At 42.2% G+C, this 72,089-nt stretch overlaps 1 protein-coding gene and 1 long non-coding RNA gene across 3 annotated transcripts; both read left to right on the top strand.

Annotated features, from left to right (window-relative positions):
- The first annotated feature begins 22,365 nt into the window (after positions 1-22,365).
- LOC115139742 (formin-binding protein 1-like) lies at positions 22,366-48,182 on the top strand. 2 transcript variants are annotated; one of them, XM_029677470.2, is made up of 18 exons: positions 22,366-22,666; positions 23,905-24,020; positions 25,941-25,997; positions 26,493-26,640; positions 27,885-27,947; positions 28,045-28,149; positions 31,498-31,512; positions 35,266-35,394; positions 37,484-37,630; positions 40,020-40,205; positions 40,727-40,909; positions 41,324-41,338; positions 41,624-41,733; positions 41,878-42,010; positions 42,261-42,388; positions 42,750-42,886; positions 44,795-44,953; positions 46,235-48,182. In XM_029677470.2, the coding sequence occupies exons 1-18, from the start codon at positions 22,592-22,594 to the stop codon at positions 46,240-46,242; spliced, it is 1,914 nt and encodes a 637-aa protein (XP_029533330.1). In that variant the 5' UTR covers positions 22,366-22,591; the 3' UTR covers positions 46,243-48,182. The 2 variants fall into 2 exon arrangements, with proteins under 2 accessions (XP_029533330.1, XP_029533329.1); XM_029677469.2 differs by having other exon boundaries at positions 44,795-48,182.
- A 5,907-nt stretch (positions 48,183-54,089) lies between these two features.
- Positions 54,090-56,113, top strand: LOC115140539 (uncharacterized). Its single transcript, XR_003865255.2, has 2 exons — positions 54,090-54,251; positions 54,921-56,113. It is a non-coding gene; the product is annotated as an uncharacterized LOC115140539 (long non-coding RNA).
- The last annotated feature ends 15,976 nt before the right edge of the window (positions 56,114-72,089 follow it).

Below are 72,089 nucleotides of genomic sequence, written 5' to 3'. Positions count from 1 at the left end.
ATTGAAGTGGATTTAACAAGCGACATCAATAAGGGATCATAGCTTTCACCCGGATTTACCTGGTCAGTCTGTCATGGAAAGATGTTTGGAATGTTTTGTACACTCTGTGTATAATTCATTTAAAGGTCCAAAATTGGATGTAGCAAGTGCAGATTTCTCGATTGATCGAATGACTGACTGTGGATTCGCTACTGATAGGTTTATTTGAAGACAAGGTCACTGAGGATTCCACCTCTGATCACATTCAAGGCTTGTGGTGAAGTATGCCTTCCTTGCTTTGGCCAGTCTTATCAAAAGCTCAGGTGAGTCGACATAAACATTGAGACTTTGTATATCAGAATATGAGAACAGCATGTTTTAAACAAGGAAATGTCTGAGATATGAGTGAAAGCCACTCATGCATTGTTTAAAGCCCTGTTTCAACATTTCTTTTAGATTTGGCCGCTTTCAAGCTTCTCCTCACCCCCAATGGATGAAGTGGATTCGTTATTTTCAAGGAAGCAAAACTTCAACACCATGACAACTTAGAGACCGTAGTGAACTTTTAGTAGCCTCCTTGGTGGAATGGCCCATCATAGTTAGTGTGCACCAGGGTTCTCCAACCCTGTTCTTGGAGAATTACCCTCCTGTAGGTTTTCGCTCCAACCGCCGTTGTAACTCACCTGATGCAGCTGATCAACTAGCTAATTATTAGAATCAGGTGCACTAGATTGGGGTTGGAGTGAAAACCTACAGGACCGTAGCTCTCCAGGAACAGGATAGGAGAGCCCTAGTGTACACCCTATGGAGTGAATTTCAGTGCCAACAAAATTTGAATTTCATCATTTGTATAAGAATAATGCATTTAAGTGTAATATTTTTGCATTTGTAATGCACAAATTGAATCATTTAATTAATCAATTAATCTTGTATTTCCTGGTTTGAAACTGAATTGAATTGAATTTTTATTTAAATGTATTAGCATATTCAAATTCAATATTGTATAGCTGTTGTGTGCAAAGATAATGACCTTAAGATTGTCCTCCCACCATTCCTGGTACCCATCAAGTCCCGTTGGTCCGTTCATCCAAACCTGGAGTCAACATACATCTACACATTCACATTATATATATCTCACTGTACTATCAGTGTCCATTCGGCGAAAATATTACTGGAGGCCTATGCAAAACAATGCTACAACCATTACATTGACTAAAATCAACTAGCCTAGAGCTAACTAGCGCTTTTTTAAAATTTATTTTTTATTTCACCTTTATTTAACCAGGTAGGCAAGTTGAGAACAAGTTCTCATTTACAATTTCGACCTGGCCAAGATAAAGCAAAGCAGTTTGACACATACAACGACACAGAGTTACACATGGAGTAAAACAAACATACAGTCAATAATACAGTATAAACAAGTCTATATACGATGTGAGCAAATGAGGTGAGATAAGGGAGGTAAAGGCAAAAAAGGCCATGGTGGCAAAGTAAATACAATATAGCAAGTAAAACACTGGAATGGTAGATTTGCAGTGGAAGAATGTGCAAAGTAGAAATAAAAATAATGGGGTGCAAAGGAGCAAAATAAATAAATAAATTAAATACAGTTGGGAAAGAGGTAGTTGTTTGGGCTAAATTATAGGTGGGCTATGTACAGGTGCAGTAATCTGTGAGCTGCTCTGACAGTTGGTGCTTAAAGCTAGTGAGGGAGATAAGTGTTTCCAGTTTCAGAGAATTTTGTAGTCCGTTCCAGTCATTGGCAGCAGAGAATTGGAAGGAGAGGCGGCCAAAGAAATCATTTGTTTTTGGGGGTGACCAGAGAGATATACCTGCTGGAGCGCGTGCTACAGGTGGGTGATGCTATGGTGACCAGCGAGCTGAGATAAGGGGGGACTTTACCTGGCAGGGTCTTGTAGATGACATGGAGCCAGTGGGTTTGGCGACGAGTATGAAGCGAGGGCCAGCCAACGAGAGCGTACAGGTCGCAATGGTGGGTAGTATATGGGGCTTTGGTGACAAAACGGATTGCACTGTGATAGACTGCATCCAATTTGTTGAGTAGGGTATTGGAGGCTATTTTGTAAATGACATCGCCAAAGTCGAGGATTGGTAGGATGGTCAGTTTTACAAGGGTATGTTTGGCAGCATGAGTGAAGGATGCTTTGTTGCGAAATAGGAAGCCAATTCTAGATTTAACTTTGGATTGGAGATGTTTGATATGGGTCTGGAAGGAGAGTTTACAGTCTAACCAGACACCTAGGTATTTGTAGTTGTCCACATATTCTAAGTCAGAGCCGTCCAGAGTAGTGATGTTGGACAGGCGGGCAGGTGCAAGCAGTGATCGGTTGGAGAGCATGCATTTAGTTTTACTTGTATTTAAGAGCAATTGGAGGCCACGTAAGGAGAGTTGTATGGCATTGAAGCTTGCCTGGAGGGTTGTTAACACAGTGTCCAAAGAAGGGCCAGAAGTATACAGAATGGTGTCGTCTGCGTAGAGGTGGATCAGAGACTCACCAGCAGCAAGAGCGACATCATTGATGTGTACAGAGAAGAGAGTCGGTCCAAGAATTGAACCTTGAAAGCTTAGCCAAGCTAAATTTGGTTAGCATCAAGCTAGAAAACTATTAAACACTATTAAACACTATTTTCGTACAAATATTAACACTAACACATTTTGTTGTGATAGCACAGATGTACATTACCTAAAGTAAACTGAGCCTTTGTTCTTAGAAAATAAAACAAATTGGATCTAGAACATTGTTGAAAAAAAGTACAGAAAGTTCGGACACCATCTTAATCTCTTCTCTTAATTACATAAATTAAACATGTTACCTCAATATTTTGAGTCATATGGCACTTTTGCACTTTACATACCTGAATTAATAGGGTAAAATGATGAGACGGAGAAACGTTCGTTTTCAGAAGTGGTCATTCTCCAATACAGAAGAAATCTCCAAGCTCCCAATTGACGTCACAGCTCCCATTAGAGGCGGTAATCATATACTGTACATACATTAGTTAAATGTAAATACCTGGGAGGCCTAGAAAATGGCTCCATAAAATAATAAACAAAATAAAACATAAAAATATGACCATACATATGGCATATGCTTGGGTACCACCTTGACATCTCTGATCTGCTTGCCTCAATAAATAAATGCTAGAACATTGGTAGCCAGGATTAGCTATTTGTATCTAGTCTCCTAATAATTGCATAATGGTGCAGGATAGACACATGTTATCATTTGTTTGCATGTTAGCATGTCTTTTTTTGTTGGTCCTGTCAATGTTGAGTGATCACACATACCTCAGCACACATAGAAGGTTACTTTGCCTGCTTGCAAATGTGTGCTAAAAGTGGGGATGTTTCATAGTATTTCTGATTATAATAATTCCCCACCACCACTGCAATATAGTCCTACTCTAAGATAAAAAGGTGCTATCTACAAACGAAAAGGATTCTTCCGCTGTCCCCATAGGAGAACCCTTTTTGGTTCCAGGTAGAACCCCATCTCTGTCTAGGTAGAACTCTTTTGGGCTCCATTCCACAGAGGGTTCTACATGGAACCAAAAAAGGGTTCTCCTTTGGTGACAGCCAACGAACCATGTTGGAACCCCTATCTTAAAAAATTTACTCAACCGTTTAGCTTGTTACGTTTACACCAATTCATTCTGTACCCAAACATCTGCCTGGTATTCAAGAAAACACGCAACATAGCACAACCACCTTAGAAGGTTTTCGTCAACATCTGAAGGTTTTCGTCAACATAGCAGTGTTCCAAGAACCTCCACCAGGGGTGACTGTAGTATCCCCCCCCCTCTCTCCAGTGCTTTCACTCACCTCCAGCACACATGCACACACACACACACACACACACACACACACACACACACTACAGACTTTGGACAGATCTGAATGTTTTGTAGGCTAATTAACTTTTACATTCATTCTGTGAGCTTTACTCAGAATTAACTAGCATAGGCCTACCATTTATTTATTTTTAGACTTTTATAGACTACTGGACTTTTATAGCCTACTAGAGAGCTACTGTTTCAAGTCATTTTGTTGTGTTGAATGTTTTCTTGTGCTTTATATGCTATTTGCTCCATGACTCCTGCGTGCTTTGTTGACTATGAACTTGCTTGTTTACCCGACCATGGGACAGGTTTGTTCCCACACTCTAGATTCTGACTCTGTTGCTTACACAGAATCTTGGCTCCCGTCCTATTATAATCTAACCACCTCTCGCCATCTTTTGTATTCATGTTACTTGATGAAATTTCTGTACAATATGATCTTGTTGACTGATGCACATTCAAATGTAATAAAATATCAACACTGCAGAGCTCTCCCTGTCCTCTGATTGTATTACTACTGATGATATCTGGAAATGTGCATGTACACCCTGGCCCATCTACTGTCGCTAACCCCAATTCTAACTTGTGCTCTGATTTCTGCTTCACAGATTTCTGGTCTTGTAAAAGCCAGGTTTTTCTGAACGTTAACACTGGAAGCTTATTACCTAAAATGTATAAATTGAAAAAGTGGGATCTCAGCTTCAATCCAGATGTGTTGGTCATTACTGAGACGTGGTTAAGAACGTGTTCTGAGTACTGATGTTATCCTTTCTGATCTTCCAAAGGTGATGGAGTGGAAATCTTTATCAAGGAACACATTCAGTGCTAATTTGTCTCTACCAAGTCTTTCCCCAAACAATTTGATTTGCTGGTTTTAAGCATTCTGCTTTCAGATAGCTCTTTGTTTACTGTTGCTGGGTGTTATCATCCTCCATCAGCACCAGCCTGTACCCTACTTGCCCTAAACTCTCTCCTGGCCCCTTAGACTAAGTCTGAATGTGTCCTACTAAGTGACCTAAACTGGGACATGTTTAAACCACCTGACCAAGTCTTAAAACAATGGGACTCCTTCAATTTCTCTTAGATTATTAACAATCCCACAAGGTATGACTCCAAACACACAGAAAAGGCTACTCTCCTTGATGTTATCCTCACAAACAATCCTGTTAGGTGTCAGTCTGGGGTTTTCTGTAATTACCTTAATTATCACTGTTTTATAGCCTGTGTTTGTAATGGTTGCTCAGTTAATTGACCTGTAAGCCTTCCTTCATGACCTGGCCTCTTTAAATTGGTATAGAGTCAGCTTGATCCCCTCTTTCGAAGATGCTTGGACCTAAACAAGCACACTGTTACGATGAGTGAAAGGGGGCGGGGGGGGGAGAGAACCCAAGAGCGGACTCAGAAGAGGAAGCCGGGATGAATGCACAAAAAGGTTTATTGATCACAGAGAAATGGGGAGTGCAGAACCGGGGTAGCTCAGATGAGTTGCAAAAACCAGAAGTGTAGACTGAGGTTGGAGTTGGCTGAGTAGAGCAGAGGATCAGGTCCTGAGGGGAATCCAAGGTAAAGGTGGTGAGTGATATCCAGAGCAAGGTGGTTGGTGGTGAGATGTGGAACAGGAGAGAGGAGCCAGAGACAGAGCGGTACTGAGCAGAGATTACAATCTGAACAACTTGTCAATAATCAAATGACTGGCTTTCTTGATGTCTATAGTGTTATCTATGGTATGCAATCTGGTTTCTGCTCAGGTTATGTATGTGTCACTGCAACCTTAAAGGTCCTAAATAATGTCACCAATGCCCTTGATTCTAAGCAATGTTGTTCGCTATTTCTATTGACTTGGCCAAAGCTTTTGATAGGGTAGACCATTCCATTCTAAGGAGTATGTGTGTCTCTATGGGGGTCTTTGGCCTGGTTTGCTAACTACCTCTCTCAAAGAGTGCAGTGTATAAAGTCAGAACATCTGCTGTCTCAGCCACTGCCTGTCACCAAGGGAGTACGCCAAAGCTCGGTCCTAGACCTCAAGCTCTTCTCAATTTACCTTAACAACATAGCTCAGGCAGATGGAAGCTCTCATCCATTTATATGCATATGATAGTCTTATACTCAGCTGGCCTCTCCCCAGATGTTGTGTTAAACACTCTACAACAAAGCTTTCTTAGTGTCCAACAATCTTTCTCTGTCCTTAACCTAGTTCTGAACACCTCCAAAACAAAGGTAATGTGGTTCAGTAAGAACAATGCCCCTCTCCCAACCGGTGTGATTACTAGCGCTGAGGGTTTAGAGCTTGAGGTAGTCACCTCATACAAGGGAGTATGGCTGGATGGTACACTGTCCTTCTCTCAGCATATATCCAAGCTGCAGGCTAAGGTTACATCTAGAATTGGTTTATTCTATCCTAATTGCTCCTGTTTCACATCAGCTGCCAAACTAACTCTGATTCAGATGACCATCCTACCCATGCTAGATTATGGAGATGTAATTTATAGATTGGATGGTAACGGTGCTCTCGAGCGGCAAGATGTCCTTTACAATTCGGCCATTAGATTGTCCACCAATGCTCCTTATAGGACACATCACTGCACTCTATACTCCTCTGTAAATTGGCCATGTCTGAATACCTGACGAAAGACCTACTGTTTGATGCTTATTTATAAAAACCCTCTTAGACCTCACTCCCCACTATCTGAGCTACCTACTGCAACCCTCATTCTCCACATACAGTACCTGTTCTGCCAGTCACATTCGGTTAAAGGTCCCAAAAGCACACACATCCCTGGGTCGCTCCTCTTTTCAGTTTGCTGCAGCTAGCAAATGGAATGAGCTGCAAAAAACACAAACTGGGCAGTTTAATCTCCATCTCAACATTCCAAGACTCAATCATGGACACTTCAAATAAAATCAAATCAAATTGATTTATATAGCCCTTCGTACATCAGCTGATATCTCAAAGTGCTGTAGAGAAATCCAGCCTAAAACCCCAAACAGCAAGCAATGCAGGTGTAGAAGCACGGTGGCTAGGAAAAACTCCCTAGAAAGGCCAAAACCTAGGAAGAAACCTAGAGAGGAACCAGGCTATGTGGGGTGGCCAGTCCTCTTCTGGCTGTGCCGGGTGGAGATTATAACAGAACATGGCCAAGATGTTCAAATGTTCATAAATGACCAGCATGGTCGAATAATAATAAGGCAGAACAGTTGAAACTGGAGCAGCAGCACAGTCAGGTGGAAGTTGAAACTGCAACAGCAGCATGGCCAGGTGGACTGGGGACAGCAAGGAGTCATCATGTCAGGTAGTCCTGGGGCATGGTCCTAGGGCTCAGGTCAGTTGAAACTGGAACAGCAGCATGGCCAGGTGGACTGGGGACAGCAAGGAGTCATCATGTCAGGTGGTCCTGGGGCATGGTCCTAGGGCTCAGGTCCTCCGAGAGAGAAAGAAAGAGAGAAGGAGAGAATTAGAGAACGCACACTTAGATTCACACAGGACACCGAATAGGACAGGAGAAGTACTCCAGATATAACAAACTGACCCCAGCCCCCCGACACATAAACTACTGCAGCATAAATACTGGAGGCTGAGACAGGAGGGGTCAGGAGACACTGTGGCCCCATCCGAGGACACCCCCGGACAGGGCCAAACAGGAAGGATATAACCCGACCCACTTTGCCAAAGCACAGCCCCCACACCACTAGAGGGATATCTTCAACCACCAACTTACCATCCTGAGACAAGGCTGAGTATAGCCCACAAAGATCTCCGCCACGGCACAACCCAAGGGGGGGGGCAACCCAGACAGGATGGCCACAACAGTGAATCAACCCACTCGGGTGATGCACCCCCTCCAGGGACGTCATGGGAGAGCCCCAGTAAGCCAGTGAATCAGCCCCTGTAATAGGGTTAGAGGCAGAGAATCCCAGTGGAAAGAGGGGAACCGGCCAGGCAGAGACAGCAAGGGCGGTTCGTTGCTCCAGAGCCTTTCCGTTCACCTTCCCACTCCTGGGCCAGACTACACTCAATCATATGACCCACTGAAGAGATGAGTCTTCAGTAAAGACTTAAAGGTTGAGACCGAGTTTGCGTCTCTGACATGGGTAGGCAGACCGTTCCATAAAAATGGAGCTCTATAGGAGAAAGCCCTGCCTCCAGCTGTTTGCTTAGAAATTCTAGGGACAATTAGGAGGCCTGCGTCTTGTGACCGTAGCGTACGTGTAGGTATGTACGACAGGACCAAATCAGAGAGATAGGTAGCAGCAAGCCCATGTAATGCTTTGTAGGTTAGCAGTAAAACCTTGAAATCAGCCCTTGCTTTGAAAGGAAGCCAGTGTAGAGAGGCTAGCACTGGAGTAATATGATCAAATTTTTTGGTTCTAGTCAGGATTCTAGCAGCCGTATTTAGCACTAACTGAAGTTTATTTAGTGCTTTATCCGGGTAGCCGGAAAATAGAGCATTGCAGTAGTCTAACCTAGAAGTGACAAAAGCATGGATTAATTTTTCTGCATCATTTTTGGACAGAAAGTTTCTGATTTTTGCAATGTTACGTAGATGGAAAAAAAGCTGTCCTCGAAATGGTCTTGATATGTTCTTCAAAAGAGAGATCAGGGTCCAGAGTAACGCCGAGGTCCTTCACAGTTTTATTTGAGACGACTGTACAACCATTAAGATTAATTGTCAGATTCAACAGAAGATCTCTTTGTTTCTTGGGACCTAGAACAAGCATCTCTGTTTTGTCCGAGTTTAATAGTAGAAAGTTTGCAGCCATCCACTTCCTTATGTCTGAAACACATGCTTCTAGCGAGGGCAATTTTGGGGCTTCACCATGTTTCATTGAAATGTACAGCTGTGTGTCATCCGCATAGCAGTGAAAAGTTTACATTATGTTTTCGAATAACATCCCCAAGAGGTAAAATATATAGTGAAAACAATAGTGGTCCTAAAACGGAACCTTGAGGAACACCGAAATGTACAGTTGATTTGTCAGAGGACAAACCATTCACAGAGACAAACTGATATCTTTCCGACAGATAAGATCTAAACCAGGCCAGAACATGTCCGTGTAGACCAATTTGGGTTTCCAATCTCTCCAAAAGAATGTGGTGATCGATGGTATCAAAAGCAGCACTAAGGTCTAGGAGCACGAGGACAGATGCAGAGCCTCGGTCCGATGCCATTAAAATGTCATTTACCACCTTCACAAGTGCCGTCTCAGTGCTATGATGGGGTCTAAAACCAGACTGAAGCATTTCGTATACATTGTTTGTCTTCAGGAAGGCAGTGAGTTGCTGCGCAACAGCCTTCTCTAAAATTTTTGAGAGGAATGGAAGATTCGATATAGGCCGATAGTTTTTATATTTTCTGGGTCAAGGTTTGTCTTTTTCAAGAGAGGCTTTATTACTGCCACTTTTAGTGAGTTTGGTACACATCCAGTGGATAGAGAGCCGTTTATTATGTTCAACATAGGAGGGCCAAGCACAGGAAGCAGCTCTTTCAGTAGTTTAGTTGGAATAGGGTCCAGTATGCAGCTTGAAGGTTTAGAGGCCATGATTATTTTCATCATTGTGTCAAGAGATATAGTACTAAAAGACTTGAGCGTCTCTCTTGATCCTAGGTCCTGGCAGAGTTGTGCAGACTCAGGACAACTGAGGTTTGGAGGAATACGCAGGTTTAAAGAGGAGTCCGTAATTTGCTTTCTAATAATCATAATCTTTTCCTCAAAGAAGTTCATGAATTTATCACTGCTAAAGTGAAAGTCATCCTCTCTTGGGGAATGCTGCTTTTTAGTTAGCTTTGCGACAGTATCAAAAAGGAATTTCGGATTGTTCTTATTTTCCTCAATTAAGTTAGAAAAATAGGATGATCGAGCAGCAGTAAGGGCTCTTCGGTACTGCACGGTACCGTCCTTCCAAGCTAGTCGGAAGACTTCCAGTTTGGTGTGGCGCCATTTCCGTTCCAATTTTCTGGAAGCTTGCTTCAGAGCTCGGGTATTTTCTGTGTACCAGGGAGCTAGTTTCTTATGAGATTTTTTTTTAGTTTTTAGGGGTGCAACTGCATCCAAGGTTAAATTGAGATCCTCAGTTAGGTGGTTAACTGATTTTTGTCCTCTGGCGTCCTTGGGTAGGCAGAGGGAGTCTGGAAGGGCATCAAGGAATCTTTGTGTTGTCTGTGAATTTATAGCACGACTTTTGATTTTCCTTGGTTGGGGTCTGAGCAGATTATTTGTTGCAATTGCAAACGTAATAAAATGGTGGTCCGATAGTCCAGGATTATGAGGAAAAACATTAAGATCCACAACATTTATTCCATGGGACAAAACTAGGTCCAGCGTATGACTGTGACAGTGAGTGGGTCCAGAGACATGTTGGACAAAACCCACTGAGTCGATGATGGCTCCGAAAGCCTTTTGGAGTGGGTCTGTGGACTTTTCCATGTGAATATTAAAGTCACCAAAGATTAGAATATTATCTGCTATGACTACAAGGTCCGATAGGAATTCAGGGAACTCAGTGAGAAACGCTGTATATGGCCCAGGAGGCCTGTAAACAGTAGCTATAAAAAGTGATTGAGTAGGCTGCATAGATTTCATGACTAGAAGCTCAAAAGACGAAAACGTCATTTTTTTTTTTGTAAATTGAAGTTTGCTATCGTAAATGTTAGCAACACCTCCGCCTTTGCAGGATGCACAGAGGATATGGTCACTAGTGTAGCCAGGAGGTGAGGCCTCATTTAAAACAGTAAATTCATCAGGCTTAAGCCATGTTTCAGTCAGGCCAATCACATTAAGATTATGATCAGTGATTAGTTCATTGACTATAATTGCCTTTGAAGTAAGGGATCTAACATTAAGTAGCCCTATTTTGAGATGTGAGGTATCATGATCTCTTTCAGTAATGACAGGAATGGAGGTGGTCTTTATCCTAGTGAGATTGCTAAGGCGAACACCGCCATGTTTAGTTTTGCCCAACCTAGGTCGAGGCACAGACACGGTCTCAATGGTGATAGCTGAGCTGACTACACTGACTGTGCTAGTGGCAGACTCCACTATGCTGGCAGGCTGGCTAACAGCCTGCTGCCTGGCCTGCACCCTATTTCATTGTGGAGCTAGAGGAGTTAGAGCCCTGTCTATGTTGGTAGATAAGATGAGAGCACCCCTCCAGCTAGGATGGAGTCCGTCACTCCTCAGCAGGTCAGGCTTGGTCCTGTTTGTGGGTGAGTCCCAGAAAGAGGGCCAATTATCTACAAATTCTATCTTTTGGGAGGGGCAGAAAACAGTTTTCAACCAGCGATTGAGTTGTGAGACTCTGCTGTAGAGCTCATCACTCCCCCTAACTGGGAGGGGGCCAGAGACAAATACTCGATGCCGACACATCTTTCTAGCTGATATGCACGCAGAAGCTATGTTGCGCTTGGTGATCTCTGACTGTTTCATCCTAACATCGTTGGTGCCGACGTGGATAACCATATCTCTATACTCTCTACACTCGCCAGTTTTAGCTTTAGCCAGCACCATCTTCAGATTAGCCTTAACGTCGGTAGCCCTGCCCCCGGGTAAACAGTGTATGATCGCTGGATGATTCGCTTTAAGTCTAATACTGCGGGTAATGGAGTCGCCAATGACTAGAGTTTTCAATTTGTCAGAGCTAATGGTGGGAAGCTTCGACGTCTCAGACCCCGTAACGGGAGGAGTAGAGACCAGAGAAGACTCGGCCTCTGACACCGACCCGCTGCTTAATGGGGAAAACCGGTTGAAAGTTTCTGTCGGCTGAATGAGCGACACCGGTTGAGCGTTCCTACAGCATTTCCTTACAGAAACCGTGAGAAAGTTGTCCGGCTGCGGGGACTGTGCCAGGGGATTTATACTACTATCTGTACTTACTGGTGGCACAGACGCTGTTTCATCCTTTCCTACACTGAAATTACCCTTGCCTAACGATTGCGTCTGAAGCCGGGCTTGCAGCACAGCTATCCTCGCCGTAAGGCGAGTACAGCGGCTGCAATTAGAAGGCATCATGTTAATGTTACTACTTAGCTTCGGCTGTTGGAGGTCCTGACGAATCGTGTCCAGATAAAGCGTCCGGAGTGAAAAAGTTGAGGAAAAAATAAATAAATATATGAACAGTAATTAAAAAGTGAAAACAGTAAAGTTGTCACCCATCCTGATACACCCATGCGGCCAACCGCAATGATAGGCTCGATGATTCGCCAGGGCCAACTACTTGAACCTTCAAAGAAAACATTTACCAGCAGGACACTTTCTTACAGACCTCAAGAACTTATCGGATATGCTTTTAACCCACAGTCATAGCACAAGCTTGACTTGCTAATGCTTTGATTAGACTGAGGTATTTAAAAAAAATGAAATAACAAATAAACATCCTTGAACGAGGCGAACGTCTGAAACATACCGCTCGCTTCCGGGTTGGAGCGAGCGGTCGCATCCGCACTCGGTCCGCAGGTAGTATTACATTTCATTACATTTCATTATAGTACAACGGTTTGATTTGTCTAATCTTAGCAATTTCTTCTTAGCTAGCTAGCTACATAGCCGTCTTTGTATCATAGATAATTGCGTAATTATCGTATTTCGTCGTCCTAACGCAGTCTACACTGCTATCTGCCCTGCAGCTAGCCAGCTAGCTAACGTCCACCGTCTACCGATTAGCAGCACAACTATTACACTCAACTGAACGACTTGATTAGTGTAGTGTTAGCTAGCTACATAGTTGTCTTTGCTGTCTTCGTATCCAAGATAATTGTGTAGTTTAGAGTGTGTAGTTTTAGAGTGATTATCTTAATTTACCGAGGTTAGCTAGCCAGCTATTTGTCGTCCTTAACGTAGGAGACACTGCTAGCTAGCCAACAGCTAGCCAACGTCTACTGAACAGAACTTCCGCACTCAACAACCCGGTCGCATTTCGCTTCGCTCCACAGGTAGTATCACATTTTTCATTTCATTTCATTACAGTACAACGGCTTGATTTGTTTGATCGTAGCTAGCTACATAGCTAGCTACATAGCCGTCTTTGTATCAAAGATAATTGTGTAGTCTAGAGCGATTTCCTAGGTTAGCTAGCCAGCTATTGTCGTTCTTTTAACGCAACGTAACGTAATCAACACTGCTAGCTAGCCAGCTAGCCCCGAATAGCAGCACAGTAGAAACTATTACACTCAACGGAACGACTTGATTAGTGTAGTGTCAACAACGCAGCCACTGCCAGCTAGCCTACATAGTCAACAACGCAGCCTCTGCCAGCTAGCCTACTTCAGCAGTACTGTATCATTTTAATCATTTTAGTCAATAAGATTCTTGCTACGTAAGCTTAACTTTCTGAACACTCGAGACGTGTAGTCCACTTGTCATTCCAATCTCCTTTGCATTAGCGTAGGCTCTTGTGTAGCCTGTCAACTATGTGTCTGTCTATCCCTGTTCTCTCCTCTCTGCACAGACCATACAAACGCTCCACACCGCGTGGCCGCGGCCACCCTAATCTGGTGGTCCCAGCGCGCACGACCCACGTGGAGTTCCAGGTCTCCGGTAGCCTCTGGAACTGCCGATCTGCGGCCAACAAGGCAGAGTTCATCTCAGCCTATGCCTCCCTCCAGTCCCTCGACTTCTTGGCACTGACGGAAACATGGATCACCACAGACAACACTGCTACTCCTACTGCTCTCTCTTCGTCTGCCCACGTGTTCTCGCACACCCGAGAGCTTCTGGTCAGCGGGGTGGTGGCACCGGGATCCTCATCTCTCCCAAGTGGACATTCTCTCTTTCTCCCCTTACCCATCTGTCTATCGCCTCCTTTGAATTCCATGCTGTCACAGTTACCAGCCCTTTCAAGCTTAACATCCTTATCATTTATCGCCATCCAGGTTCCCTCGGAGAGTTCATCAATGAGCTTGATGCCTTGATAAGCTCCTTTCCTGAGGACGGCTCACCTCTCACAGTTCTGGGCGACTTTAACCTCCCCACGTCTACCTTTGACTCATTCCTCTCTGCCTCCTTCTTTCCACTCCTCTCCTCTTTTGACCTCACCCTCTCACCTTCCCCCTACTCACAAGGCAGGAAATACGCTCGACCTCATCTTTACTAGATGCTGTTCTTCCACTAACCTCATTGCAACTCCCTCCAAGTCTCCGACCACTACCTTGTATCCTTTTCCCTCTCGCTCTCATCCAACACTTCCCACACTGCCCCTACTCGGATGGTATCGCGCCGTCCCAACCTTCGCTCTCTCTCCCCCGCTACTCTCTCCTCTTCCATCCTATCATCTCTTCCCCCTGCTCAAACCTTCTCCAACCTATCTCCTGATTCTGCCTCCTCAACCCTCCTCTCCTCCCTTTCTGCATCCTTTGACTCTCTATGTCCCCTATCCTCCAGGCCGGCTCGGTCCTCCCCTCCCGCTCCGTGGCTCGACCGACGACTCATTGCGAGCTCACAGAACAGGGCTCCGGGCAGCCGAGCGGAAATGGAGGAAAACTCGCCTCCCTGCGGACCTGGCATCCTTTCACTCCCTCCTCTCTACATTTTCCTCTTCTCTCTCTGCTGCTAAAGCCACTTTCTACCACTCTAAATTCCAAGCATCTGCCTCTAACCCAAGGAAGCTCTTTGCCACCTTCTCCTCCCTCCTGAATCCTCCTCCCCCTCCCCCTCCTCCCTCTCTGCAGATGACTTCGTCAACCATTTTGAAAAGAAGGTCGACGACATCCGATCCTCGTTTGCTAAGTCAAACGACACCGCTGGTTCTGCTCACACTGCCCTACCCTGTGCTCTGACCTCTTTCTCCCCTCTCTCTCCAGATGAAATCTTGCGTCTTGTGACGGCCGGCCGCCCAACAACCTGCCCGCTTGACCCTATCCCCTCCTCTCTTCTCCAGACCATTTCCGGAGACCTTCTCCCTTACCTCACCTCGCTCATCAACTCATCCCTGACCGCTGGCTACGTCCCTTCCGTCTTCAAGAGAGCGAGAGTTGCACCCCTTCTGAAAAAACCTACACTCGATCCCTCCGATGTCAACAACTACAGACCAGTATCCCTTCTTTCTTTTCTCTCCAAAACTCTTGAACGTGCCGTCCTTGGCCAGCTCTCCCGCTATCTCTCTCAGAATGACCTTCTTGATCCATATCAGTCAGGTTTCAAGACTAGTCATTCAACTGAGACTGCTCTTCTCTGTATCACGGAGGCGCTCCGCACTGCTAAAGCTAACTCTCTCTCCTCTGCTCTCATCCTTCTAGACCTATCGGCTGCCTTCGATACTGTGAACCATCAGATCCTCCTCTCCACCCTCTCCGAGTTGGGCATCTCCGGCGCGGCCCATGCTTGGATTGCGTCCTACCTGACAGGTCGCTCCTACCAGGTGGCGTGGCGAGAATCCGTCTCCACACCACGTGCTCTCACCACCGGTGTCCCCCAGGGCTCTGTTCTAGGCCCTCTCCTATTCTCGCTATACACCAAGTCACTTGGCTCTGTCATAACCTCACATGGTCTCTCCTATCGTTGCTATGCAGACGACACACAATTAATCTTCTCCTTTCCCCCTTCTGATGACCAGGTGGCGAATCGCATCTCTGCATGTCTGGCAGACATATCAGTGTGGATGACGGATCACCACCTCAATCTGAACCTCGGCAAGACGGAGCTGCTCTTCCTCCCGGGGAAGGACTGCCCGTTCCATGATCTCGCCATCACGGTTGACAACTCCATTGTGTCCTCCTCCCAGAGCGCTAAGAACCTTGGCGTGATCCTGGACAACACCCTGTCGTTCTCAACTAACATCAAGGCGGTGGCCCGTTCCTGTAGGTTCATGCTCTACAACATCCGCAGAGTACGACCCTGCCTCACACAGGAAGCGGCGCAGGTCCTAATCCAGGCACTTGTCATCTCCCGTCTGGATTACTGCAACTCGCTGCTGGCTGGGCTCCCTGCCTATGCCATTAAACCCCTACAACTCATCCAGAACGCCGCAGCCCGTCTGGTGTTCAATCTTCCCAAGTTCTCTCACGTCACCCCGCTCCTCCGCTCTCTCCACTGGCTTCCAGTTGAAGCTCGCATCCGCTACAAGACCATGGTGCTTGCCTACAGAGCTGTGAGGGGAACGGCACCTCAGTACCTCCAGGCTCTGATCAGGCCCTACACCCAAACAAGGGCACTGCGTTCATCCACCTCTGGCTTGCTCGCCTCCCTACCACTGAGGAAGTTCAGTTCCCGCTCAGCCCAGTCAAAACTGTTCGCTGCTCTGGCCCCCCAATGGTGGAACAAACTCCCTCACGACGCCAGGACAGCGGAGTCAATCACCACCTTCCGGAGACACCTGAAACCCCACCTCTTTAAGGAATACCTAGGATAGGATAAAGTAATCCCTCTCACCCCCCTTAAAAGATTTAGATGCACTACTGTTCCACTGGATGTCATAAGGTGAATGCACCAATTTGTAAGTCGCTCTGGATAAGAGTGTCTGCTAAATGACTTAAATGTAAATGTAATGTAAAATAGGTTGGCAACAAAACGCACAGCAACTCGAAAACAAGCCTGCAAGTTGTGACCGGACCGAAGAAGAAGCCTGAAGGAGGAGAGACTACTAGAAACTAACTTGGTTTACCCTTTTATCTGTTGATTAATTGTTGGAGTAGAGGACCTTGTGCATTTCAGGTAAAATAACAACCAAATGTTTATATTCCAGAACGAATTAGCTAGCAACAGCAAGCTAACTAGCTAAATTGCCATAAATGTTGGCTTTTCAACCTGTCCCAAAATTAATATAGTTGGTTTAGAGTTTGTTTTGATATTTCAACCTGCGTGTCCTGATCGCGTCTGGTGTGGGTGGACAAAATTAACATGAACGAGCGCGAGTGGTGTGGTCAGCATGTAAGCCTGTGTTAACCTCAAACCTTATTTTTGGCTTTTATCCCAAAACTTCATTATTTCCCCATTAATTTCCCCCATAGGAATGGCTGAATGAACCAGATATAACTAATTTCTGTTTTTTAGGACTACAAGCTGGTTGACACTTGTGGCTGCCTCACTTGATGTATTGTTGTCTCTACCTTTTTGCCTAACAATGTTTGTACCACGTTTGTGCTGCTACCATGTTATGTTGCTGCCATGTTGTGTCGCTACTGTGTTGTTGTCATGTTGCGTTGCTGCCATACTGTGTTGTTCTCTTAGGGCTCTCTTTATGTAGTGTTTTGGTGTCTCTCTTTTCGGGATGTATGTTTTGTCCTACTTTTTTTTTAGCCCAGCCCCCGTCCCTGCAGGAAGCATTTTTGCCTCTTCGTAGGCTGTCATTGTAAACAAGAATTTGTTCTTAACTGACTTGCCTAATTAAATAAAATTACTCATATGCCATTTCTCTCCTGGTCTATTTGTTTTCATATCAACTTTATTTCATTGTCCAGAGGCCAAAGGCACAATGCTAGTCATATTAGAAACCTATCCTAGTTGTTGCATCTTTAGATTCACCCTCTTTCTAAGCTTGTAACTGAGATTTTCATCTCTGTTATGTGCCAATGGCATCAGGTGAGCTGGTTAGAATGGTGATTTCCTGCGAATTGCATTTTGGCAAATGTTTGAAAATAATGTTTTATTGGCTGCTCTATTACAGGAGGTGCATGTTCTGTTAACATTCATTACCATAATCTAAATGTGATTTCTGTCATTCTGAGCACCTTGGGTTGTCAAAAGTGTGCGCAACTGGTTAACTGAAGTTAGGTGCAGGAGAGCAGAGAAGAGTGAACAGGCACACTGTAAAGTGTCTGTGTGTAGCTGGTGAGATGAGTCAGGCGCAGGACAGCAGCTATGAGGAATGAAATTAATTTTACTCAAAATATATCACAATACACGTCGTATAAATACAAGGTCACAAATATGGACCGCAATACAATAAACAATTACTCACAAACAAACATGGGGTAACAGAGGGTTAAATAATGAACAAGTAATTGGGGGATTGAAACCAGATGTGTAAGACAAAGACAAAACAAATGGAAAATGAAAAGTGGATCGGCAATGGCTAGAAGGCCAGTGACGTCGACCGCCGAACTCAGCTCGAACAAGAAGAGGGACCGACTTCGGCGGAAGTCATGACAGTATCCCCCCCTGACGCGCGGCTCCAGCAATGTGCTGACACCGACCTTGGGGACGACCCGGAGAAAGAGGCGCAGGGAGATCCAGATGGAGATGGTGGAACTCCCGCAGCAATGAAGGGTCCAAGACGTCCTCCACTGGCACCCAGCATCTCTCCTCCGGACAGCATACGCCGGGGCCCCCTCGATGTCCAGAGGGGGTGGAGGAACCTCCCGCACCTCAGACTCCTGGAGCGGGCCAGCCACCACCGGCCTGAGGAGAGACACATGGAATGAGGGGTTAATACAGTAATCGGGGGGAAGCTGTAACCTGTAACTAACCTCGTTCACTCTCCTCAGGACTTTAAATGGCCTCACAAACCGCGGACCCAGCTCCCGGCAGGGCAGGTGGAGGGGCAGGTTTCGGGTCGAGAGCCAGACCCGGTCGGGGCCTCACTGGGGTGACGGTCTGCGCTGGTTTTCTGGCGCAGCACGGCCTGAACCTGTCGTCCACCGCAGGAGCCGCGGTCTGACTCTGATGCCAAGACGCCAGAACCGGCTGGTACCCCAGTACACACTGGAAGGGGGAGAGGTTAGTGGAGGAGTGGCGGAGCGAACGCCGCCTACTCCCCAGGCCGGTCTTGGCAATAAGACCGCAGAAATGTGCCCTCATCCTGGTTCACTCTCTCCACCTGCCCATTACTCTCAGGATGAAACCCAGAGGTAAGGCTGATCGAGGCCCCCAGACGTTCCATGAATGCCTTCCAGACCCTTGAAGTGAACTGGGGACCTCGATCAGACACTATATCCTCAGGTACCCCGTAGTGCCGGAAGACGTGCGTAAACAAGGCCTCCGCAGTCTGTAGGGCCATAGGGAGACCAGGCAGAGGGAAGAGACGGCAGGACTTAGAGAACCGATCCACAAAGACCAGGATCATCGTGTTTCCCTGTGCGGGGGGAGATCGGTAAGAAATTCCACCGATAGGTGCGACCAAGGCCATTGTGGAACGGGTAAGGGGTGTAGATTCCCTCTGGGCAGGTGCCTAGGAGCCTTACACTGGGCGCACACCGAGCAGGAGGAGACATAAACCCTCACATCCTTGGCCAAGGTAGGCCACCAGTACTTCCCACTCAAACATCGCACCGTCCGACCGATCCCATCAATATACACCACTACATTCTGCACATGCAGGTCCCTGAAAATCTTGTCTACAAGGGCTAGGAAGACTGGTGGAGCATTCATCACCCCATACGGCATGACGAGGTATTCTAAATGGCCTGAGGTAGTACTGAAAGCTGTCTTCCACTCGTCTCCTCCCAGATACGCACCAGGTTATAAGCGCTCATGAGATCTAGTTTGGTGAAGAAGCTCACCCCGTGCATTGACTCAATCGCTGTGGCTATGAGCGGTAGCGGATAACTGTACCTCACAGTGTTCTGGTTTAGACCTCATAGTCAATACACGGGCGCAGACCTCCCTGCTTCTTCACAACAAAAGAAACTCGAGGAAACTCGAGTCACTCCATACACCCCCTTACCTTGAATGTATTTCCATAATTTGCCCCTCAGAAAAACAATTCTATCACTGTATATGCAGTGGTTGTGTATTCATGGATGCCAAAGGAAGCCAGGCTTCCCCAAATATTTGACCAATAAAAATGATTAAATAATACATTTTTCGTCTTACTTTGTTATCACAATTTTCTGTAAATTCGCATGTGGCTGAATCTCACTGGAGAAATCAAACTAGCGAGGGAAACAGCGCCCCTCTGTCTCAGTATGTGCAGCCCATGCATCTGATGCTGTCTGGACCAAAAGAGTATAACATGTTGCCTTGCGCCATAGCATTTGTTTGATTGACGCCAGCAAGCATTTGGCCTCCCTTGATAAAAAAATAAAAAAATAATTAGCCAATCAGCGTTGCACTGAGCTCAACTGTGGGTTGTCCTGGTGCAGAAAAATGCCCTCCAAGGAAGGCCAGCTTGGAATTGTCCTCAAACCAATCCAATCACTTCCTAAGCAAAACATAATTTTCAGAAAACGTGTCTGCTTCAGGTCTGCTTGTGTTGATGTCCTGCATTAGCTAGATTGCTAAATTGGCCATTTCCTAAGCCATGGATGGAGATGGGGATTTAGACTTGTGGTTTTGCATAAAGGGCAATGATTATGATGGTGATTCTGATCTAACCATAAATTAATGTTGTGCCACTGGCCTGAGACGATAGAAGTTCAATATGTAGCCTAGATGTAACCTAGTAGGCTCACATTAAACCTCTACAGGATCGATGTCCCCCCCTACGGGATGGTTGAGCTAACGTAGGCTGATGTGATTAGCATGAGGCTGTAAGTAACAAGAACATTTCCCAGGACATAGACATATCTGATAAGGGCAGAAAGCTTAAATTATTGTTAATCTAACTGCACTGTCCAATTTACAGTAGCTATTATAGTGAAATAAATACCATGCTATTGTTTGAGGAGAGTGCACAGCTATGAACTTGAACGTGTATTAATAAACCAATTAGGCACATTTGGGCAGTCCTGATAAAACATTTTGAACAGAAATGCAATGGTTCATTGAATCAGCCTAAACCTTTGCACATACACTGCTGCCATCTAGTGGCCGAAATTCTGCCTAACCTGGAATAATACATTGTGATCTTTCTCTTGCATTTCAAAAATAAAAACGCATGTTTTTTTCTTTGTATTATCTTTTACCAGATCTAATGTGTTATATTCTCCAACATTAATTTCACATTTCACCTAGTATCAAAGTGTTTCCTTTCAAATGGTATCAAGAATATGCATATCCTTGCTTCAGGTCCTGAGTTACAGGCAGTTAGATTTGGGTATGTCATTTTAGGCAAAAATTTTAAAAAACGGTCCGATCCTTAAGAGGTTGTTTAACTAGCTAGGTAACTTCACTGGTTCATCGTTGCCCATGCAAGGAATTTAGGCTAGCAATTATTTTAGCTATAGGCTATGACAACAAAAACGAAAAGTGTACTGTGTGACAGAGCCATAGATCGTTTTACCAACATGAAATAGAGGAAGATGGCATAGGCATTCAACTAGTCTACAAGTAGGGTGAGTCAACATTGTTTGTTTTACTTGCACACACACACACACGCACGCGCGTGCACACACACACACACACACACACACACACACACACACACACACACACACACACACACACATACATACATACAGAAATCAGTTCTAGGGGTAGCCACATGAAATTTGGCAACATTGATTGGACTAAATGTTTTTTGGTATCTTTACGTTTGTTTTCAGTGTATTAAACTAAGTATATACAGTATAGCCTTGTTGCTTTGATGTTTAAATGTTAAAGTTTAAATGGTGCTGCAATAGCGGAGGCAGTGCTCCTGTTGTCTTTGTGCTATCTTGCTGTAAATCCATGGTTCTAAATCAGTTGAAAACATTTCACTTGCTTGCCCATGCTGCAGATGATATAACTGTTTGTTATATATAATATTTGCATTGTGAACTTCACCGAACAGATGTTGCTCTCCGGTTTTGTGCAGAAACAAATGTATGTGTTGTTGATTTTATTCTGCGACTGAGTGAATTGCCTTTTTGTTGTCACGGCCTTATTGTATATCACGGTGGCCTATGAATGAATGGGTTACAGAGCAAACAACGCAATTATAAAAAAAAAAAAAAATGTGATTTTGTTTACACACCGCTACTGTGTGTGTGACTGTTTTCCCAGGTGATGTCATACCTGAGTTAGTTTCTGAGAAGATACCAGATGTCTTGAAGCAGACTGAGAGTCCCTTTGAATTAAATAAGATAAGTAATTGATAGTGCCTAAAATGCAATTCATGTGGGCTAAGACTGATTAGCAGGTAAATACAAAACAAACATTCGTTTTTTGGGGGGTTCAGATGTAGGCCTACTACACGTCTGATTATTATGATTGCTTTATTGTATAGTTCAACTCTTTCAAGGTAATTGATCAGCTCAACCTCTGCATGACCTCTCTGATCCCACAGGAGATAGTTCAACTGGCCAAACATGCACTCCACAGGGCAACAAAAAGCTGTTATCAACCTTATTCAGAGAAAATTATTACCTTATCCATTCAACAGTTTTATTACATTATCCAAGTGATTCATCACATTATCCAGTTTTATTACATTACCCTATCAAATAAAACCATCACATTAAGTTATTACAGTATCCATTGTTATTACGTTGTTATAGCCTACCAGTTGAAGGGCTACTGCATAGATATGTTGGCCTTATCATATGTTTGTTATTTATAATTATGTTCTACTGTATTTAGTTCTGTCGTCTACAATTTACAAAGCTGCAACTCTTGACGTGCCTTGCTGGAATTGAACCCGTAATAGTTCCACGTATACACGTACTGTTCAAAAACATATCCACCGTTTTGAGTATCACAAAGCCTATCATTTCATTGTCCATCACAGCAAGCGCTCCAGACTCTACCCGTGAGCAGAGGCTCTAGCAGAGATTTCTATGTGAAACACGCTGTCATCGGGCTAGGCGGGTGGATGCCCCACATGTAGGAGCAGCAATCAACCCAATATCTGAGGACAAAACACCGTTTGTTATGAGTGAATGCGTCGGTGAAAAGCTACACAAACATTGTGGGATCTTATGACATACGCTGGTACTCAGATACAGGCCTGAATAATATCATTGGACGCATGCATAGAAATCGTGGATCATTTGGAAGAAATTGCACTGAAACGATGAGTTGCAGATGGGGGACAGAGCTGTGGGTAAGTAGAACCGCGGAAGCACGACCGAGTGATAGCGGCGCAAATATATTAGTATATGAAACATTTTTTAACTATTGCTTTAATTTGATGGACAACCTTTGATCTGTTCCGATACAAACGACATGTGGATGGCATTGTCTTGCAACAAGGTAGCGAGCTTAAAGCTCCTGCTGCCATGATGCTTCTCTGCGCGTGCATGCAGCCTTTATTATCGGAGGCATAGTGGCCGATTCTATACTGGGTCGCCTGTTAGACGACACGGTCGGCTACCCCATCTGATTTTACAGTCACTAATTTATATAGCGTACTTTTGTTTTTAACCTCAAGATCTATCCCGCCATACAGCCTACGTTAGAAGCAATAGGCTAGTTGTCTTCAATATCCTACCCCATTAGCCTATTACAATCACTAAGCCATTGCAAATGGGGTCCATACTGTGCACGTACAGCTACACAGCGACTCTAGTAACGTTTAATTTGAAACATTGCCCCCGAGAGCGGTGTTGTAGGCTATGCATTTGGGAATGGGTTTCCTCCGTTGTCTGCCTTAATTGACATTATAGCTGAAATAGCTATTAAAGCAAGAACAATGACGAACAGGGCCAGCAGGTTGAACGGATCCTCATACACTACGTTTTTTTTCCGCACATAGAAGGGCCTATTGCAAATATCAGAGAGAGTGACGTCTAAAATAATGCATTAAATATGTGTAACGTCATGGAATTAGTTTTTATTTGGAAATGGAAACAATGCCTATAGTTGAAGAGGGCTGTTTTTAAAAAATGTTATGCCTACAGGTGTGCACAAATAGGCTATGCATTGCAGAGATGCAAACGTAACCCGCCGCCACATATGTTAATTTGAGTTCACAACATATACTATTACACCTCACCAACTGAATGCCAATAGTCTTATTATATTCCCAATGTGCCTCCTGTAGTTTAGGTTGTAGGCCTACATACAATGTGCAGAAGTGTTAGCCCACTGTTGCAACAGACATACTGTTTCAACAAAGACTATTCTAGACTCTATCCCTCTCTAATTGAACCATAATAGCTCATTTCTATACATTTTTCATAAACATTGCCTCTTGGCTGCAAAATAAATTAGGAAGAAAATACACATCAGAGGTGGTGTAACCTGGTCTAGTTACTGGATGTGAGTTTGGGAATTAAATTTAGGATATGGCTTTGTTTTGATCATGTATTCTTATTTTATTCTTAATCTCTTTTCTTATAGGACCAGTTTGACAACTTGGAAAAGCACACCCACTGGGGCATTGAGTTTGTGGAGAGGTATACAAAGTTTGTTAAAGAGAGATCTGAAATTGAAATCAGCTATGCAAAACAAATCAGGTAAGGCTGGGAAAACATTATCCTCTTCACTTCCCATTTTGATATTGTCATGTCTCTCATGGCTGAGGCGTTGCAGTAGGAGAAGCCTACAGTACGACTAAAACATATGTTTCGGTATGTTTTGTCGATTTCAGTAACTTTGATAAAAGACTACAGAGCCTGCATCACCAATGTCATCCAAGTCATGCCACACTCAAGTGCAACGCATGTCATAAGGTGATGCTCACAAGTGACAAAATGATCTCTGGTATCCACATTTTCATATACATTTCAGACATGCATACACCAGAGCAAGAGGGTCCAGTGGTACATGTGTCAGCTGTCTCTCTAGTGTATCACTGCACCGTCTTGTTAAAGAGAATGCCTTCTCAATAACCCCCGGGTTAAACAAAGGTTAAAAAAAATAAAAATGTAATGTATGAATTTCAGCCCACTTCAAAGCAAACTTCTAAATTCAGAGGTGAATGTAACTAGGCCTACCCAAAGGTGGTAGTTTATGTAGCAAGTAGCAACATAGTGAAGTAGATTAATACAGATACATACAGGCCTTCAACTACGTGGAACCGGAAGTGTAAGCCGGGTAGGCAACGCATTACCATGGTTACTAGGTTATCCACAGCAATGACCCACATTCGTTTTCTTCCAATGGTCTTGGGAGCTTCCCACTGTATAATATGGGGGTATTGCCAGACAGTGATAGTCTCTGACAGAGCAGTCCCCGGGGACAGTGGATGAGTTGGATCACTGTCTGCCGTGCACTCACCAAGGAATACACAGCAGCAAATCCCTGCATGCATAATCATCAACCTTGTTTCTGGAGATCATATCAAGAGGTTTTCTGCCTCAGCAATAGTGCAGCGATCAGCTCTGGACTGGATTATTCATTGGGTGTGTTTATCATTGATAATGGCGCCATTTTAAGTTGCATATGAAGTGTTTTGTTAAATTGTGTTTTTTTCATCACCAACCATAATAGATTTCATTTCTCTATATATGTTAGTTGATAGTACAGTTGATGTAGTATATTGATTAAGGCAACCGTAGACTACACAAACCAGACTATGGAACGCACAGATTGGACACTGAATGGAGGAATTAAGCCTTCCAAATGATGCAAAAAGCCCCAAAAGACAAGCAGGTGCTTAAAAAGACTAGAGCAAACAGACAGCTAGGGACTTGTTAGTCATTTTATTTTCAAAGTGTTAACATGAATCTGGGCGTATGGGATTTGTGCCATGTGCTGTGGTGTCAGGATCCAGATTTGTCATGTGGCTGCAAGCAGACAAAAAGAGGCGGCTGGCGCGGCTGGCAATCTGCCTAGCAACACATCAGAATAGATGGTGTGGATCAGAGCACAGGGGGTGGAGGCTACCAGTGGAGGCTACCAGTCAGAGGGGGAGATTGTTTTTACCGCTGTGTCATTATTCTAGCCTCGGTTTCTGCTCACGATAGTCCACTCAGAGGCTGTATAATTACAAATGTAATATTTATCGTTTTTTCTTTCATAAGCGTCATTGTACAGATAGTATGCTGATATTTCAAAGGGGAATCTTGCCGTTATGCTTTCATAGTAAGTGTAGGCTCTATCTCCAGTTGGATGAATCATCCTGAGATTTACATTACAGCTAAGGGATGACTTCCTGATACTGCCCCTCTAATGCTGCTCTTTCTTGTCAAATCACTCTGTTGTTTTTAGAGATGTGTACATATGAGGCCCAGATGCAGAGGTACACGGAAGATTATCCGCCAATCAGCTTGTACTTTTGATAGCCTGTCACTGGGCGTCCCTTTCCCATGAGTACAGAAACATACAATATTTGTGTTTACACATCTCCCTCTGTATTTCTCCACAGCCCCTGATTTACAGTGTACTGTATGTTTTCCACGCCTGTACTGAAATTTGTTCCCATTCCCTAACAGAAACCTCTCAAAAAAATATCAGCCCAAGAAAAACTCAAGAGAGGAAGACGAATACAAGTGAGTGAAATGCATCAAGGATTAATGTTCACCAATATCAGGTTGACCGTGCACATTAATGTGGCTATTATTTTTGTGATGATTGTACAGTCATGTAATTCATATACCATCTCCACTCATTACCGGCTGTTAGTGGGTAAAAATAGCTGTTTTAGATTAACAAGGCTGCACTTTCATGGCTTGCAGCGAAACACTCCATTCTGCCCGGAGAACACTGTATAGCTAAAGCCAAGGGTTTTTCCACAAGGATTGTCTTTTCATCAAGATTTTATCCTTCATAATACCGGGGAACAGTGGGTTAACTGCCTAGTTCAGGGGCAGAACGACAGATTTTTACCTCGTCAGCTCAGGGATTCGATCCAGCAACCTTTCGGTTACTGGCCCAACGCTCTAACCACTAGGCTACTTGCAGTTGTGATTAGAGAAATTAAATGTGAAATAAGTGAGTGTTTTTAAACACGTTTTGTGGTTATTGATATCTCGTCTTGTTACCAGGTATACGTCCTGTCGGGCCTTCCTGATGACCCTGAATGAGCTGAACGACTATGCCGGACAACACGAGGTCATCGCTGAGAATCTCACCACTCATATCATCTGTGAGCTGACACGCTATATCCAGGAGCTGAAAGCAGAGAGGAAATCGGTAAAAAAAAATCCCCTTTCCTGCGCATCGCTCACTTAGTCATGAATTGTACTCTCCCGGATCATGCTCATTGGCGGCTCAAAACTATTTTGAGGCTAGAATACGCAGAGATTATTGATATCACATGATCTGAGCCAAACCAGCCAATCGCTGGTCAACCAGTGGCGGCTCGATGCTTCCAAAAAAATGTTTGAACATTTTTTTTTATCCCCACTCCCAAAAAACAAATCAGCAAATGCAATTGCTGGAACAGATGCAAATATGTCATTGGTGATTGTCATTACTCTGTACCACACAGCCAGGGATCAAGCTGAGAATCTGTTATGATGTTGCTCACAATTGTATGCCGCCACATCCAATACATCCCAGGGATGGAACTGGGTCAAGTATCCAGGTCAATGGATTTGGGAACATGTTGACCCTACTCCCCCCACCAATCCATAGTAGCCTCAACCAGGTCTCTGTCTGGAGCTGGTGGCTGGAACTAATATGATGGGGGTGGAATGTACAACAGCTCTTTTCTCCCCCCCCCCACACACACATAGTTTTGTAAGGCGTTGGTTGTGGCCTTTTGTCTGACAGCATGTCTTTGACGATGGCTCAGCTCAGTGCGAGAAGAGTTAATACCTCTTACTTTTATTAAAAAATGTAAAAATCTGGACTGCCGTTCGTGTCGGATTGTTTTTATTTTCTAACGTGTAGTAAAGGTAGCTTTCATCGATAGCTCACTCCAATGTATGCTTTTTCATTCATTCAATTCCCAACCAGAACATGGTGTAAGTTAAATGAGGTCATGCAACCAGGCATTGAACATAAGCTTTGTACATCACATTAATATTTACTGCTCCTATATTTTGAATTGAACTTAAAACAAAAGCAGAAGTGCCTTTGAGTCTTCATCTGTGAATTCCCTTGAAAGTCGTATTATACGCTATGAACAGCATTGAATCAGTCAAGAATATGCACATCATCAAGTCACAAGTTAGTTTAGTTCTGGCTCAGTAGTTTCACTTTAATGCAAAGGCTAAGTAGTGGATTTTATGCCTTTTTGTTGTGGATATTGTGTGTTTTGTCTAGCTTTATTATTCATCATAAGGAGTATCGTAAGAGCTGCCGTAAGAGATCTACAAGTCTCTTGACTGTCTAGTTATAGATACTAAATTGCTCAGAGGTCAAAACCAGAAATGATTCTACTACTGTTTTAAGTGTTTTAACTTATTTTATTATGTGTTTTTTTCCCCCAGCATTTCCATGATGGCCGCAGAGCTCAGCAACACATTGAGAATTCTTGGAAACAACTGGAATCCGTAAGTGTCCTCCTGACGAGTAGGTTTGAGTAATTGAAGAGATGAACGATATGCGACTGAACCATTCCAACTTGACTTGTGAATTGCCTCTCCTCAGAGTAAACGGAGATTTGAGAGAGACTGCAAGGAGGCGGACCGAGCCCAGCAGTACTTTGACAAGATTGATGCTGACATCAATGTGACCAAAGCAGACGTCGAAAAAGTAAGTTATTGACTGACAATGGGTAGCAGTGTGTGTGGGTGCGTGTGTGTGTGCGTGGGTGGGTGACTGCGAATGCCTTGCCTGTCTCTGTGTGTCTGTGCGTGTGCGTGTGTGTGTAAAAGTGCAGCTACTCTTAGTCACCACTCACCCACTCATTAAGCTGTAAGCATGGTTTGCGTGGCAACAGCTTCACTGACAAGAGAGTGCTGTGGCCCTGTTGGAAGTTGGGTTGGAGCCAAATATGAATCACTGCTGGTAGACAGTGGTACAGTGCTTCATGGAGCTCCAGCTATAGGCTTTTCTCATTGTTCCCTCTAAATGTAATGCCTCAGATGGTAACCAAGCTGTGTTACTGTGCTAGTGTACTGCTGATTCCAAAATCTGTACTATTATTTCAGTATTGATTGCAAAAAAAAGTGATAGTACTTTGACATGTTTATCAGGTATCCGATCTGTCCAATGTACTGTAGAAACAAAGGTAACTCAATGTACAGTAGTGTCAACATGCAACATCTCTGAGCTGAGGAAGATTGATATCAACATTGCCCTAGCTTTCTGCCAGTCGTGAAAGAACTTCCCTAGAATGTTGTTACTTTGATAAGTTTGGTATTTTAGACCTTAAGAGTTTGATGATTTCTTACCCAGACAGTAGTCTAGAGACTGTAATCCATTGTCTAGAGTTAATTAAACAACCACTATTAATCCAGCTAATTTAACACACCACTAACCAAAAATATATGGGACAGATGGGGGGGGGGCAAATGTGCAATGTTACAAATATTTGGCCAAATCACATTTAAGTAACTTCAAACCAGGTCATTGAGTTGATTTCAGTTCATGATATTGCACGGTTGCCTGTATCTGTATAAAGATGCAAAAAGTTTGCAAACCTCCTCAGGCACAATTGACTTCGCGATGTGAAATGCAACCCCCTACTGTACACAAGTCAAGAATCTCATGAAGCTCATATGAACCAAAATAAACCAAATCAAATAACCAAACTCTGGTTGTTTTGGACCGTGTCAGTAAATAGAAAGTGACATATCATTTGGAAGCTACAGCCTTTGTCTGCTTGTAAATAAAACTCAAATCTTACTGCTGACAATGTCATAAGAACCCTCCTCCACCCCTCCATAAAGGGCATAAACAATGCGGTATGGTCATATTCATAGAGTATGCAATGTGGGTCAAGTCACCAAAAATGCAAACATGTAATATGCCTGGAAAGAATACACCCTGACGGTCATTGTACAGCAATGAATTTCCTTGTCGAGCCACTTTACCTTGTACGCATCCTTCACATGGGCCGTGGATCTACTCGTTTACAATAGGAAAAGTGAATGGGAAAAGAAGTTGGAAATGTCCACAACTGTCTGTGTCTTGTTTAAAAAATCTCGGTAACTTGAAAGCCATGATTGCGAGGGTAATTTTAAGATGTCAGGCTTGAAAATCCGTTCAGCGATTCTACCCCAAACCAGACCAAGCGACGTCTTGTGATCTCCTAATGCTATCTAGTAGATGAACTGGCAATCAGAAAGGGGATTTACACCAGTGGATAGGTAGAGACTTCAACTTTCTCCTCATACAGTGCATTAGAAAAGTATTCAGATCCCTTGACGTTTTCCACATTTTGTTACGGTAGAGTCTTATTCTAAAATGGATTCAATTGTTTTTTCCCCTCATCAATCTCCACACAATACCCCATGATGACAAAGAAAAACAAGTTTTTATTTAAAAAATGCAAATTTATTAAAAAATATATATATAAAAAAATATCACATTTACATAATTATTCAGACCCTGTACTCAGTACTTTGTTTAAGCACCTTTGGCAGCGATTACAGCCTTGAGTGTTCTTGGGTATGACTCTACAAGCCTGGCACACCTGTATTTGGGGAGTTTCTCCCATTCTTCTCTGCAGATCCTCTCAAGCTCTGTCAGGTTGGATGGGGAGCTTCGGTGCATAGCTATTTTCAGGTCTCTCCAGAGATGTTCGATTGGGTTCAAATCCGGGCTCTGGCTGGGCCACTCAAGGACATTCAGAGACTTGTCCCAAAGCCAATCCTGTGTTGTCTTGGCTGTGTGCTTAGGGTTGTTGTCCTGTTGGAAGGTGAACTTTTGCCCCAGTCTGAGGTCCTGAACGCTCCGGAGCAGGTTTTCATCAAGAATCTCTCTGTAATTTGCGCCGCTCATCTTTACCTCGATTCTGACTAGTCTCCCAGTCCCTGCCACTGAAAAACATCCCCGCAGCATAATGCTGCCACCACCATGCTTCACCGTAGCATAGGGGTGGTGGTAGGTTTCATCCAGACTTGACACTTAGCATTCAGGCCAAAGAGTTCAAACTTGGTTTCATCAGACCAGATAATCTTGTTTCTCATGGTCTGAGAGTCCTTTAGGTTCCTTTTGGCAATCTCCAAGCGGGCTGTCATGTGCCTTTTACTGAGGAGGGGCTTCTGTCTGGCCACTCTACCATAAAGGCATGATTGGTGGAGTGCTGCAGAGATGGTTGTCCTTCTGGGAGGTTCTCCCATCTCCACAGAGGAGATGGGAGGAGCTCTATCAGAGTGACCATCGGGTTCTTGGTCACCTCCCTGACCAAGGCCCTTTTCCCCCGATTGCTCAGTTTGGCCGAGCGGCCAGCTCTAGGAAGGGTCTTGGTGGTTACAGACTTCTTCCATTTAAGAATGATGGATGCCACTGTGTTCTTAGGGACATTCTGTCACCCTTCGCCAGATCTGTGCCTCGACACAATCCTGTCTCGGAATTCTAAGGACAATTCCTTCGACCTCATGGCTTGTTTTTTTGCTCTGACATGCACTGTCAACTATGGGACCTTGTATAGACAGGTATGTGCCTTTCCAAATCATGTCCAATCAATGCAATATATCACAGGTGGACTCCAATCAAGTTATAGAAACATCTCAAGGATAATCAATGGAAACAGATGCACCTGAGCTCAATTTCGAGTCTCATAGCAGGTCTGAATATTTATGTAAATGTCGTATTTCAGCTTTACATTTTTAATAAATTTGCACAAATTTCTAAACCTGTTTTTGCTTTGTCATTATGAGGTATTATGTGTAGATTAATGAGGTAAAAATTGTATTTAATACATTTTAGAATAAGGCTGTAAAGTAACAAAATGTGTACAAATCTGTAAATTCTTTCCGAATGCACTGTAACCACTATGTTCCTTACAGTTCAAGCCTTTATGCAGTCTAGTAATTTATTCAGTACATAAATAATAATTTAAAAAAAATACTTTCACATAATTAGAACGTCTAAAACCTGTCTGTAGTGCTCTGAAACTAACTCAGTGTTTTTGTTTTCTAACATGTCTTAAAGCGGTGCTCTCTCAAGGTAGGTTTACGAGGTCTGTGAGGATCTGTCTCTGTGTTCAATGTATACCCATAGACATAACATTGTCTGTTTCACTCGGAGCATCATTTCAAATTAAGATCTCCAAAGATCTTCTAAGGCTTGTTATGGTTTGGAATGGGTATTTACAGTAAGAAACTGCTGGGGTCTTTTAGTGTGTACAGGATTTCCAAATGATAATTGAGCGAAGACACATCTAAATATATTCATATGCAGTACCAGTCAAAAGTTTGGACACAATGGTTTTTCTTTATTTCAATGTTTTATTTAATCCCCAGTTTACAATTGGCTCATTCTTCCCCCTCCTCTCCCCTGTAACTATTCCCCAGGTCGTTGCTGCAAATGAGAACGTGTTCTCAGTCAACTTACCTTGTAAAATAACGGATAAATAAATCATTGTCTACATTGTATAATAATAGTGAAGACATAAACGATATAATAACACATATGGAATCATGTAGTAACCAAAACATTGGGAAAATAATCGAAATATATATTTTATATTTGACATTTTGCAAAGTAGCCACCCTTAGCCTTGATGACAGCTTTGCACAATCTTGGCATTTTCTCAAGCAACTTCATGAGGTAGTCACCTGGAATACATTTTTATTAACAGGTGTACTTTGTTAAAAGTTAATTTGAGGAATTTCTGTCCTTCGTAATGAGTTTGAGCCAATCAGTTGGGTTGTGACAAGGTAGCGGTGGTATACAGAAGATAGCCCTATTTGGTAAAAGACCAAGTCCATATTATGGCAAGAACAGCTCAAATAAGCAAAGAGAAATGACAGTCCATCGTTACTTTAAGACATGAAGGTCAGTCAATCTGGAAAATTTCAAGAACTTTTAAAGCTTCTTCAAGTGCAGTCGCAAAAACCATAAAGCGCTATGATGAAACTGGCTCTCATGAGGACCGCCACAGGAATGGAAGACCCAGAGTTCAAGTAACAGCCACATCTCAACATCAACTCTTCAGAGGAGACTACGTGAATCAGGCCTTCATGGTTGATTTACTAGTAAGAAGAAGAAAATTGCTTGGGTGAAGCAACACGAGCAATGGACATTAGACCGGTGGAAATCTGTCCTTTGGTCCAAATTAGAGATTTTTGGTTCCAACCGCCGTGTCTTTGTGAGACGCAGAGTAGGTTAATGGATGATCTCCGGATGTGTGGTTCCGACTGTGAAGCATGGAGGAGGAGGTGTGATGGTGTGCGGATGCTGTGCTGGTGACAATGTCTGTGATTTATTTAGAATTCAAGGCACATTTAACCAGCATGGCTACAACAGCATTCTGCAGCGATATGCCACCCCATCTGGTTTGCGCTTAGTGGGACTAGCATTTGTTTTTCAACAGGACAATGACACAACACACCTCCATGCTGTTTAAGAGATTTAAACAAGAGGGAGAGTGATGGAGTGCTGCATTAGATGACTTGGCCTCCACAATCAACCGACGTCAACCCAATTGAGATGATTTGGGATGAGTCGGACCGCAGAGTGATGGAAAACAGCCAACAAGTGCTCAGCATATGTGGGAACTCCTTCAAGACTGTTGGAAAATCATTCCAGGTGAAGCTGGTTGAGAGAATGCCAAGAGTGTGCCAAGCTGTCATCAAGGCAAAGGGGGCTACTTTGAAGAATCTAAAATCTATATTTATTTGTTTAACACTTTTTGGGTACTACTTGATGCCATATGTGTTATTTCATAGTTTTGATGTCTTCACTCTTATTTTACAATGTAGAAAATAGTCAAAATAAAGAAAAACCCTTGAATGAGTAGGTGTGTCCCAACTTTTGACTCATATTGTATACAGTGCCGTGAAAAAGTATCTGCCCACTTTCAGATTTTTGTCGAATTTTGCATCTTTTTTTACACTGAATGTTATTAGATTTTCAACCAAATCCTAATATTAGATAAAGGGAACCTGAGTGAAAAAATACCACAACATTTGGATACTTATTTCATTTATTTAATAAACAATGCCCCTGTGTGATAAAGTAATTGTACCCTTACACTCAATAACTGGTTTTAACACCTTTTAGCTACAATGACTGCAACCAAACACTTTTTTGTAGTTGTTAAAGAGTCTCTCACGTGGCTGCGGATTAATTTTCTTCCATGCAGTTCTGCATTAACTCAGTGACATTTGTGGGATTTCGAGCCTGAACCGCTCGTTTCAGGCCCTGTCACAACATCTTAGTAAGGTTTAGGTCTGGACTTTGAGTAGGCCTTTCCAAAACATTAAATGTGTTGCTTTTCAGCCATTCTGATGTAGACTTGCTTGTGTGTTTTGGATCAGTGAGGAAAACCAAACACTGCACTCCACGGAAAGAATCTCATACCGACAGCCAAGGTATGGTGGTGGTAGTATGATGCCTTGGGGATGCTTTCCTGTATCAGGACCAGGATGACTTGCCATCATTGAAGGAGCCATGAATTCTGCTCCGTATCAGAGAATTCTAAAGGAGAACGTCAGGCCATCCATCCGTCTGTGAGCTGAAGCGCAGCTGGGTCATGCAGCAAGACAATGATCCAAAACACACAAGCAAGTCTACGTCAGAATGGCTTGAAAGCAACACGTTCAAATTTTTAGAATGGCATTGTAAGCAGGACCTCAAACAAGCAGTTCATGCTTGAAAACCTTCAAATGTCGCTGAGTTAAAGCAGTTCTGCATGGAAGAGTGGGCCAAAATTCCTCCAAAGTGACGTAAGAAACGGATCATGAAATACAGGAAGCATTTGGTTGCAGTCGTTGCAGCTAAAGGTGGTTATTGAGTGTAAGGGGGCAAAAATAGAGAAAATCAGAAAGGAGGCCAATACTTTTTCATGGCGCTGCACACAAATAACAAATATAGACACAAATAAAATGCATAACCGCTGAGATTGTAATCTCTCGTGGACAGATATATACGTAAATATAACTGATACCCTAGAATCTGTCTGGAAGGAGTGGGATGGGTGAGATAACGAGCAGCAGTAGTTCCAGTGTTTGTGTTTTTCATCACAGGTTATTTGCACACATCGCGATTTCAACGGTGTTATCATCTTTGGAATTTTGGAAGAGGAGGGCACATTCGGGCCCCGTAACTTGCAAAGAGAGCAAATGGAGCTCTTCATTATGGTTCCCTTCCTCGTTCTAGCATCTCTTCATCTCTTCTCTTAACATGTATGGAAACAGAATTTATTCGAGCAGCTGACCAATTACATGAGATTTTAGTTCAGGGTTAACCAAGATTATTAAGATTGCAACAAATACTGTTAGGCATACAAAATGTTACCCTTCAGTTTTGTTTGTTTACTTTGAGTCTTGTGTTATGAAGACAGTCTTCAACTGTCTGCTGGAAGCAGCACCTAGATCTTGTCCTGTCAGTGTACAGTGTGTCTCAGTGCTCATACTGTATGTTTGTGGGTTATGTGCATGCAAAATGAGCCCTTTTGTGTTTTTCTTTTGTTCTTGTTGTTGTTTGTTATGGTCGATGTTTCCATCATTTTGTCATTGTAAACATTCAATATGGATTGAGGTGTCGCACTACTTGACACTAACCAATACTTTTGACTTCCCCCACCCCCCAAAAAATGTATTTGTTATAGTTTTGTGAGGAATCATCCGGATGTTGTTATGCGTGTTAACACAAAATGTGCTTTGTTAGAGTTCTGTTGATCTTTGCAGGGTTTACAGTCCCACTTGTTGGTGTGTGAATCGTTAATCCATCTCTGAACCTCCTCTCTGTATACAGGCCAGACAGCAGGCCCAGTTGAAACACCAAGTGGCAGAGGACAGCAAGAATGAATACCTCACCTACCTGCAGAAGTTTAACAAGGAGCAGAATGAACATTATTATAGCCTTATACCTCACATCTTTCAGGTATTTAACCTCACAGTACTAATTGATTGGTTTTATATGCAGTGCCTTCAAAAAGTCACACCCCTTTACTTTTTCCACATTTTGTTGTGTTACAGACTGAATTTAAAATGGATAAAAATGTAAATTTGGTGTCACTGATCTACACACAACACCCCATAATGTCAATGTAGAATTTCTGAAATTCATAAAGAAATTAAAAGCTGAAATGTCTTGAGTCAATAAGTATCCAACCGCTTTGTTATGGCAAGCCTAAATAAGTTCAGGAGTAAAAATGAGCTTAACAAATCACATCATAAGTTGCATGGACTCATTCCGTTTTCAAAAATAGTGGTTAACATGATTTTTGAATGACTACCCCATCTCTGTACCCCACATGTACAATTATCTGTAAGGTCCCTGAATCGAGTAGTGAAATTCAAGCACAGATTCAACCACAAAGACCAGCAGTTTTTTTTATGTATCACAGAAAAAGTGTAGCGATTGGTAGATCCTAACTCAGTTGCCAGAGAGGAAGGAAACCGCTCATGGATTTAACCATGAGGACAATTGTGATTTTAAAACATTTACAGAGTTTAATGGTTGCGATATGAGAACTGAGGATAAATAAACAACAGTGTAGTTACTCCGCAATACTAACTTACATGACAGAGTGAAAAGAAGGAAACCTGTATAGAATAAAAGTATTCCTAAACGTGCATCCTGTTTGCAACAATGCACTTATGTAATACTGCAAAAAATTAATACAAAGTGTTATGTTTGAGCAAATCCGACACAACCCAACATTGCCTACCACTCTTCATATTTTCAAGCATGGTGGGGCTGCATCATGTTATTGGTATACTTGTCATCAGAAAGGACTATAGAGTTTTTAGGATAGAAATAAACTGAATACATCTATAAGCACAGGCAAAATCCTTGTGGAAAACCTGGCCCAGACACTGGGAGACAAATTCACTTTTCAGCAGGACAATAATCTAATACACAAGGCCAAATCTATACTGAAGTTGCATACGAAAACAACATTTAATCTTCGTGAGTGGCCTAGTTACAGTTTCAACATAAATTGCCTTGAACATTTTTGGCAAGACTTGAAGATGGCTGTCTAGCAATGATTGACAACCAACTTCACAAGCTTGAAGACATTTTAAAAGAATATTGGCAAATATACACTGAACAAAAATATAAACGCAACATGTAAATCAGGGATGCACGATACATCAGTAAGCATATCGGAATCGGACGATATTAGCTAAAAATGCCAACATTGGTATCGGCCCATGTCTAGTTTAACACCGATGTGCAAAACCGAAGTCCAAGCTGAGGTGCATATCTATATAAACGTAGGTAAATTAAATATAGCACAACACAGAACAAAAGCCGAATAATACTAAGCATGCCAACAACTTAACAAGTTCAAGTCGAGCAGTCATTTGAAAGAGTATGAACATATCAGCGAGACAACTCAAAGGCAAAATCCATTAACGCCAAGATAATGGAATTCAATCAACCATTCTCTGTCGTGGATGATGTTGGCTTTTGCTAACTGATTTCCTTTTATGAACTGTAACTCAGTAAAATCTTTGAAATGGTAGCATGTTGCATTTATATTTTTGTTCAGTTTAGTACAATCCAGGTGTGCAAAGCTCTTAGAGACGTACCCAGAATGACTCACAGCTGTAATCGCAGTCAAATGGGATTCTGTCATGTAACGACTCAGGGGTGTGAATATCTAAATGACATATTTCTGTATTTCATTTTAAATCAATTTGGAAAAAATTCTAAAAACATGTTTTGCACTTTGTCGTTATGGGGTATTGTGTGTAGATTAGTGAGAAAAATATATTTAATCAATTTTGAATTCAGGCATTAACACAACAAAATGTGTGATAAGTCCATGGGTATGGATGCTTTCTGAAGGCACTGTATTTATACAGTAGCACTTGCATGCACTCAAAGTGCTTCAGGGAGAAAACATTATTTACCAGTACTCACATCCACCCTATTTACAATATAACTGACGTGTATGTGATTAGCAACTCATAATTCTATTTGAAGGTACAGTAATACAACAATGTTTTCTTTGTTGCAGAAAATACAGGAGATGGAGGAGAAAAGGATCGAGAAAGTGGGAGAGTCTATGAAGACTTACGCAGAGGTCAATCGGAAAGTGTTACCTATTGTTAGCAAATGTTTAGATGGCATGACCAATGCAGCAGCATCCATCGAGCCAACAATGGTGAGTAGCCTAGTGCCTGTGCACAACATGGTTCTTGTTATGTACAGTCATTTTACATAGTGACAAACTGTGTGGAACGTGCACAGACAAATCTGTTGTACATTTTTGTGACATTATTTCTATACCAAAGTGTGGAGAGAATGTGATTGCCGTCATCCATTGTTCTATTCGCAGAAGCAGTAAAGGGTTAGCAGCAGCCCATAGGAGGACATAAATTATTCACACCTTCAAAACGCTTACTTTGGCAGTTTTATTAATGGTCTCCACTTTCACATGAATGAGAATTGTTGCTATGCAAAGTCGCATACAGGTGTCATTGGGTGTTTTCACCGATAGTGACAGCGGAGTCACCGATAATGATAGTTTTATCCTATACCGCAAAGGAATCAAGATGTTGGGCATTCATTGACATATGCCTTACTGGTGTTAACAATAAATGCTGTAGTCTGGACTGTATAAAGTGTCTCAGACTAAGAGTGTTGATGTAGAATCAGGTCCCCCTGTCTATTGATTATAACTAAGGTAAAGCTGATCCTAGATCAGCACTCCTACTCTGAGACGCTTTCTGTGGTGGGTTTCAAGAGCCATGCCTTTGCTATAATTGTGTCTTCCTGCGCTTCAAAAGGGGAGTTTAGGTCGATTCCACTTCAGCGGGAGCAGAAAAGATTTGTATGTATCACAAACCATTTTTTTGTAAACCTTGATGAGTGGGAGTTTTAGGCCTTTTTTAGACCTAAACACAACTTGATACATGCTCTAACATATGGCGAGGGCATGTATGTCTAGATTCTGATAATACACATTTTAACATTTTAACATTAATTTATTAACTTCTTGTGTCGAGCAATCCCGTATCCGGGAGCGTAATCATAGCCTCAAGCTCATTAGCATAACGCAACGTTAACTATTCATGAAATTAAATAAATATATTGGCTCACAAGCTTATTAGCCTTTTGTTAACAACACTGTCATCTCAGATTTTTAAAATATGCTTTTCAACCATAGCTACACAAGCATTTGATAGCTAGCATAGCATTAAGCCTAGCATTCAGCAGGCAACATTTTCACAAAAACAAGAAAAGCATTAAAATACAATCATTTACCTTTGAAGAACTTCGGATGTTTTCAATGAGGAGACGCTCAGTTAGATAGCAAATGTTCAGTTTTTCCAAAAATATTATTTGTGTAGGAGAAATCGCTCCGTTTTGTTCATCACGTTTGGCTAAGAAAAAACCCCGAAAATTCAGTCATAATATCGACAGAAACATGGCAAACATTGTTTAGAATCAATGCTCAAGGTCTTTTTCACATATCTATTCGATGATAAGTCATTCGTGGCAGTTGGGTTTCTCCTCTGAAGCAAATTGAAAAATGCACTTAGCTGGAGATTACGCAATAATTGCAACGGAGGACACCAAGCGAGCACCTGGTAAATGTAGTCTCTTATGGTCAATCTTCCAATGATATGCCTACAAATACGTCACAATGCTGCAGACACCTTGGGGAAACGACAGAAAGTGTATGCTCATTCCTTGCGCATTCACAGCCATATAAGGAGACATTGGAACACAGCGCCTTCAAAATCTGGGGCATTTCCTGTTTGAAATTTCATCTTGGTTTCGCCTGTAGCATCAGTTCTGTGGCACTCACAGATAATATCTTTGCAGTTTTGGAAACGTCAGAGTGTTTTCTTTCCAAAGTTGTCAATTATATGCATAGTCGAGCATCTTTTCGTGACAAAATATCTTGTTTAAAACGGGAACGTTTTTTTATCCAAAAATTAAAAGAGTGCCCCCTATATCGAAGAAGTTAAACAAAAATATTAATAGGAATATCTCAAAACTACAATTTTAGATTTTTCTTATTTTTAGACATATTGTTTGCAACAATATACTCTTCAAAACAGATCATAGCCCTCCTTTGGGATTGGACAAATCACCAGCAGAAGGAGTTCATGTTGAATAAAAGAACCTAGACATACTCCTTTAAGACACACTAAAAGGAGTATAATGACACCAAGGTGTTGCCTGTATCATGTACACTTCACAGTCATGTTTAGGTCTTAAAAAGGGCCTAAAATGGCCAATTCCATCATAATGTTGGTTTGTGATGCAAATGTCAAAAGTATTTCAAGTCCCATGAAGTTTCTATGTGAGTATTGCCAGAACAATCTGAGATACCAAAAATATTTCCTGCTCCCGCTGGGGTGGAATCGCCCTTTTGCATGTCGCAGTTTTGACATTGGCTTTCGAGAGGAATACTTCCACTTTAAAGTGCTAATTATTTCCTTCTATTTGGTTCAGTTTGGTGCCTTCAAGCTGAAATACATTTGGTGAATATTCATAATATTCCATCTATTATACATGAATGAAATCACTTCCCCCAACAGGATACCAAGCAGGTGGTGGAATCCTTCAAGTCTGGCTTCGAGCCACCTGGCGACGTAGAAGTTGAGGACTATAGTCTGTCTATGAGGCGGACCGTGTCAGAGTCCAGCTATCTGAACTCGCGGGGGGAGGGCAAGCCCAGCCGCAGCAACAGCAGGGGCAAACTATGGCCTTTCAAGAGAAACAAGGTAAGAACAACACCTTCAGTCCACAATACTGCCCTCTACCTACTGTACTGTAATAGCCAGGGCCAAGTTCGGCAGGGCACCGCGTTGTGGAAGGTTCAGACAGAAATACATGTTGTAGATAGAGCACACGTCTCTCTGACATGAAAAATATGGAATCCTGTCCGCTCTCTTCATGACATTTCTACCTGAAATGTTCCACAATGTGAACTGAACGGGGCACAGGCGTCTGCCTAAACTGGAGAGTGTACATCTTTGTAATATGAAATAAATGCTTGTTTGGTAGCACAATTTATCTAAACATTCAACTCGTGCTCGAGCAGTGTTCTCTCGTCGTCACACAATGACGTGCTCATACCCTGTACATGCTATTTTAATCGCTGCTGTCTTAAGTGTTAGTAACCAGATTCTTTCTGTTGTCCTTCGTTTCATTATTATTATTATTTTAAATCATTTTTGTGTGTTCATTTTCCTAATTTTATTAATTGTTTTGTTCCATACCGCTCCATGACCCTTACCCATAGCTCATGTCTTTGTTAGCTTCCCCACGCCAACCACCTCCTCCCCCCCCTACCTCCCCATCACCCGGTGCCGTGCCCAACGGCCCCCAGTCTCCCCAGCAGCCCAAGGAGCCCCTCTCCCACCGCCTCAATGAGTTCATGACCTCCAAACATAAAATGCAATGTTTAAGGAGTCTGACACGCGGGGTAAGTTGATTTTGTACGGGCAGATTGACTCTTAAGACATTGATGTGGTGACTATGGGCTACTGATAGTGGCTCCTGCTATTGCTCATTCCCTTTGAATGGGATCCGTCCGAGCCTACTACCTGCAGACAATAATTAGAAAATTGTGTGTATTCTGGCACTGTGTTCTTTTCCAATCTACGAATGGTGTGTATTCATTTTGTTCATTGTTTAACATTTGTTCATACTATAGGTGGATAAAATATAATGCTGCCAATGGTGAATGAACTGTTCAGACTGACATGGCGTCTATCTTAATATCCACAACCCTTCATTGCTGCTTGTGCTTGTACAGTTTCATACTTCCGTCTCAAAGTTTCAAACATATGTTGACATTGTGTCTTTTTCGTCCCATTGTCTCCCCTCACTTGGAAAGCTTTCTCTCAAGCTGGTAAGCATGACTGGTTTCCTAACTCTTCAGATGGTTGATGACTATATTGTTTTGTAGTGCACACATTACAGGTACAATCTAGATCACTATAGAGGAAAATTGCTCAGATACGCTCAGATCTCATTGTTGATGATAACTATATGAAGTCAATATAAAGACATTAAAAAAACATATATAAAACAATATAAAGTCACTTCTCCATGGTGTTAGGCTTCTTTAATAGGGTTATGTATGTCTGGGTGTTGATTTGTTTGTTTGGTGGTTTGTTTGTTTGTTTTCCCATAGGGTTCTGGCCCTGAAGATTGTAGTCACCTGCCTCCTGAACAGAGGAGGAAGAAGCTCCAGGCCAAAATCAATGACATCAACAAGGAGCTACAAAAAGAGGTGGATCAGAGGTAGAGTAAATGTGTGAAAGTCCAATTGTGTCTCTATATGAGAAGTTTTAAACTAACCCTGGTCTATTTAAAAACGGATCAACTCTTCAGTATGAATGCCTGTTCATTCGGAATGTGACAAAGCTGTTCCATTTTGTGTGGTAGGGATGCTCTGACTAAAATGAAGGACGTGTACGTAAGGAACCCACACATGGGGGACCCCAACAGCGTGGACCCACGATTAGAGGAGATCGGACAAGATATTGACAAGTTAGAACTGGATTCAAGGAAATATGAAGTAAGTTGAACTGTTACACAAGGTTTATGTCAATGCTGGTTAGATATTTTGTGTTTGTCTAGTGGTAAGTGCTGCCAACTGCAGGCTCCAGACTCAAATCTGGGTTTGAATCCCTTGTCTGACACTTTCACCGCTGTCTTTCCCCTGATCTGTCTCTCTTTCTCATTCCCGATCTCTATCAAAAATATTCCACTAGTTTATGTGCAAATCAAGTATTGTTGAGTCGAAACCTTTTGATGTCTGTCCACAGGCCTGGCTGCTGGAGGTGGAGACAAGGTTAGCAGAAAAGAGTGACCCACACAGACGACAAAGTGGATTGTACGACTCCAACGCTACTACACCTGTCAACAACAACTGTGCACCTGTCAACCGAGAGAGGTAGAACAAATGTGCTCATTACTATAGCTCAGAATCAGTGGACCAGCAAACTGAAAAACCACAACCAAACCTCGCACTAGCTAGCTAACAATGTGTGTCACAACAGAGAACTATACGATTTGACTGAAACTTCTTTGGGGGCTTGTTGCACATGATTTATTATGCTCTAAATAAAACTAACGAGGACTGTCTATTGACTCAACGTATGCTTTTTAACACAGCTCTAAGTGGATTGGTTTATGGATTTGACACACGTCTCACCAGGGCCATATAGGCAACCTTTTACGATATGATATTTGGGTTTGCACATACAATATCCATGTTGTTGGTCTTTAACTGTTTGTCGTCTTTATGCGGTTAGCCCGGACGGCAGCTATACAGAGGATCATAGCACAGAGCATCACCTCAAATCTCGGAGCACCGACTTTGATGATGACTTTGATGACGAGGACCCACTCCCCACTATCGGAACTTGTAAATCGCTCTACCCTTTCGAAGGTACGCCAATGCCCCCTCTGAAAATACGTGTTGTTGTTAGATTGGGGTTTGATGTACTGTTCAGAACATATGTCTCACCTGGTTCAAATAACAGGGAAGGGGTTTCTTCCGTCATGTACAGTTCATGTACAGTTGGGTTAAAACATTTCCCTGCAGGTAAAAAATAAAGTGCTGTAAAGAGGATATGACTCATTGAGGCGTATTCTGAAATTTCACCTATGTATGCCATTTACATACAGTTGAAGTCAGAAGTTTACATACACTTAGGTCATTAAAACAGTTTTTTCATCCACTACACAAATGTCTTGTTAACAAACTATAATTTCGGTTAGGACATCTACTTTGTGCATGACACAAGTAATTTTTCCAACAATTGTTTACAGACAGATTATTTCACTTATAATGCACTGAATCACAAGTCCAGTGGGTCAGAAGTTCACATACACGAAGTTGACTGTGCCTTTCCAACAAGTTGGAAAATGACAGAAAATGATGTCATGGCTTTAGAAGCTTCTGATAGGCTAATTGACATCATTTGAGTCAATTGAAGGTGTACCTGTGGATGTATTTCAAGGCCTACCTTCAAACTCAGTGCCTCTGCTTGACATCATGGGAAAATAATAAAATCAGCCTTGGGAGCAATTTCCAAATGCCTGAAGGTATCACGTTTATCTTCACCATGGGACTACACAGCCGTCATACCACTCAGGAAGAAGACGCGTTCTGTCTCCTAAAGATGAACGTACTTTGGTGCAAAAAGTGCAACTCAATCTCAGAACAACAGCAAAGGGCCTTGTGAAGATGCTGGAGGAAACAGGTGCAAAAGTATCTATATCCACAGTAAAACGAGTCCTATATCAACATAACCTGAAAGTCCACTTAGCAAGGAAGAAGCCATTGCTCCAAAACCGCCATAAAAAAGCCAGACTATGGTTTGCAACTGCACATGGGGACAAAGATTGTACTTTTTGGAGAAATGTCCTCTGGTCTGATGAAACAAAAATAGAACTGTTTGGCCATAATGACCATCATTATGTTTGGAGGAAAAAGGGGAAAGCTTGCAAGCCGAAGAACACCATCCCAATCTTGAAGCACGGGGGTGGCAGCATCATATTGTGGGAGTGCTTTGCTGCAGGAGGGACTGGTGCACTTCACAAAATAGATGGCATCATGAGGGAGAGAAATTATGTGGATATATTGAAGCAACATCTCAAGACATCAGTCAGGAAGTTAAAGCTTGGTTGCAAATGGGTCTTCCAAATGGACAATGACCCCAAGCATACTTCCAAAGTTATGGCAAAATGGCTTAAGGACAACAAAATCAAGGTATTGGAGTGGCCATCACAAAGCCCTGACCTGAATCCTATATACATTTTGTGGGCAAAACTGAAAAAGCGTGTGTGAGCAAGGAGTCCTACCAACCTGACTCAGTTACACCAGCTCTGTCATGAGGAATGGGACAAAATTCACCCAACTTATTGTGGGAAGCTTGTGGAAGGCTAGCCGAAACATTTGACCCAAGTTACACAATTTAAAGTCAATGCTACCAAATACTAATTGAGTGTATGTAAACTTCTGACCCACTGGGAATGTGATGAAATAAATAAAAGCTGACATAAATCATTCTCTGTACTATTATTCTGACATTTCACATTCTTAAAATAAAGTGGTGATCCTAACTGACCTAAAACAGGGAATTTTTACTAGGATTAAATGTCATGAATTATGAAAAACTGAGTTTAAATTTATTTGGCTAAGGTGTATGTAAACTTCCGACTTCAACTGTAGGTTATTGCTAGATGATTACAAACAAACTTGGTGCAGCATAGGCTTTTTGTGAACGTAATATTTTAACAACTGTAAAATAACAATGACTCTGCGTTTTACTTTCTTGTCTCTCCTTCTCAGGTCAGAACGAAGGCACCATTTCCATGGCCGAGGGGGAGCTGCTGTATGTCATCGAGGAGGATAAGGGTGACGGGTGGACGCGGGTGCGCAGGAACGAGGATGAAGAGGGATACGTTCCCACATCTTACATCAAGGTCTTTTTCGACACAAATGCCAAAGGTGCTATGACATACATATAATTGTCATTTTATGAGATGGGCAATGGGTGGACAAACATATACAAAAATCTCTTTGACATTTCAACCCCCCTGAAGTTTCCGAATATCCAAGAATCATTTTGGAGACGGAACTCGCAGAACAACGGACTGTATTTACATTTGTACTTGTGCTTTTTACCTTCTACCATCTGGCACCCGTTCAAACTCATTTTGGAGAAGTCTTTGTTTGTGTGTATGAACAGGTGTGGATGTGATAAGTTGTCAGAACCAACTCGACACCGCTGTTGATATCAGCTACACCTTGCTTCTAGCACTAATAGTAATAACCAAATGTCAATTTCTTGATTTATTTGACCAACAAATTTAGATATGTACAGTAAGGCTTCTCATATTAGAAAGCATTGCATCTAAACATATCAATTCCTCTTTGGAATAGCTATTATTGCATGCCTAAAGACAGACTCATGGTATGCAGGTTATGCTCTTCCAGCCTCCACTGCGTTGCATGCACAGTACATAGTATATCTGCGCTTGAACAGCGACCATCATTGCTGTAAGCTTGCGAAGCAGAGAGGCAAACTAAATCAGTTGTTGCATGTGGACATGTTTCAAAGTATCAAAGAGAGGACATGACTTTTTACACAGTAAAGCAAAAAAAAACAATGTGATAGTTAGAAAAGGACACTGCTTGCACGTTGTCTTGATTAGCAATAGTACGACATACGAGTGTATTCCCTTCTACAAGCTGTTGGCCCTCCTCCAAAATCTGACAAAGGGGCTTCATTGAAGGGCCTAAACTACTGAATGTCGCGCTAAGTTTACAGCTGTGTTCTCGACAGATAGACAGTCATTTCATTCTGAGACGCATGGTGATTCACCCGCCATTCCATCATTGGCATGATATTGATTTATTGTTTTATAATGATCAATCTATCCCTGCTTTATTTGATACTGAGTTGTTCTGCATGCTTGAACCAATTGATAAGACAAATTAAGTCAAATCAGATGAGCATAGTATTGTAACCAGGTAGTATTTCTGTTTTGAAAATGATTAACATGTAACCTCGGGTTTTCTGTCTTTAATTTGCCATTGACGTTCAGAATCACGCTCTCGAGCAGCATAGACTCGACTGTATGCACACGTAATCTGCCAGGATGATTGTCAGAATGTGAAGGAATGTCATGGGTTTACTTTCGCTTCTCTTAATGCATCACCACTAACATGTCTTGTGTGATTTTTGTTTGTTTGTTTGCTTTTTTGTTTGCTTTTTTCTTATTGCAGATTCCTAAAAGTCTTTGGCTCGCACAGGGATGGCAGGGCACAGGTCCTTGCGAAAAAGCGCCCTCCTCTTAAAACTGTAGTCAGAGAGACGACAGACTAAAGGGACAAAGTTGCGAGGCAGTCCAATTTGCGACCCAGTACAGAAATCCATTGCGGGTTTCTATTGAATGGATCAAAAACAACACACATTGCGGGGCAACCACCATTTCTAGTCATTTTCCTCTTGATTGTTTCTGCAAGCTTGCTTCTTGTTTTTCTAACTGGAGATAATTATCATGTTGTGGGCTGCTTGCTGTTCTACTGTACCTTGGCCCCCAGGGGCGGTACTTGTTTCAGGGGAGAGGAGTCTGAGACAGCCTTGTTACACATTGGTGGCTATTCTAAACCTGCATTTCAATCTATCGTCACAACAAACTCTACACCGTAGGAAAATACTTATGGAAAATACCGCTACACTTTGGCTGAAATTCCATTGGTTAATTCCCATGGTGAAGGGAAAAAAAAAGCCATTGTGTCTGCGTCACGAAAAAGCATGTTCACAGTAATGTCAATCAGACAAAACGGAAGAAAACAAAGCTCATTATAAGGATATATTTTTCTTGGCACTGGAGCGATGTTGCTGCTTCTCCAGTTGGATTCAACACAGTAAACGCCTCACAATTACTGTACACACCCATGTATGTATTTTGAGGTATATAGATTATATACTGATCACACATAAATTACACTGATTGTTGGCTTGAAACACATCTGCACAAATTTGTTGAGCACCAATTTGACTTTTAGTTGAAGTGCATTGTGTAATCGCCTGACTGGAGCACTCAGTGCAGGTTTACAGGTTGGCATACAATCTGAACGAAGATCTCACTCCTTTGCTCTCTCCTATTGTCTTGCAATACGCACATGAGTGACAGCTCCTCTCTCTGGCTACACCCCCACACAGGCAGTAGCCATGGTGATTGTCGCACAACTCTCTTTCTCCGTCTCTCACCCTTCTCTCTGTTCTTTTCTCTCTTTTTCTGGCTACTTGTGGTGGAGGTAGCTACTCTTCGGTTGGCGCTGTGTTTCTCTACGCATGCATGCTTGCCCTGTCTTCTTGCCTGTGCCAGTCCTGCGGGGGGGGGGGTCTCTATTACGTTAACTCATCATTTGTGGTGTGTTATCTTCTTTCCTTCTTACCCTGTGTTTGTGCCTGTGGTTTTGTGATTCTATATTTTGGGGGGTATTATTATTTTGTCAATGCATGACCACTTTGCTTTCCCCTCGAATTCTTGATATGTCCATGCCGTTTCTCTTCCGGAGAGACACTGACAGTTTCATATCTCTCTTCTGTTTTTTTAAAAAACGTTTTAATGCTTCTTTTAACTGAGGTTAATCTGGGAGCGGCTTCTCTTTACATTAGCTGGTTACCAACTCAAACTGACAAATTGAGGTATTCGTACGTCCATTGATAAAGAGATGCAGTACATACATATTAGCGAACTGAAGTCTCAGTGTATTCTGTAAGTATTTTGTGCTTTGAATTCACTGTGTACTGTTCCTTTGAAAACGTACCTGTATACTGTATATAACTGGTGTGAAAGCAAAGTTTGTTTCTTGACCGTTGACAGTAATGATGTAATTATACTCTGGTGTGTGTGATATGTGATAACTATATGCTAAAGCTTGGAATCGTGTCTTCATTTTTCATTTATTTTATAGTAAAATAATGCCTGTTTATTTCTTTTGAGAAGAACAATACCTCTTTGTTATTGTTGGGCTTTGTTTCTCCTGGAAATGTTATCTGAAGTCTAATATACCATGTTGGAGTTTGGAAATAAATTTAAATATGAAGTAGGGGAAAAAGGGACGTGTTACTGTCGAAAAGCATACAACGGCTGCGGTAGTGATGTTTTGCTGACATACAGTAAGTGCACTGTGAGGTTCTGCAGACTAAATGATGAATGTTACAGATGCATACATTACCATCACATCTTTCTGTCATTACAACTCGTTCTAACACTTCAGCCCACTAGATGGCATATTTGTCACAGCAAATTCTTCTGAGTTGCTGGTGTTTTCCTTGCGAGAGAGTGTGTGCTCAATTGCCTGCTTACGTTCTTGCTTCATTATTTCGCCACCCCAAAAAAACTAATTTGCTAAACATGCACATCACATACTGTACAGTTAGTACAGTATCTTATGACTGATACGCGGATAGTTCTCATGTGTCAATTCTCTCGTTGGATACTATTTTCACACTATTATGGCTGAACCATACTGTGCTGGCTTGGATATTTAGTTTTCACATTTGTATTTGTTTTATTATGGGTCCCCATTAACTGCTGCCAAGGCAGCAGCTACTCTTCCTTGGGTCCAGCCAAATTAAGGCAGTTATACAGTATACAATTAAAAACATGACATTACATTTCACAAAAGATAAAGTGTGTGCCCTCAGGCCCCTACTCTACTACCACATATCTACAACACAAAATCCATGTGTGTGTGTGTATGTTATCACATTGGTCAGTAATTAGTTCAGCAGGTGACAACTGCTAGGCCACGATAAAGTTAGGAACTTCTTACATCACTTCCTTCATTTGTTCTCGATTAGATTTGAATGTTTGGGAATGCAATGGGCTTCAGGAATGGGAGCAGAGTAATTCAAAACAAGTTTAGTAACTCATGCTTTAGCCAGCAGCCCTGGCGTTCTGTTTGTGTGTGAGAATTGGGTTGTTTCTGCACCCCACCCCTTATACATCCTGTGCTACCCCTCCATCTTGTCCATTATTAACTTTTTTTGTGTTTTTTGGTCCTAAATGACATGGATCATTAATACACTAGACAGCAGATCCTTCTAGAATGCCTGCTTGTTCTACTGATGTACGATCATAAAGACGCAAAGCAGGAATTAACCATTATAACACAAGCTGTGCTATTTGAGCTGTATTTCTCAAGCAGATTCAGCCCTGGGGCAAGAATCCCCCTCCGGAACACTGCTGTGTGTGTGTGTTGACAGTAATTTAGGCATCATACTGTTTGATGAGCTGGGGAATGTGCAGCCAACCCCCATAAACAGTCGTTCCTAGTTCTCTGAAGAGTAACAGGAGCCTTGCCCTTGGGAGCCAGGAATTCCTGTTTGGCTCCCAGTGCTGGAAATCATGTCACTGCTCTGGATTGAGACCCCACCCCTCTTTATTTGAAAGGGATCATTTACACCTCCTCATACACATCTTTAACACTGTCTAGAATGAAAAACATCGGAAAATAAAAGCCATACAAGACAATGTGTTAAAACATTCAGTAGTTCTTGATCCTTGAAATATGTGGGAACCATTTATGTTGGACTTTGGTCATTGATGGACTTCAGTTATAGCCTTAACACTGCAGACTTATTTAGACTCCAATGGATTTATGCATTGGAGACGTGTCTCTGTGGAGTTAGTCTAAATGACCAAGACCACTCCCACAGACAAGTTGTCATGTTACTAAGGTCACAGACTGAAAAGACCTTGCAAAAACAATGTATCGAACACATTTGCACAGACTATAAAACCTCTTAGCTCATTATTCAGTCAAATATCCTATTTACTTTTTGAATATCATATGAATCATTTTGTTTTCATCAAGAAATGATATGAACAGCCTAGTTTGAACCATATAGTACCAATGAGACATTTTTTAATGTGATGGCATTGAATCAAAGTGTTAAACTGATTGGATTTGCACAAAGTCATCAACATCAAGGAATTTCGTCTTATTATCCAACGTTTAACCTACATCCAATGACATGCTAGCTTTTTATGCTGATTTCACATCGATTTTCACGTTTGTTGACAACATAAACACACTGAACAAAAATATAAACACATCATGTAAAGTGTTGGTCCCATGTTTCATGACCTCAAATAAAAGATCACCTAAATGTTCTATACTGTACGTACAAATACCTTATTTCTCTCAAATTCTGTGATTTTTAACCCATCCACCTGACGGCTGTGGCATCTCAAGAAGCTGATTTAACAGCATGATCATTACACAGGTACACCTTGTGCTGGGGACAATAAAAGGCCAGTCTAAAAGGAAGTACAGTTCCCGCGCAGCCCAGTCAAAACTGTTCGCTGCTCTGGCCCCCCAATGGTGGAACAAACTCCCTCACGACGCCAGGACAGCGGAGTCAATCACCACCTTCCGGAGACACCTGAAACCCCACCTCTTTCAGGAATACCTAGGATAGGATAAAGTAATCCTTCTCACCCCCCCCCCCCTTAAAAGATTTAGATGCACTATTGTAAAGTGGCTGTTCCACTGGATGTCTTAAGGTGAACGCACCAATTTGTAAGTCGCTCTGGATAAGAGCGTCTGCTAAATGACTTAAATGTAAATGTAAAATGTGAATTTTTGTCACTCAACACAATGCCACAGATGTCTCAAGTTTTGAGTGAGCATGCAATTGGTATGCTGACTTCAGGAATATCTATCAGAGCTGTTGGCATAGAATTGAATGTTAATTTCTCTACCATAAGCTGCCTCCAACGTTGTTTTAGAGAATTTGGCAGTGCGTCCAACTGGCCTCACATCCGCAGACCACCTGTATGGCGTTGTGTGGAAGAGCAGTTTGCCGATGTCAACGTTGTGAACAGAGTGCCCCATGGTGGCGGTGGGGTTATGGAATGGGTATAAGCTACAGACAACGAACACAATTTCATTTTATCAACGGCAATTTGAATGCACAGAGATACCGTGACGAGATCCTGAGGCCCATTGTCGTGCCATTCATCTGCCCCCCATCCCCTCATGTTTCAGCATGATAATGCACAGCCCCATGTCGCAAGCATCTCTACACAACACCTGGAAGCTGAAAATGTCCCAGTTCTTCCATAGTCTGCATACTCACCAGACATGTCACCCATTGAGCATGTGTGGGATGTTCTGGATTGACGTGTATTATAAAGCATGTTCTGGTTCCCGCCAATATCCAGCATCTTCGCACAGCCATTGAAGAGGAGTGGGACAACATTCCACAGGCCACAACCAACACAAGCCAGATCAACTCAATGTGAAATAGATGTGTCGCACTGCATGAGGCAAATGATGGTCACATCAGATACGGACTGGTTTTCTGATCCACGCCCCTACCTTTTTTGGGGGGAGGTGTCTGAGACCAACATATGCACATCTGTATTCCCATTCATGTGAAATCCATAGATCAGGGCCTAATTTATTTATTTTAATTGACAGATTTCCTTTTTGAACTGTAACTCCATAAAATCGTTGAAATTGTTGCATGTTGCGTTTATATTTTTGTTCAGTATAAATGTAAATCAAAACTATATGTTGAAATGATGTCTGTGCCCAGTGGGATGTTTCCACTTTTAATTAGGTGTTTGCACCAGTTTTTTCAGCATAGGATAAACTTTTCACCAGGTGGAACACTTAGTAATTCTCGTCCCAGTTGTACAGGTGTAGGATATTGATTTGACCAGTATTGTAGCAGCAAGATAATCCTGCTGAAACAGGACTTGAATGTTTAGTCCAGTCACACTTTTCTCGCCACTGCAATGTTGCTTATTCATTTACATTTACATTTAAGTCATTTAGCAGACGCTCTTATCCAGAGCGACTTACAAATTGGTACGTTCACCTTAAGACATCCAGTGGAACAGCCACTTTACAATAGTGCATCTAAATCTTTTAAGGGGGGGTGAGAAGGATTACTTTATCCTATCCTAGGTATTCCTGAAAGAGGTGGGGTTTCAGGTGTCTCCGGAAGGTGGTGATTGACTCCGCTGTCCTGGCGTCGTGAGGGAGTTTGTTCCACCATTGGGGGGCCAGAGCAGCGAACAGTTTTGACTGGGCTGCGCGGGAACTGTACTTCCTCAGTGGTAGGGAGGCGAGCAGGCCAGAGGTGGATGAACGCAGTGCCCTTGTTTGGGTGTAGGGCCTGATCAGAGCCTGGAGGTACTGAGGTGCCGTTCCCCTCACAGCTCCGTAGGCAAGCACCATGGTCTTGTAGCGGATGCGAGCTTCAACTGGAAGCCAGTGGAGAGAGCGGAGGAGCGGGGTGACGTGAGAGAACTTGGGAAGGTTGAACACCAGACGGGCTGCGGCGTTCTGGATGAGTTGTAGGGTTTAATGGCACAGGCAGGAGCCCAGCCAACAGCGAGTTGCAGTAATCCAGACGGGAGATGACAAGTGCCTGGATTAGGACCTGCGCTGCTTCCTGTGTGAGGCAGGGTCGTACTCTGCGGATGTTGTAGAGCATGAACCTACAAGAACGGGCCACCGCCTTGATGTTAGTTGAGAACGACAGGGTGTTGTCCAGGATCACGCCAAGGTTCTTAGCGCTCTGGGAGGAGGACACAATGGAGTTGTCAACCGTGATGGCGAGATCATGGAACGGGCAGTCCTTCCCCGGGAGGAAGAGCAGCTCCGTCTTGCCGAGGTTCAGCTTGAGGTGGTGATCCGTCATCCACACTGATATGTCTGCCAGACATGCAGAGATGCGATTCGCCACCTGGTCATCAGAAGGGGGAAAGGAGAAGATTAATTGTGTGTCGTCTGCATAGCAATGATAGGAGAGACCATGTGAGGTTATGACAGAGCCAAGTGACTTGGTGTATAGCGAGAATAGGAGAGGGCCTAGAACAGAGCCCTGGGGGACGCCAGTGGTGAGAGCGCGTGGTGAGGAGACAGATTCTCGCCACGCCACCTGGTAGGAGCGACCTGTCAGGTAGGACGCAATCCAAGCGTGGGCCGCTTATTCAGTGGTTAGGCTATTAGCTAGCCATAATTAGGCTACGTGAAAAATGCAATATAGTGAATTTATGCGGTGCAGGAAAATTCTTAACAACAACAGAGTGGTAAAATGATGATCCTACACCTGTATCAACAGACCAATGCCACTGGGCAAAAACTGGTTTAGTCAGCATTGTTGGAATAGACGTTGAATTGATGTCTGTGCCCAGTGGAATGCTTACAATGTGAAACTCATCTAACTGTCAATAGGTTCCAATAAGTCCTCTCCTCAAAATACAAAATTGTACAACTAGCATACTTGAATTTAAATCTGTAATATTGGTGGAAAGTAGCAGGGCAGCATTTCCTGTTTGAGAGGAAGCGGGAAGTGACTGGAGGATGGTGATATTGCACTCTGGGCCCTCAGAACAATACAAAGTCTCCCTCACACAGGAAACGGATCTGCGTCAAAGTGGACCTAACAGAGTTTTATAAAGGCCAATGGCAAAGACCCTAACGAGGCAGGATAAATCACTGTTTTCAATCCACACACTCTGACTTATACCCCAGTCTTGAATTAAAAATATCCCTTCGAAACAATGACTGTAGGCAGCTAACTATATACTCCCTTCCATATGTATTTGGATAGTGAAGTCATTAAAAAATATATTTGGCTCCATACTCCAGGATTTTGGATTTGAGATCAAATGTTTGATATGATGTGACAGTACAGAATGTCACCTTTTCTTTGAGGGTATTTTTTATACATATCTGTTTTACCATTTAGAAATGGAAGCACTTTATGTATCTAGTTAAAAAGGCTTCTGACCTTTGTAATTTCGCTTTAGAAATGTTGAACTTGATTTTCCCTTACGAAAAATGTATCAGGCCCTACAAAAACGTCCATTGATGCTGCTTTATACCTGGATGCTAGACAGCACGTAGTTCTTTGAAGATGTCATTCATGGAGCATTTTCTGCAGGATGGAGTGTGTTAGCACTTCACAACTATTTTATCAGTTGGAAACACACACAGGAATTCCGGTTTGGGAATGACCATCAAGTTCCTGGCCACTACAGGAAGGTGTGCATAAAAAGCACTTCCAAAGCGGGCAGCCTCTACCAGTCCTCTCCATTCAGCGAGGGAACACAAGGGAAGTAAACATTTGTATATATTGATGAAACCAAAATTGGGAGATGGCCTAGATGATAGGCCTGAAGTCAGTCAATTGAGTAGAGGTGAGGTGGCAGCTGCAACCACGGAGTCTCAAGACGCTTGGCATTGTGTTCTCTATTCTATGGTAAGTTGTGAGGACAATTTATTATTTAGAAAATAACTTTTTTTTTTTTCCAGGAGTAACTTCAGTATGCAGTTGTTTGATAATATGCTAATCATGATGACGTCGTATGATACGCAAAAGTAACCAAGGATAAAACGTTCATAATCAAACTATTAGTTATCCGTAGTTTAATTTATCAGATGCTATTTATTATTTGTCAATTGAGTAGTTGAAACATCTAAATGTTTCCCCATGAAGCCTAAAATCGCAAACTTTTTTTTTTGCATCACGGTGTGTTGATTTAGCCTCGCAAACCACCTGATCCTTTGAGGTTAAATGAATAGTTCACTTTAAACTCGCAGGATTAAGCGGCTGGCAAGGCTAGTGTTGACGCACCCAGGATCAGAAGTCGACTTCAAATTGTGTAATTGACAGCACTAGTTTCAATTATTCAATTCAAAACAGGCCAAATGATGTTCATTGTCATTTTCTAACGATAGCCTATGAAACCTGAATTCGTTTCTACATTTGAGTCAAGAAATTAGGCATGTCTTGTGCTGATCAATGCTCTAATGGCAAGCTGCCCTCTGGGCCTATTTATTGTTCTGCTATTCAAAACGAGCCCTTGATATCATGTGGCCTACCGTTGACATCAAGTTGTGTAGGCTAATATCCCATTGTTTCACATAGATGGAAGCTACCCTTACCTCTAACCTCAACAGACAATGAACCTGGAGGCCTGCAGTAATTTCAAAGTGGGATGGGATTGTTGACTCCTCTAAACGCCTTGGATTTCGTCCCACAGAAAAACAAGATCAAGAGTATCTGCCTGCTTTACGGTCCATTATTACTTTTGGTACGCGCTAGGCCAGTCTCAAACTCGTACCGTGAGTAATAATGCACTGTGGCTGTCACTGCCAACGAGGGACAGACCACACCACCATATCTTACTTTCACTGTTCTCCATATTCCTATGCATCTCGTTGTTGTAAAGCAAGAAATGTGATATATTCATGAAAACAGTGTTTGAAACTCTAAGGCCTTGTGTGGGGAAAGACAGCATTTTAATATAATCCTTTGTCTACTTTCATAAACAGACTATTACATTTACTTAAATATTATTGTTGAGTTGTTTACATATGTTGAATTTTCTGTACCTCGTGATTGCAAGCTATATGCAAATGAATAATAATAAAAATACTTGAATATAGCTTAGCCAATAGCATTGTAGGTCTTGTGCATCTACCAAGGCTTCAGTTGAAATACCCCAACATTGAGCTTTGTTTGTGATCTGAGCACCACAATACTTGCTTTGCCTTTACACTGATTGGTGAATTCTAAGTATTACCCCCCACAATCTTAAAGTAACTGGCATGTGAAAATGTCACTTTAAAAAGTACATTCTGGTAACTCATATCCAAATAATGTTGTTTCGTATTTTTGGCCAAAGCATAAATTGGAGTACTAGCACTTCAAAAAAAACACCTCAATCTTGTATCTCAAACGGACTGTTTAAAAAATGCTTGTTACTTCCTCATAGAGGATGATGGCCAATCAGCATTCCAGAGGAGGATGAGATGGCGAGTCAATGGTCTATTTGAATGACCAGTGTACACCCACACCATTCTGTTGTTGCGGTATGCCAACACCGTTCCAATGCAGAAAAGCTGCTTTTTAACCTACTTAATAAAAACAATTTTGAAGGAAAAATATTTTACTCGTATCGTAAGTAATTATAGGTCATTTTCCATAGAAATCTGAAAACATTTGTCAGTTGCTTTAAGATGACTGCATTAAGTCACTCTGGAGGATCAGAGCATCTGCTAAATGACCAAAATGTTATACAGAGCTGCAGAATAAATTCCCTGAGCCTTGTGACTGTTTTTGATTGCGTATGTCTATCATTTTTCATAAACTTTTTCATTTAGTGAAAATAGCCTAATTGAATAATGTTCAGAAATATTATAGCCACTTCTCCTACTCCGATGTCTACCTATAACCACTATATACTATATAACCATGACAAATTGCCCCCCCCCCCATACACCTTTTTATCACTTACATATGTGTTGGTAGCAACTAGCCAAAACAGTACTCGTGTGCGTCGGGATGGGAATCCTTCATCTCATAATCATGGATTCTGCAAATAATGAGAACTCATCCACTAAATGACAATGAAGCTATGAAAACCAGTGTTTTAAAAAAAGAAAAAGTTTTACCCCTTTTTCATGATATCCAATTGGTAGTTAGTCTTGGCCCATCGCTGCAACTTCCCTACAGACATGGGAGAGGCGAAGGTCGAGAGCCATGCATCCTTCGAAACACGACCCTGCCAAATTGCACTGCTTCTTGACATACTGCTCGCTTAACCCGGAAACCAGCCGCACCAATGTGTCGGAGGAAACACTGTCCAGCTTGCAGACGCCCGGCCAGCCACAAGGCGTCGCTAGAGCGCGATGAGACAAGGAAATCCCGGACAGCCAAACCCTCTCCTAACCTGGATGACGCTGGGCCGATTGTGCACTGCCTCATGGGTCTCCTGGTCACGGCCGACCGTGACACAGCCTGGGATCAAAGAATGTCATGTGGTCTGATGAGACAAAAATAGAGCTTTTTGGTCTAAACTTCACTCGCCGTGTTTGGAGGAAGGAGAAGGATGAGTACAACCCCAAGAACACCATCCCAACTGTGAAGCTTGGAGGTGGAAACATCATTCTTTGGGGATGCTTTTCTGCAAAGGGGACAGGTTGACTGCACCGCATTGAGGGGAGGATGGATGGGGCCATGTATCACAAGATCTTGGCCAACAACCTCCTTCCCTCAGTAAGAGCATTGAAGATGGGTCGTGATTGGGTCTTCCAGCATGACAACGACCCGAAACACACAGCCAGGGCAACTAAGTGGAGTGGCTCCGTAAGAAGCATCTCAAGGTCCTGGAGTGGCCTAGCCAGTCTCCAGACCTGAACCCAATAGAAAATCTTTGGAGTGAGCTGAAAGTTCCTATTGCCCAACGACAGCCCCGAAACCTGAAGGATCTGGAGAAGGTCTGTATGGAGGAGTGAGCCAAAATCCTTGCTGCAGTGTGTGCAAACCTGGTCAAGAACTACAGGAAACGTATGATCTCTGTAATTCCAAACAAAGGTTTCTGTACAAAATATTAAGTTCTGCTTTTCTGATGTATCAAATACTTATTTATAAAATGCAAATTAATTACTTAAAAATCATACAATGTGATTTTCTGGATTTTTGTTTTCGATTCCGTCTTTCACAGTTGAAATGTACCTATGATAAAAATTACAGACCTCTACATGCTTTGTAAGTAGAAAAACCTGCAAAATCGGCAGTGTATCAAATACTTGTTCTCCACACTGTATGTGCTAAAAAAAACTAAATAACAAATAGTTAGCTGACATGGGCTAGTTGATCCGGACATTTCTGACAAGTTACAAATAGATCTCTAAAGCAGTGGTTCCCAACCAGGAGTACAAGCACCTCTGGTGGTCCCTGGCCTATCCACTGGGAGTACTTGAGTAGACTAATGAGATCACAGGCTTACTGGTCAAATGTACATGAGGGGGTACTTCAGGGGTACTCTGGACAGAGCTAAATTCAGTTGGTGGTACAGTAACCGAAGAAAGTTAGGAACCATTGCTCTAAGTTATGCAATGACTAACATGACAAGATGAACTGATGATGCACTACCCACAGTTTGGGAACCACTGCACTAGAGTATCTAGCGTCCTGCCTCTGTGCTGCACTTTGGAAGGAACAAGGAAGGAACACTTACTTGGGAGAATATGGGGTATGCTTTTCCTTCTCCAGTCAATGTGCCCTCTCTGTAAAATACCGATATTTTTTTATAAATAATTATGATCATAAATAATTTAGTAATCATCTGAAATATGTAATAAATTATTAGAATTCTGAGGGGGCACATGCCCTTGTGCCCTCTGTGGGTATAATGTCTCTGGGTGAGTCTTCCTCAGGTTGTTATGGGGATCATTTAAATTGAACCCGCAATGTGGTTTGCATGGTGGCTTTTTTCCCATGGTCACTACTCACAGGGTAGCGGTAGCCTCTATGCTTTCAGTTTTCAGGGAAGGTGTATGTGTGTGTGCAACATTGCCATGGTAGGTTTGATTGAATTGCAGCAATTTGTAATTTCACAGCAACAATTCAGTAGCCTGAAACTACACATTCATAATAAGTAACCTAATATTTCAATAAGATAGCCTTAGTGTTTCCAACTAATGTACCTTTCTTTTAACCATATTGCAAATAAATGTTATACACCCCAAAAATAGGTTTGCATTTTGTTTTTGATTATCAAAGCACTGACCCAATAGTTGTCTATTTCAGTACAAAGACAAACCACCCATTCTAATAGACATCAAACCAAATATGGAGGCAAGAGACCCAACCGTTCATGAAATAAAGGTGCCATAAACAGCATGACAATCTAAAAAACGCACAATGTGGAAAACAACATGATTATATAGACGGATCTGTCTGAACGTATATACTGTACTCTATATCATCTACTGCATCTTTATGTAATACATGTGTCACTAGCCACTTTAAACTACTCCACTTTGTTTACATACTCATCTCATATGTATATACTGTACTCGATACCATCTACTGCATCTTGCCTATGCCGCTCTGTACCATCACTCATTCATATATCTTTATGTACATATTCTTTATCCCTTTACACTTGTGTGTATAAAGTAGTAGTTATGGAATTGTTAGTTAGATTACTCGTTGGCTATTACTGCATTGTCGGAACTAGAAGCACAAGCATTTTGCTACACTCGCATTAACATCTGCTAACCATGTGTATGTGACAAATAAAATTTGATTTGATTTTAACCTGATTCTGTTCAATTTTCCCTATCCCATTAGGCAACTTTTATTGGCAGTTTTCAGAACCCAATCTGAAAAGTGGGATGTTCAGAGATAACAGTTTCAACACGTCCATTGAGAAGAGCAAAATCACAAGACCTGAAACCATCCGCCATGTTCCAAGACAGGATCAACTTTCATTATGCAAACGACAGTGGGAATGGTCAGAATAATTGAAACCATAACTCAACCTAGGCTAATTGTTCTTCATTGTTACATTTGTATGCCATCCATTATCTTTGCCTGTTACACAGTAAGTCCAATTCCTTTCATTAGTATTAAAACATCATACATCATATTTATTAGACCCTAACATGGATGATTGGTTCAATAAAAGCCTTGCCTCAAGATCAATCTTGACCACAAGGTGGTGATCTAACAACAAATTGCAGCGCATGTTGCTGGCTCATGCATTGAGGATACGGGAGAGATATATATACAAAAGTATGTGAACACACCTTCAAATTAGTGGAATCGGCTATTTTAGCCACACCCGTTGCTGACAGGTGTATAAAATCAAGCGCACAGCCTTGCAATCTCCATAGACAAACATTGTAATTAGAATGACCTTACTGAAGAGCTCATTGACGTTCAACGGGATGCCACCTTTCCAACAAGTCAGTTTGTTAAATGTCTGCCCTGCTAAAGCTGCCCCTGTCAACTGTAAGTGCTGTTATTGTGAAGTGGAAACGTCTAGGAGCAACAACATCTCAGCCGCGAAGTGGTAGACCACACAAGCTCACCGAATGGGACCACCTAGTGCTAAAGTGTGTAGCAAGTAAAAAATAGTCTGTCCTCGGTTGCAACACTCAATACTGAGTTCTAAACTGCCACTGGAAGCAACATCAGCACAATAACTATTAGTCGGAAGCTTAATGAAATGGGTTCCTACGGCCAAGCAGCCGCACACAAGCCTAAGATCACCATGCGCAATGCCAAGCGTTGGCTGGAGTGTTGTAAAGCTTGCCTTCATTGGACTCTGGAGCAGTGGAAATGCCCGAATGCATAGTTCCAACTGTAAAGTTTGGTGGAGGAGGAATAATGGTCTGGGGCTGTTTTTCATGGTTCGGGCTATGCCCCTTAGTTCCAGTGAAGGGAAATATTAATGCTACAGCAAACAATGACATTCTAGATGATTCTGTGTTTCCAACTTTGTGGCAACAGTTTGGGGAAGGCCCTTTCCTGTTTCAGTATGACAATGCCCCATTGCACAAAGTGAGGTCCATACAGAAATGGTTTGTCGAGATCGGTGTGGAAGAATTTGACTGGCCTGTACAGAGCCCTGACCTCAACCCCATTGAACACCTTTGGGATGAATTGGAACGCCTACTGCGAGCCAGGCCTAATCGGCCAAATCAGTGCCCGACCTCACAAATGCTCTTGTGGCAAGTCCCCGCAGCAGTTTTCCAACATCTAGTGGAAAGCCTTCCCAGAAGAGTGGAGGCTGTTATAGCAGCAAAGGGTGGGCCAACTCCATAGTAATGCCCATGATTTTGGAATGAGATGTTCGCCATGCAGCTGTCCACATACTTTTGGCCATATAGTTCATGCTTTATTAGACTTACATTTTGAAAAGGATAAACATTTATCCAACTCACAGTCCCTTTTAAACAGAAGGTTTATATGAGTTTTAGATATTCCATTTACTTTTAAATTGATCCTGCAAATGATATTTAACCGCCTTGGATTGCTCCAGAAAAATGGGTCATGGTAATGCAACTATTAAAATATTGTCTTACGGTGGTTGCTAGGAAACTAGTTAACCCAAGACAAGTATTAGAAGAAAGAAATCTGTGGTGATTCGTCGATATTTAGATATTTTCTTTGATGGACATGAATGAACTAATATAGATGGTGTAAGTGTTAAAATAAGAGAATAGTAGTGAAATGCCCTCCTCACAGGGTTATGTTGAGTGATGTGTACAGCAGAATACAGTAGGTATATCTGTGCGTTAGCTCCTTTGAGTAATGCTTGTACACCCTATACTTTGAATCAAATCATACAGCCTCTACAGTATGTGTGAAGCCATAGCCCTCTATTTCTTTGCATTACTTAAAGGTGGGTTTCTCAACCCTTTTCCTTCTGAGGACCACTGAACAAATCCGGGGAACCCCTACATCACATATTTAAGAGGAAAAAGTGCGCTCAATATTTCATGTCTACACAATATATCAATATTCTTACTATACAATACAGCATATCACCAGTGTTGGGGAGGGGTGTAGTTAAACTAGTAATTTAACTACATTTTGCAGTAGCTTGGTGGTAGTTAAACTCAATTCAAATATTAGTAGTGTTTTAAGCAGTTAAATACTTTGGTTAGCGCTGTAGCTAACGACTTAAAATACACACTACTTAAAATTAAAAATAATACAATATGGGTGAGGTAGATAATAATGGTAACTTGGTAAACTATATTTTCAGAGTAGCTTCCCCAACACTGTATATCACATTGTGTAACCAGAGTGCATGTTTTTATGTCTGCAATAGTCATTATCCCTTGCAGTGTAAGATCAAGTTTCCAATTGTCATTCCTCCTTAAACCCCAATACACAGAAACAATCAGAGGTATAACTACTGCATGTGAATCCATCAAATGCTTATTTCTGGGCATATTTGACCATCTCAAATCAAACACTCAACCCGTCAGCTATGGATTATAATTAGGTGTCCAAAAAGCCCTAGCACAGTCACAGACACATTTCCCTCTGTTTTAGAGTATAGAGCTCTCACATTCTCCAGGGAGACTAGACCCATTTTCAACTCAGTAATGACTCTCAGGAATCTGACAGGCTGGGGTTGGCAATGGGGCTGATATCCTGCAATACCCTGGCACTGAATGGAATCCACATTACATCTGGCAGGCTCTGTTAGTGCTATCAGATGTGAATTACACGGCCGTGCGCGGTCTGTTCTTTCTCCGTCTCCTCTGTTCTGTCTTTGTAACTTTTGTAGGGACAAAAGGTGATGCTAGGAATTGTGGTTAACAGATGCTTCAGATTGCTTAGAAACTGATTGTCAGACAAGCATTTGGATTTGATTGTATTTAAAGTCAGTTACTCTATGTAAGGTGCATTTGGAAAGTATTCAGTCCCCTTGACTTTATCCACATTTTCTTACGTTTACAGCCCTTTTCTAAAATGGATTAAGTAAAAACAATTCCTCATCAATCTACACACAATACCCTATAATGACAAAATGAAAAAAGGGTTTTAGAAATATTTGCAAATGTATTAAAAATAAAAACAGAAATAACTTATTTACATAAATAGTCAGACCGTTTGCTATTAGACTTGAAATTGACCTGAGATGCATCCTGTTTCCATTGATGATCCTTGGGATGTTTCTACAACTTGATTGGAATCCACCTGTGGTAAATGCAATTGATTGGACATGATTAGGAAAGGCACACAACTGTCTATATAAATGTCCCACAGTTGACAGTGAATGTAAGATCAAAAACCAAGCCATGATGTCAAAGGAATTGTCTTCAGAGCTCCGAGACAGGATTGTGTCGAGGCACAGATCTGGGGAAGGGTACCAAAACATTTCTGCAGCATTGAAGGTCCCCAAGAACACAGTGGCCTCCATCATTTTTAAATTAAAGAAGTTTGGAACCACCAAGACTCTTCCTAGAGCTGGCCGCCCAGCCAAACAGCAATCGAAGGAGAATGGCCTTGGTCAGGGAGGTGACTAAGAATCCTATGGTCACTCTGACAGAGCTCCAGAGTTCAGCTATGTCTGAAGCACTCCAACAAATCAGACCTTTATGGTAGAGTGGCCAACGGAAGTCACTCCTCAGTGAAAGGCACGTGACAGCCGAGTTTACCAAAAGGCACCTAAAGGACTCTCAGACCATGAGAAACAAGATTCTCTGGTCTGATGAAACCAAGATTGAACTCTTCGGCCTGAATGCCAAGCGTCATGTCTGGAGGAAACCAGGTACCATCCCTACGGCGAAGCATGGTGGTGGCAGCATCATGCTGTGGAGATGTTTTTCAGTAGCATAGACTGTGAGACAGTCAGGATCAAGGGAAAGATGAACAGAGCAGAGTACAGAGAGATCCTTGATGAAAACCTACTCCACAGCGCTCAGGACTGGAGCAAAGGTTCACCTTCCAACAGGAAGCACACAGCCAAGACAACGCAGGAGTGGCTTCGGGACAAGTCTCTGAATGTCCTTGAATGGCCCAGCCAGAAACCCATTCTAACATCTCTGGAGAGACCTGAAAATAGCTGTGCAGCGATGCTCTCCATCCAACCTAACAGATCTTGAGAGGATCCGCAGAGAAAAATGGGAGAAACTCCCCAAATACAGGTGTGCCAAGCCTGTAGCGTCATACCCAAGAAGACGCAATGCTGTAGTCACTGCCAAAGGTTCTTCAACAAAGTACTGAGTAAAGGGTCTGAATACTTATGTAAATGTGATATTTCAGTTTTTGTGAAAATGTATTGCATTGGTATTGTGTGTAGATTGATTAGGGGGGGAAATTACATTAATTTTAGAATAAGGTTTTAATGTAACAAAATGAGAAATTCAAAGGGTCTGAATACTTTCCAAATGCACTGTGCATGTACTCCTCTTCCTGGGTGAAGAAGTGTTTCCAAAATCTTCTACTCTCTGATCATATCGAGCTATGTATTATCGAAACATTTTTAAATAGACCGTTCTTGGTATGTGTGATCCCTATGTGAACACAGTAGGTAAGTGTTCAACACCGGATCATGTTTGGTGATGCCTTATCTGAGGACCTATCTGTATTGGTGAGGCATTGAGAGGCATGCATGAGAGCTCTGACAGGTTTCCTAGATTGTCAGACCTGTCTTCTCTAATACTGCTTTAATTTGTCTCTTTGTATTGGGGCTTGTAAGTGCGTGACAGGTTTTCAGAGCTTGTCTGGATTTCATTGGCCTTAAAAAGCGTGTTTTGGTGCTCACAGAGCATAGACTAGAGCTTTTAAGGTCAACATTGAAACACAATAGTATTATATATTTTACATTATAAACTGGGTGGTTCGTGCCCTGTATGCTGATAGGCTGAAAGCCGTGGTTCACGGGTATGACAAAACATTTATTTTTACTGTTCTAATTACTTTGGTAACCAATTTATAATAGCAATAAGGCATCTCGAGGGTTTGTGGTATATGGCCAATATAGTACGGCTAAGGGCTGTATCCAGGCACTCCGTTAAGAACAGCCCTTAGTCGTGGTACATTGGCCATATACCACATCCCCTTGTGCCTTATTTCTTAATTATAAAGGGGAAAACATGCGTGTTCCCATTTTTCACCCCCCATAATCACCATGAATAACTTAACAGCTAGGCCGATATTCCCATAGAGTGCATTAGGTTTACCATGTTTTTGCTGACTGTTGTGAAGTAATTGTACTCCATTACATAGTATGGCTCCAAAACGAATTATCACTCAGAAAGAGTGATTATTTACATGTAATCTAATGAGTTGTGAGGCTCTTGTGGAGAGTTGGTGAAGTGGGTCAATTGATGTCTGGGCAGCCAAAATAGCCCGAGTTACATTCATCTTGGTTACATTCTGCTGCCAAGACAGTCACAACAAGGCAAAGCAATGTAAGACAATCCTTGGTTAACACATCTGCTGTGACTTCCATTGTAGAAGCTGCAGGTTACGATGATAACATCTAACAAGCTAAAAGGAATCTCTTGTCGTGCCCTAAAAAAGGGTGCACATGTATCCAGCACCATGGACAGTGCCATATCAGTGCTAACTTGAAGTCAAAACTAGAAAAGGTAGATATGGAAGTGGAGGCGGAAACAGATGTCACCTCTCCAGCATATACTGCTCTTAGATTCTTTGGTATCCCGCTACAACGTCAATGGACGGTGGTTGCTGACTATAAACCAATACGGGTTCCAGGAGTTTGATTATACTACAGATAAGATGTACCATTTGGACTACAGATTATGCCATTTTATAAACACATCAGTGAAAGTAATGGTGCAAGGTTCATTTCCCAGAGAAGCAGCAGGCGAGTTAAATACTGTAGCACTAAAGAAGTGAGGCGGAATGTGCCCTGGAAGAATGCATCCAGGCATCTACTCACCTCAGGTTTGATCCTCATTTGACATCTCGTTAACCTTTTGTGGCTGACCTGTGAAATCTGTCTGTGTGCCCACCACTCACTGAGCCATACGCTCAGCATGGCTTTGCTAGAGACTTCTCTGACATCCTTCAACCGTTCCCACCAACATGGACCATGTAATGCGCCGCACTTTCACAAGTCAGTAAAACATTCTACAGCCGAAGTATATTTGATGTTTTCAGTGTGTTTATTTTGTTTTGTTCTATGGTAGACAAACTTATTTTGTCAGTCAATCTTGCGTAGGCCTACTTTGTGTTTGTGTGTGCGTGTGTGTGTGTGTGCATGGGCATGTGTGTGTTTTCCAATAAAGAAGCAGATGGAGCTGTCAGCTTCTCCTCCATGCACAGTTAATCTCCTGAAAATCTAATCCTGACATTCCACCATAGCTGCTCACTACACCAGTGCTTACCATAGTTTTCATAGATTTAGTTAGGGTTTGGATCTCATCTAGCAGATTCTGTGAAAATGAGGATACAGTATGGCTAACCATTTGGCTTTTGAATTGAGCACTGAAAAGTCCTTAGAGTTAAGCTCAGTTGAGCACTGTCCTGACCTGCAAAAGGAGCCGTTGCTATAATTAAGTTATTGCTATTAATTGCTCAAGACTAGATCACTCTATGAGAGAACTTTAGTGCTCCTTTAAAGAAAGGAAAACTATACAAGCAATAGGTTAATATTTCAGTGCACTACTATTATAATATTATATATATAACTATAATAGGCTCATATTAATTCTTGTTATTTTTAGATAAAGGTCTAATTTATTGACCTCTGACCCTTTGATATGGATTTTGCACATAGAAGATGCAGAATCCAAAATCTGCGCTGGGATGAAACCAAAAAATCGGAGTGACTGAAAAAGCCATTACGATATGACATTTATCATTTAGATACAGAAATACGAAGAGCAGAACTGCGAGCTGCATTGTGCAAATATGTGGATGGAATGCCTCTTTGATATGGCTGGGAAATGTGAGTCAGTCAAGGCATTCTGTGAGTATGAATTGTACTGAACTTCTTCAGTCAGATAATGAGATCTGTCTTGAAGCTAATGACCTGCAAATGGGATTGGAGTCAGATCAATTCATTTGTATTAATATTTTAATTATTTAAAGAGCAAGGGTTTCTTCAAAGCAGGTTTTTCTGTCCTTTGGTCAGATTTCTTGGCAGAACCTATAGAATGGATGACATGTAACCTGTAAAAATAAACCAACTTTGTGGAGACACTAGTTATATATTGACAACATGATTGTAGTGGTACTGGTTCTGGTTCAGTATTTATACAATGTTGGACAGCATAACATGAATGCAACGGAGTAGACTAACAAGGGAAATGCATGCCTTATTCTCATGCCAAACCCTAAGGCTACATAGTTTTGAATAAAACCCATCAAAGCCGTAGTACAGAATGTCTCTATCAGCAAATTGCCCCCACTGAGAACCGTATTGCTCATCTCCGTGCAGCGCTTGTCTACTACGTTGTTTGAGGGGAACTCGGTAAGTCTCTTGACGCCCGAGTATAGAGGCTGGGGATACACATAGCCCACATGCCAGGGTGGTCTCTATGTGCCTGAAGTGTTCTTAGCACGGATTTTCTTGGCCTCAGCTAGAGAAAAATGAGAGCGCACTCCGTGGTATTTGTCTCCTTTCTCTTGAAAGCCTTAAAACACGAATGACTGTGTTTCCTACCTCAAGGCATTGTTTGCCATCTCTCCGTTAATGTACAGTGCTGTGAAAAAGTATTTGCCACCTTTCTAATTTTCTCTACTTTTGCATATTTGTTAAACAGAATTTTATCAGATCTTTAACCAAAACCTAATATTAGATAAAGGAAATCTGAGTGAACAAATAACACAACAATTACATACTTATTTCATTTATTTCTTAAACAAGGTTATGCGATGCCCCTGTGTGAAAAAGTAATTGCCCACTTACACTCAGTAGCTGGTTGTGCCACCTTTAGTTGCAATGACTCCAACCAAATGCTCCAGTAGAGTCTCGCACGTCACTGTGGATGAGTTTTGGCCCACTCTTCCATGCAGAACCGTCTTATTAACTCAGCGACATTTGTGGGTTTTCAAGCATGAACGGCTCATTTCAAGTCCTGCTACAACATCTCGGTTGGGATTAGGTCTGGACTTTGACAAGGCCATTTCAAAACTTCAAATGTGTTGCTTTTTAGCCATTTTCATGTAGACTTGACTGTGTGTTTTGGATCATTGTCTTGCTGCTTGACCCAGCTGCGCTACAGCTTCAGCTCACAGATGGATGGCCTGACATTCTCCTGTATAATTCTCTGATACAGAGCAGAATTCATGATTCCTTCTATTATGGCAAGTCGTCCATGTCCTGAGGCAGCAAAGCATCCTCAAACCATCACACTACTATCCCCATGCTTGACCGTTGGTATGAGATTTTTACTGTGGAATGCAGTGTTTGGTTTTCGCCAGGCGTAATGGGACCCAGGTCACCCAAAGAGTTATACTTTTGACTCATCTGTCCATAGAACATTCTTCCAAGAGTCTTGATGATCATCCAGGTGCTTCCAGGTGCTTTTTGGCAAACTTGAGTCAACCTTTTGGACGAGATGGTTCCCATTATGTCTGGCGAAAACCAAACACTGCAATCCACAGTAAGAATCTCATATCAACAGTCAAGCATGGTGGTGGTAGTGTAGTGTGATGGTGAAGTATAATTTTGTTGTTATTATTTGTAAACTCAGGTTCTCTTCATCTAATATTAGGTTTTGGTTGAAGATCTGATAACATTCAGTATCAAACATATAAAAGTAGAGAAAATCAGAAAGGGAGCAAATAACGATAGCTAACACACCTCACGCTGTTCCGTACATTTGACCTTATTTTAAGGCCCAAAAGATGTAATACTTCCAGATCAACTGTAATATGAATACCATTGTAAAGCATAATTTCTCCTCTTTCCAGCAAAATCAAAGACGAGGCTTTCATATTGCCCGTCTCTGCATGATTGAAGAAGGCAATGGAGCGTTGCCGGGTCTTTAAAATAATGGAGGGTGGGGAAGCAAAAGCTACTGCGTATTAGTGAAAGGGGGAGATACAGTGGCCTGTGAATGTATTCACCCCTTTGGTATGTTTTCTATTTTGTTGCCTTTACAACCTGGAATTAAAATAGATTTTTTGGGAGGTTTGTATCATTTGATTGACGCAACATACCTACCACTTTGAAGATGCAAAATATTTTTTATTGTGAAACAAACAAGAAATAAGACAAAAAAATTGAAAACTTGAGCGTCCATAACTATTCACCCCCCCCCAAAGTCAATACTTTGTAGAGCCACCTTTTGCAGCAATTACAGCTGCAAGTGTCTTGGGGCATGTCTCTATAAGCTTGGTAACATCTAGCCACAGGGATTTTGTCCCATTCTTCAAAGAAAAACTGCTCCAGCTCCTTCAAGTTGGATGGGTTCCTCTGGTGTACAGCAATATTTAAGTCATACCACAGATTCTCAATTGGATTGAGGTCTGGGCTTTGACTAGGCCATTCCAAGACATTTAAGTATTGCCCCTTAAACCACTCAAGTGTTGCTTTAGCAGTATGCTTAGGGTCATTGTCCTGCTGGAAGTTGAACCTCCGTCCCAGTCTCAAATCTCTTGAAGACTGAAACAAGTTTCCCTCAAGAATTTCCCTGTATTTAGCGCCACCCGTCATTCCTTCAATTCTGACCAGTTCCCCAGCCCCTGCCGATGAAAACGTCCACACAGCATGATCTGCCACTACCATGCTTCACTGTGGAGATGGTGTTCTCGGAGTGATGAGATGGGTTGGGTTTGTGCCAGACATAGCGTTTTCCATGATGGCCAAAGACCTGGCAAAGCTCCATTACCTTCCTAAATCATGTAGAGACGGGCAGTATGAAGGTATCGTAATTGATTTAGCTGGAAAGTGGAGAAATTGTGCTTTACAATGGTATTCATATTACAGTTGACCTGGAAGTATTACGTTTTTGTGGCGTTAAAATAAGGTCAAATGTACGGAACAGCGCAGTGTACTAAAGTGCATTAGCTATTGTTATTTGCCCCTTTTTCACTGCACTGTATTCTGAGTGAACATTGTGGCAAAAGACAGATAAGATTGTACGATTATATTGTATTACCTAACCCTTTTCATTGTTTGAAGCTTGGAAACTTTGTTGCTATTTTTCTGGCACATTAGCTCAATGGAAATACTGGTGGAATGGCCTACCTTATAAATAGGTGTAAAAACACACTTGAATGGAATAGTGTGAAAATAATCTCAACTGGCAGTTTTTAGAACAATGTGTGATATTACTTAGGCGGCAGGACATACGGTAAAACAGGACATTGGATGGTCTACAGACTATCAGTAACATTTGAACTATCTACTAACCATAAACCTAGCCCTAACCTTAACCCTTATCCTAACCCTAAACGTAACCCTAACCCTAACCCTTATTCTAAACCTAATTCTAACTATAGCCTTAGCAAGCAGTTGCTCATCAACAGATAATGTGTTAATAATATGACCATCTGTACATTTTTTTTCTTCCTTTTATACATTTTTCCTTTTTCATCCTATTACTCACCAGTGATACAGAGTGCCAACCAGCACATACCACAGGACTTGAGTCTCTGACATATGGCATTTGAAGTCCAGGGACCATCTGGGCCTTAGCCTTTGTATGGCACACTGCCCTGCTCCTCGCCTAAGCGAGGCAAATACTGGGCCTCAACCAGAATGTCATCCAAAAGCCACACCAAATGAGATAGTATGAGCAGACTTTGGCCAAAACAGAAATGCTGCTTGTATTGCCTGTTTGTAATACTCAGTATTCATCATATTTGTATATTTTGGAGGGGATCACATTTTGCATCTAGTCCAACTGGGTCCATTTGGTCAGTCCAAGCTGTAATTGTGTATTATGAGATGAGTTGAGCTCAATTGTAGAGTCCTAAATTCCACCCTCTTCGGTCTAACCCATTCTCGCATTATCTAAGCATTCTAATTTCACCCAAGTACTTACCACATTACCATTTTGATGTTGTTTGTGATGCATTAACCCCCCCCACACACACACACACTCACACATTAGAGAAAGATAAGCTTATCAAACACCTCACTTTCACTGAAAACTCTTTATTCTCCCTCATTTGTCTCACAATGTACATATTTGCAAGGTGCAGCACAATTAATGTCCTTGAGCTACTGTAATGTCATTACTGAGCTGGCTATTTACCTGATTAGAATATCCCTATATGCATTTTAATAAAGTATTTCACCAAACTCCTGATAAAGATGCAGGACAGATTAAACACGTTTCAGTGTTTAATTCATGTTTATTTAATCAGTTCACTTCCATTCATGCTATGATATATTTTGTTCTCTGTCGCTCTTGGGGGGGTTCCAAATAGCCTAGTCAATGGAGAGGCAATGGGGAGGTCTAATGAGTTACTGCTGCCTTGTTTCCTGACGCTGTGCAGACGTGGCCTGGCCAAAATGTTGCGTAGTCAGAAAAACTGCACAACTCCCCGTTGATGTGGTCTATAATGTTGAAGATCGAACAGGACGTACACCTAAGGTATAAAACGTCAGCTGTCACTTCTGTTGAGCTTCCTAATGCCACTGTAAAGGCCACTGTCATAAAGATTTCACATTTATCATGCTTTTGTTGTTGACCTGCATTACCAAAAGCCGGTGGTATTGATAAATGGCAGTGAATGAGGCAATCATGGCATAGTTTTGCCCTTAGTGTGGACTTGAGGAATGGGAGAAAAGATTGCGTGCTGTATATTGTAGGAAACAAACATAAAATATGCATTGGGTTGTCTTATTTTCGAAAATGAATGATTTGTATGTGACTGCTAATTAAAGATGTAAGCCAACATTTAGTGCAGCAAAATACCAACATTTGCAATTCGTAAGGATGTGTTACTTCAGTGTCTGAAGTCCCATGTCACTTATTGCATAATGTTTACACATACAAAGAGCAAAGAGTTTAAAAGAGAAACATTATTTTAGATGCCAACTCCATGTTTAGAATCACGAGAGATGTGGTGGCAGACAGAGGTATATGTTCTCTATTGTCGCGCATGACATTTGTTACATGTTGGTGCAGGAGCTTTCACGGCTAATACGAAGATTAAGCGCAGGAAGCCTGCAGCTCATACAGTACTTCCCCTTCTATGAGAATCCTTAGCATTCTGCCTGCGTCGGCTTAGTGCTTTGACTCACAAGACATCATCAATCAGCTCTTTACTGTACTAATATCACCATTGGAACTTTCTTGAGATTTTCACTCAAACCCTTATAGATATCATATACGAGCACAGACATTTTCACAAGTACAGTAAAAGCCCGAACAAAAGATTGCCTAGGCGTTTCATTCCTCGCGCTGTGTCGGAAATATAACATCAATGTGACACCACCCAAAAATCTGCATAAAACACAATCCCCCTGTTTTGCATCACACACACCCTCAAAGCAGTTGTAATAGTATGTTACGGTCTTTCAGGGAAGCCATGACATTGACTGTGAATTCCGGGGTGAATTTGCATGGAGCTCCTTTGTTCGTGGCTAGAGGACTTTACTTCTTGTTTTGTTCTTGTCTCTTGGAGCTGGTTTAGCCTCTCCGCACGTCTAGAAGGCTTTGTGCCCCCCCCCCCCTTCAAAGCCAGCACAGGGGGATTTGTGGATGAGGTAAAAATAGACAGAGCAGATGCTCTTTTTTTCTGGAAGCCATTATGAGTAGTATCTGAGGTGTGGCTCTGGAGACTGGCACAGAGATATGCTTTAACACTTTACCACATTGACTAAGAGCAAGGTGATAGCTGAAGGAT

The sequence above is a fragment of the Oncorhynchus nerka genome, linkage group LG13 (assembly GCF_034236695.1).
Source record: "Oncorhynchus nerka isolate Pitt River linkage group LG13, Oner_Uvic_2.0, whole genome shotgun sequence".
Classification (NCBI taxonomy): Eukaryota; Metazoa; Chordata; class Actinopteri; order Salmoniformes; family Salmonidae; genus Oncorhynchus; species Oncorhynchus nerka.
The sequence above is the reverse complement of the archived record's forward strand: the minus strand, read 5'-3'. Positions and strand labels throughout refer to the sequence as shown.

What these genes read in the sequence shown, in the direction of transcription:
- LOC115139742 (XM_029677469.2), top strand. Translation starts at nt 22,592, where the DNA reads ATGCATAGAAATCGTGGATCATTTGGAAGAAATTGCACTGAAACGATG. An exon ending in CATCCATCGAGCCAACAATG is followed by an intron (nt 37,631 to 40,019) that starts GTGAGTAGCCTA and finishes TTCCCCCAACAG; the next exon opens with GATACCAAGCAGGTGGTGGA. An exon ending in TGGATTCAAGGAAATATGAA is followed by an intron (nt 42,011 to 42,260) that starts GTAAGTTGAACT and finishes GTCTGTCCACAG; the next exon opens with GCCTGGCTGCTGGAGGTGGA.